Below are 66,806 nucleotides of genomic sequence, written 5' to 3' on the forward strand. Positions count from 1 at the left end.
TGGAAAGTAGACACCCCAAGCTATTTGCTTTGAGGCATGGTGAGTATTTTGCAGCTCTCATTTGTTTTTGAAAATAAAGAAAGACGAGAAAAAAAATTTTTTTTTTTCTTTTTTCAATTTTCAAAACTTTGTGACAAAAAGTGAGGTCTGCAAAATACTCACTATACCTCTCATCAAATAGCTTGGGGTGTCTACTTTCCAAAATGGGGTCATTTGGGGGGGTTTTTTGCCACCTGGGCATTCCATGGCCTCCGAGACTGTGATAGGCAGTGAAGAGTGAAATCAAAAATTTACGGCCTTAGAAAGCCTGAAGGCGGTGCTTGGTTTTTGGGGTCCCGTACGCGGCTAGGCTCCCAAAAAGTCTAATACATGTGGTATCCCCGTACTCAGGAGAAGCAACAGAATGTATTTTGGGGTGTGATTTCACAAATCCCCATGGCGTGTTTGAGCAATATATCATTTAGTGACAACTTTGCGCAAAAAAAAAAAAAAAAAAAATTGTCTCTTTCCCGCAACTTGTGTCACAATATAAAATATTCCATGGACTCGACATGCCTCTCAGCAAATAGCTTGGGGTGTCTACTTTCCAAAATGGGGTCATTTGGGGGGGGTTGAACTGTCCTGGCATTTTATGCACAACATCTAGAAGCTTATGTCACACATCACCCACTCTTCTAACCACTTGAAGACAAAGCCCTTTCTGACACTTTTTGATTACATAAAAAAATAAATTTTTTTTGCAAGAAAATTACTTTGAACCCCCAAACATTATATATTTTTTTAAAGCAAATGCCCTACAGATTAAAATGGTGGGTGTTTCATTTTTTTTTTCACACAGTATTTGCGCAGCGATTTTTCAAACGCATTTTTTGGGGAAAAAACACACTTTTTTAAATTTTAATGCACTAAAACACACTATATTGCCCAAATGTTTGATGAAATAAAAAAGATGATCTTAGGCCGAGTACATGGATACCAAACATGACATGCTTTAAAATTGCGCACAAACGTGCAGTGGCGACAAACTAAATACATTTTTAAAAGCCTTTAAAAGCCTTTACAGGTTACCATTTTAGATTTACAGAGGAGGTCTACTGCTAAAATTACTGCCCTCGATCTGACGTTCGCGGTGATACCTCACATGCATGGTGCAATTGCTGTTTACATTTGACGCCAGACCGACGCTTGCGTTCGCCTTAGCGCGAGAGCAGGGGGGACAGGGGTGCTTTTTTTTTTTTTTTTTTTTTTTTCTTTATTATTATTATTTTTTTATCTTATTTTTAAACTGTTCCTTTCATTTTTTTTTTTTTTAAATCATTTTTATTGTTATCTCAGGGAATGTAAATATCCCCTATCATAGCAATAGGTAGTGACAGGTACTCTTTTTTGCAAAAATTGGGGTCTATTAGACCCTAGATTTCTCCTCTGCCCTCAAAGCATCTGACCACACCAAGATCGGTGTGATAAAATGCTTTCCCAATTTCCCAATGGCGCTGTTTACATCCGGCGAAATCTAAGTCATAAAATGCTCGTAGCTTCCGGTTTCTTAGGCCATAGAGATGTTTGGAGCCACTCTGGTCTCTGATCAGCTCTATGGTCAGCTGGCTGAATCACCGGCTGCATTCTCAGGTTCCCTGTTGAGACAGGAGAGCCAGAGAAAAACACGGAAGACGTTGGGGGGGGGGGGGCATTCCCTCCCACTGCTTGTAAAAGCAGTCTAGAGGCTAATTAGCTGCTAGGATTGCTTTTACATGAAAGCCAATCGCTGGCTGAAAAGAATGATACCAAGATGATACCTAAACCTGCAGGCATCATTCTGGTATAACCACTCAAAGTCGTGAATGGTTAACAATAAAGCACAGTAAACGGTAAGGTATAAAAAATTGCATATCTGAAAAGCAAGCATGATAAAACATAACAACAATAAAACATTGCAGAATAGAATACAGTAAAAAAGAGCAGAACAATAGAGAGAGAATAGAGAGAGAGAGAACAATAAAACGACAACTATTTTTTTTTTATTTTATATTTTTGTTTGTGTTTTTTTTTTTTTTTTACACTTTTTTTTTGTAACTAACTTTTATAACTGTAACCGGTTCCAGGTTCGGGTCTCTCAAAATGCGATGGCATCTTGGGAGACCCTGTGAAAGTGTGTCCTAGTCTGTGCAATGCTGTACCCTACGCTAATACTCAACTAGTGAATGGTAGCGTTCAAAACATTCACCAATGCAAAGACCAGGATTGTCAGGACAGGAGGGACAATAATAGCGGGTGTCATGCCTATATCCACGCTTGCTGCAGACACAACATCTTTTTTGGGGGGGTTCGTTGGGTAGGGGTACTCGGGAGGACATAAAGAAAATGCCTCTCATGCAGCCGACTGCATTTGGTTGGGGATGTGAATGGGGGAAGTACGGGCACTGCAGAAGCGGTGGGTTCCCAATTAGGATTGGCGAATGCAGCAGGAAGGGCATTATGGACACGACGGGCCTGTGTTTGTCTTCTTGGTGGCAGCGGGACACTATTTGTGCTTGCCACCTCACCAGCTTGAACTGCACTTATGGGACTCGCCACGTCACCAAGTGTTACTGCAGTGCTGGTTTGACTACGACCGGGGTGTACTAGGCTGCTGGTGCTTGCCAGTTCACCAAAACGCTACCAAAAAAACTGTTAGCGATCGCAGGGATCAGGCCTGACTCTGCGAACGCTGCAGTTATGCATTTAGTGTTTTGTAAGTGTCAGTGATCGATCGATACTGCACTTGGGTGGGCTGGGCTGGGCCGGGCGGAGGGGCAAAACGCAGGTGCTAGCAGGTATCTGGGCTGATCCCGCTAACACTGCGTTTGTGGGAACCCTAAACTGCTGGGGACACTAGTATAGATCTGATCAGATATTGATCCGATCAGATACTATACCACTAAGGGAGGTGTACGGTGCGTGCGTGGGTGTTAGCGGTACTGGCGCTAACCTGACACTGCCTGGGGCTGGTGCTTGCCAGTTCACCAAAACGCTACCAAAAAAACTGTTAGCGATCGCAGGGATCAGGCCTGACTCTGTGAACGCTGCAGTTATGCGTTTAGTGTTTTGTAAGTGACAGTGATCGATCGATACTGCACTTGGGCTGGGCTGGGCGGAGGGGAAGAACGCAGGTGCTAGCGGGTATCTGGGCTGATCCCGCTAACACTGCGTTTTTGGGAACCCTAAACTGCTGGGGACACTAGTATAGATCTGATCGGATCAGATATTGATCCGTACAGATACTATACCACTAAGGGAGGCGTATGCTGCGTGCGTGGGTGTTAGCGGTACTGGCGCTAATCTGACGCTGCCTGGGGCGACGCATATCACCGCCGGGCGATCAGGGGGCTAAACCTTTATTCGGTAATAAACGGCGGGTCCCCTGACACTATAAAAAATAAACGAACTAACCAGCGTCACCCGTAACAGTTATACGGTGATCAGTGGTGAAAGGGTTAACTAGGGGGCAATCAAGGGGTTAAAACATTTATTAGATAGTATATGGGGGTCCCTGTCACTATAAAACGCTGACGGCAAACCTAAATATTTACGTTCCTAACTAGCGTCACCAGTGACACTAATACAGCGATCAGAAAAATGATCGCTTAGTGACACTGGTGACAGGGGGTGATCAAGGGGTTAAAACTTTATTAGGGGGGGTTAGGGGGGTATCCTAGACCTAAAGGGGGGTAATACTCACTGCCCTAACACTGTAACTGTCACAAACTGACACCAATACAGTAATCAGAAAAAAAAAAAAAAAATACTGCTTGCTGTCAGTTTGTGACAGGGGGGGGGGGTGATTGGGGGGGGATCGGGGGTGTAAAGTATGCCTGGCATGTTCTACTGTGTGTGTGTTGTGCACTTACATGTCTTCTCTCCTCGGCGCTGGGACGGAAACTGCCAAGCCGAGGAGAGATGACATCACATCCTCTGCCTGTGTGAAACTACACACAGGCAGGGGAGGATTCCGATTGGCTGGGAGCGATCGCGAGGGGGGGGCCACGATCGGATGGTCTCCCCCTCGCCTCCCGACGCTCCCAGTCAAATGCCGACCGCCGCTGGCACCGGGGGGGGTCCGATCGGACCCCCCGCCCGCGGGAGGCAGATCACGTACAGGTACGTGATTCTGCCTGCCCGTGCCATTCTGCCGACGTATATATACGTTAGGCGGTCAGCAAGTGGTTAAAGGAAATCTGCCCACCCGTGTCCCCCTCCATGACTTTTCCATCAAAATCAATAATGCAATCATCAATCCCTTCCCTCATGCCAGGGTACTAGGTGTAATCCTAGACTCTGACCTGTCCTTTCAGCCCCAAGTCCAATCGTTGTCAAAAGCTTGTAGAATTCACCTCCATAACATCTCTAAAATACGCCCCTTTTTAACAAATAAAACCACCAAGCTCCTCATTCACTCCCTTGTTGTCTCTCGCCTTGACTATTGCAACCCCCTTCTCATTGTCCTACCTCTCCATAGGCTATCCCCTCTTCATTCTATCATGAATGGTCCTGCCAGACTTATCCACCTTCCCAACCGCTCAGTGTCTGCCAACCCTCTCCTCCAATCCCTATTGCCCAGCGAATTAAGTTCAAAATATTAACCACAACATACAAAGCCATTCACAACTCTGCCCCGAGCTACATCACCAATCTGGTCTCCAGATATCACCCAAACCGTCCTCTCCGCTCTTCTCAAGACCTCATACTCTCAAGCTCCCTTGTCTCCTCCTCCCATGCTCATCTCCAGGACTTCTCCAGAGCCTCTCCCATCCTTTGGAACTCTCTACCTCAATTTGTCTGGCTATCTCCTACCTTGGCTGCCTTCAGATGATCCCTGAAAACTCATCTCTTCAGGGAAGCCTATCACACCTCCAACTTATCTTTTACCACTTCCATCAGCTCATTCCCCAGAGTCACAACCTTTTGTACCACCTGCCCCACCCGATTGTAAGCTCTTCTGAGCAGGGCCCTCTTAACCCTCTTGTATTTTATTGTATTGTAACTGTATTCTCACTTTTATTTTGTAAAGCACTGCGCAAACTGTTGGTGCTATATAATAATAAAAATAATAATAAGATGCACATTCCAGACTGGTTTTTATATTTGCCCGGAGGTCTTTAATTGTATTACAAATGTAAAATTTACAGAATACACATTAAGGAAAGGCAGCAGCAATATGGGAGGAAAAATGGAGGATGAGCGATCTATGATGATGTCATCGACCTATACTCAGCAGAGCCCACAATCAAGATGATCCAGTAGGTAATAAGGCATCAGCATTTATGGAGAGGTGGAATCTTCACTTACAGAAATATAAAGGAAAACTATCACAAAAAAAAAAAAAACATTAAAATAATGGTTTAGGCCTAATCATTTTAGTACAACTAATTAATGCAGTTAAAAAACCATATATGGCAAAATGTTATTTATAAAAAGCTCTACTTAAAAAAACAAAACAAAACAAAACAAAAAAACAAAAAAAAAAAAACAAAAAACAAAACAAAACAAAAAAAAATATATATATATATATATATTAGGTGTTTTATAAATGTCTTTTTTTAATAGTTTGATTGTTTGTTAATAGAGGATGAACATGAAAGACATTATCAATATACACTCATATAGTGCCAGCCCAACAATGTTCTGTGTAAGCGCTGCCTTAGAACCTGAAAAAAAGGGAAAAAGAATATTCATACATTTAGAAGGAACTTAAACCAAAAATGCTGCTTAATTAATTTTTATTAATCAATGCAAACTCCCCCATCCATCCATCCATCCATCCATGTCTCCAGGCTTTATTTTGCTGAGAAATCACGGCGCGCATGCGCACTGGAACCTGTTCGGCCGGTCCGGATGACGTCACGTCAGCGGCGCCGATTTGCTGAGTACAGACGGGACGTGCATTTAAATAAGACCACGTCCTGCATGGTGTACAGCTGATATCACTGACGGTTGGGTCGGAACGCTCTGCCCTCATGGTCCAGGTACTATTTGGTCCATTTGCAAGGATTACATCCTCATTTTGATTTTCCCTACTTATGTAGACTATCTTTTCTCCTGATTATGTAACGTATTAGTCCTTGGTCCTCTCCTTACCGGTGTATACACTTTTATACTTCAGGTAGACTATATCCCACTGCAAACACATTCGGGTTGAATGGTGTCGGATGATCCATATATATGGCTTAGGCTCCCTTTGGATCCCTTTTCACCCACGGACATCTGCTAACCAGCAATGTCCATAGGATTAGCCTCTACCCTCATACTTTCCAGTATACAGAGTATCCCAAAACAAAGTCGTCATGCCGGTGAGTGTTCTATCATGGATGAGCTACTTAGATCACCTTTACTATCGACTATTAATTACTCTCTCTATATATATTTTTTTAGGTAATGTGAATATACACAACTACTTTGGACCATAGATTACGTATGCTACTTAGTCCTGTTCCACCGTCGTTTCTATTAATGCAGGTGCATTCTTACTTTTAACCACTATAGTAAGTACCTTAAGTGTTTCCCCCCCGCCTCCTCCCTCCCCCTTCCCCCCCCCCCCCCTTCCCCACCTTTCTCCCCCTCCCCTTCTTCAGATACATGTATGTCTTCCAATTGGATCTTCACCTGTGATGTCCTCTTTCTCTTACTCCCCCATTCATACGATAATAATATATTTTGCATGCCCCCATGGTGTCTTTTCATCGCCCCTTTTTGGGCGTTTCACCCCTCGCCTTTGCTGTCGGGCTGTTTGAGGTTCTTGAACCATTCATACCACTTGTATATTTTTTTACCTTCATGTATTACTATTAATTACTGTATATTAATTACATCAATTTTGTCCAATTTGTTAGCCACAACTGATTCTGCTCCTGAAGAAGCGTCTAGACACGCGGAACATGTAGAGCATTTTTTGATATGAAGCTATCTGTTGTTGAATTGCTGTCCAGCCACGCCCTTGGATATCTACTTATTTTTGGATAAGTTATCCTTGTATATCCGAGGTTCCATATATGTAGAGGTGGTTTTGTATAGCAACGATCATATGAAATATTTGTTCTACCTCAATGTTTTTGGTCTTTTTAACAATTAATGTATAATTATGTGTTTTTTCAATAAACTATTTTTATAAGAGAATTGGTGTTACTGTGCCTACAAAGTCCAAAAAAGTCCCTTTATTTTTTCTGGGAAACAGATTTAGATATCACAATCACACGACCAGTGGCAGAAAGCATTCCAAACAATCCAAAAATCATCCCATTGCGTAAGCCATTGGGAAATGACGCTTAAGGTGACAAACAGATGGCAATACACCCCCTGCAGATTGACAAAATTCTTCCCAAACACTTCACCTCTATGTTGGCGGAATTGTGGCCTCCGGGGCCACCTCCTACATATGTTCTGGGAATGCCCATGCTTAACTAACTTCTGGAACCAAGTATTCCAGTTGATATCCTCAATCACTGGCATAATTACAACCCCTAATCCCGCACTAGCAATACTCCACATAGGAATAGAAAAATTTCCATATGAGATGAGGTCAGTTGTATCACATATCCTCTAATGCCCCAGTACACGCAGTCGGATTTTCCGACGGAAAATGTTCGATGAGAGCTTTTTGTCAGAAATTCCGACCCTGTGTAGGCTCCATCGGACATTTTCCATCGGAATTTCCGTCACACAAAATTTGAGAGTTGGTTCTCAAATTTTCCGACAACAAAATCCGTTGTCTGAAATTCCGATCGTGTGTACAAAATTCCGACGCACAAAGTGCCACGCATGCTCGCAATCAAGCAGAAGAGCCGCACTGGCTATTGTACTTCATTTTTCTCGGCTTGTCGTACGTGTTGTACGTCACCGCGTTCTTGACGTTCGGAATTTCCGTCCAACTTTGTGTGACCATGTGGACAGACATTCTTCTGGGACCTGTGACGTGTCCCAGAAGATTGCCGAAAGGGAGGGGCTGCCTAAGAGGGAGAGGAGGAGTCGCCTAGGCTGCCTGAAGTCGGAAGCAGGAAGTAGGACAGGAAGTCCCACTCAAAACTAGGCACCCCACCAAAAAATGACATGACAAATGTGGCATGTAAAGGGGGCGAGGAGTGCTTAAAACGGAAGTTCCACTTTTGGTTGGAACTTCGCTTTAACAATAATTTTAGCAATGAAGTGAGTGTATATAAATAAATATAGTATATTCATAGCTCCCAACTGTCACTGGTTTGGAGCAATGTCCCTCTGTCCCTCTTTCCTCCTCATTTGTCCCTCATTTTGGTCTGATCTATATAGTTGTATATAAAATGCACTTTGTTTTCTTTCTAAAAGTGTTTCCCGGAGCTAAACCTTTCATCTGATTTCTAAATTGCTGCATTTGTACATTTTAAAAGCCAATATAAAGGAATAGGAACCGGACCTTTGCGGGCAACTATACTGCTAATGCGGCACTCGATGAAATTGAGTTTGACCCCCTTGCTTTATACTATCTACCAATTTTTGATAAATACTTACTTTTTAGATATATTGCTTCGCTTTTCTTTGTCACACTGCTCGTTTTAGGTATCACAGCACAGGAATATTTCCCAGAACCTTTTCCGGCTGGAATTTTACATTGATTAGTTGGGCTGAATTTCTGAATGTTCTCTCCATCTTTGTAGAACCCATACCACAGTTCTGTTTTCAGCTTGTATGTCGAGGCAGTCGCCTGACATGTTAGATTCACTTTATTTGGGGTCACACTAATTACAGGGACTGTAAATAGTTCTGTAAAACACAAATGTCACAGGGTAAATGGTCGTTCTTTTATGAAGGAAAAAACAGAGCCATGAGCAGGTATGGCTGCCCACCATGTACATGTTTAATTACCTACTATATATAGAAACAGGGTTTTGAAACACAGACTGATACAGTTACTTACATTAAAGTGGTTGTAAAACCTTCCACATACCCAGTAAAGTGACTGACCTCAGGTGATACACAGAGATGAAACAAATCCTCCTACAAGTTGTACCTGTTTAGCTGCAGGCCTTAAAAAGCTTATCTGAGCTGTCAGGAAAAAGGTTGTGGAGAGGTGAAGTTATGCTCTGCAGAGCTCAGTGGGGAGAGCTGATTGAAGGGAAGGGACACACCCCCTTCACACGGCACACCGGAACAGTGCTGAGGCTGTCAATCATATTATGTGTGCTGGAGATCCCGCCCTGTCACCTTTTTTCTCTTGGTGTCATGAAAACTTGTCAGAAGTGACTCATGCTTATAGCAGAGGAATGAGGCAGCATATAGAAATGGCACTTAGTGCTCTGAGACAAGTATACACTATACTGTAGAGGGATATGCTTTGTTCATATTTCATGCCTGAGGTTTACAACCACTTTTAGTATATCCATTATACATGTACAATATATATATATATACACAGTGCCTTGAAGAAGTATTCATACCCCTTGTAATTTCCCACATTTTTCATGTTACAACCACAAACGTCCATGTATTTTCTTTGGATTTTATGTGAGAGGCCAGCACAAAGTGCCACATAATTGTGAAGTGGAAGAAAAATGATAAATTGTTTACAAATAAATATGTGAAAAGTGTGACATTCATTTGTATTCAGCCCCCTTTTCTCTGATACCCCTAACTACAATTCAGTGAAACCAATTGCCTTCAGAAGTCACCTAAAAAGTAAATAGAGTCCCACCTGTGTGTAATTTAATCTCAGTATAAATACTGCTGTTCTGTGAAGCCCTCAGGTTTGTTAGAGAACCTTAGTGAACAAACAGCACCATGAAGGCCAAGGAACACACCAGACAGGTCAGGGATAAAGTTGTGGAGAAGTTTAAAGCAGGGTTAGGTTATTAAAAAAATATTCCAAGCTTTGAACATCTCACGGAGCTCTGTTCAATCCATCATCCGAAAATGGAAAGAGCATGGCACAACTGCAAACCTACCAAGACATGGCCGTCCACCTAAACTGACAGGTCGGGCAAGGAGAGCATTCATCAGAGAAGCCTCCAAGAGGCCCATGGTAACTCTGGAGGAACTGCAGAGATCCACAGCTCAGGTGGGAGAATCTGTCCACAGGACAACTATTAGTCGTGTACTCCACATATCTGGCCTTTATGGAAGAGAGGCAAGAGCTGACAGCGTGAGAAGAGAAAAAAAAGAGCCAGCAACCGGCTTGTGTTGAAGGAACATCAGCACTGATAATCAGGGCACTGATTATCAGTGCAGTCTCAACAGTGCCCACCAGTACTACCAATCAGTGCTGCCAATCAGTGCCTTCTCATCAGTGTCACCTATCAGTACAACCTATCAGTGCCCTTTCAGTGCTGCCTATCAGAGCCCATCAGTGCCGCCTCATCAGTGTCACCTCATCAGTGCCATTCAGTGCTGCCTCATCAGTGCCTCCTCATCAGCATCACCTATCAGTGCTGCCTATCAGTGCCACCTATCATTGCCCTTCAGTGCTGCCTATCAGAGCCCATCAGTGCCGCCTCATCAGTGCCATTCAGTGCTGCCAATCAGTGCCTCCTCATTAGCGTCACCTATCAGTGCCCTTCAGTGCTGCCTATGAGAGCCCATCAGTGCCGCCTCATCAGTGCCATTCAGTGCTGCCAATCAGTGCCTCCTCATTAGCGTCACCTATTAGTGCCCTTCAGTACTGCCTATCAGAGCCCATCAGTGCAGCCTCCTCATTGCCCATCAGTAAAGGAGAAAATGTACCTGTTTGGAAAATTTTGTAACAAACTATGGAAAATGTTTGTTTTTTTTCAAAATGTTTTGACTTTTTTTTCATTTGTTTAGCAAAAACCAAAAAAGTGGTGATTAAATTCCACCAAAAGAAAGCTCTATTTGTGTAAAAAAAATGTAAAAAATTTAATTTAGGTACAGTGTGGGTGCATTGTCATTCAAAGTGTGACGGCGCTGAAAGCTGAAAATTGGTCTGGGCAGGAAAGGGTGAAAGTGCCCTGTAGGCAAGTGGTTAAAGAAGAAGTAGGGTCAAAGCCCTTTTGGCCCTTCTTCTCCTGTGGGTCACAGGAGTGCACTTCGTTCTGCATTTCTGGGACCCATATTCAGCCGACAGCAGGCATTCTTTGATCACTCAGTTCTCAGGCTTAGAGGTGGCAAGGGACAGATGCAGCATCAGACCTCCTAGGTGAGTATGTATATTTGTTTTTTTGATATCCAAAACTTCTCCTTAAAAAACCAAAAACCAAAACTATACATTCTTTTTAAAAGAACAAATAATGTGGCTGAGCTATTGCTATGCGACTTGACATTTCTTGCCAGGTTTAGACTGTTGGCACAATGCAGCAATGAGCAAGAGTTCCTCAGAGGTGGGGCTAGTGCAGGCAAGCAGTCCTAAGGAAGGAGGTAGGTAGGCTCAAAGCTATAGCATTGGAAAGAAGGGATGTTGTCATAGGGGCATGGGGAAAGTAACCAGCTGCCGCTACTAGAATTGGGATTTACTTGTCAAGGTACTGGTGGAATGCTAGTTGCTGTACTGTCCTAGGTGCCTGTCTAAGGACTTTTCTATCAAGATAGTTTCTCAGAACTGTTCTGTTTTGCTTGCATTCAACAGCTATACAGACCCACACCACCTTTGAACTTAACCAAGATCTTTGCCCAGTGTTGTATTTCAGTTTTGTGCTGCCCTAGGTAAGACTAAGACCAGGCACCGCCCCCTATCTAAATTTGTCCTACCCTTTCCTGTTTAAGAACCACCCCTTCATATGTAAACTCCCCAGCTCTTCACAAATTCCCCTATTCGCAAATCCCCCCTCCCCCCATTCTTCACAGCTCTTCACAACCCCCCCTGCTCTTCACAAATTCTCCACCCCCCCCCTTCACAGCCAGCTACCAGAAGAGGTGGCTGGCATATGGTGCACACTTTCCAAAGTGAAAGATCCAGAGAACAGTGCTTTGGGGAGCAGAGATTTTAGCAGCCTCTCAGTGAAAGCAATTGGATCTGTGCCCTCTCCCAAGCTCAGAATGCGAAGATTGTTGTGCCGGTTCCTGTTTTCTGTGTCTTCAGCTCTGACTTCCATGGAATGGACCTTTGTTTGTAATGTATGGAGAGCTAACATTTGCTCATGTAACTTATCTTCCATGTCGATCATCCTCTGTTCCACGGCAGTTATGTGGGAGCGAAAGGAGTCCAGATCCTGACATATCAGGCCTATATCCGTCTGTACCATGCTCTATTTTGGTGGTAAGAGTATTCTGGCAGGAGGTAATTGCTGCCATCACTATCTCCAAGCTGACAGGGTCTGGGGAGATTGTGGCAGAGGGGGCAGAATAAGGCACCATATCTTCAGGCAAGGGGCTACTTGGGTGCCCTCCCCAAATGCTTTCGCTGATTCCCTGGTGGCTTTTTAGGTGTCGGGGAGTGGCAGGAGTCTGGTGGTGAGGTGTAGGAATAGCAAGGGATAGGGGCGCCTGTGCAGCTACAAGAGCGAAAGGAAAGAGCGGAGTTCTGTGTGTGAGCTGCCGGCTCACTGTGATCAGGACACGTGTGCACTCTTCCCTCTGCCTGTGCCGGCTCTGCTTATCGGCGCCTGAATCAGAGGGGAGGTTGTGGGAGCCTATGTGAGGAGGACCAGAGGGTGTATTGTGCTTCAGAAGCCTTCTATCCCCAAAATCTCCCCGTCCGCCCCTGATCCTGGCCCACTCTGCACTCTGCAGTTTAACAGTTATACACTCTGCCCAGTCCGCACTCTGCAGCTCAACAGTTATACTGTCTCAGTGGCTGCTGCCTGTAGGACTCCCCCATATTTGCCTTATATAACCTGCATGGCCTTTTCATGTTTTCGCATCCGCCCAACCGCGTTGTTAATTGGTATTATTTCATTACCTTATGTGATTAGCTCCTGAAGAAGCGCGTTCCTGCACGAAACTAGTCAAGCAAACATTGAGCAATCTTTGAGCTGATCTGACATACCTTGAGTTGGTGTTGCCGGTCCCCAAGATCATTCTCACCAGGATAGTATTGGATGGTCAGCTGCCGTGGTATTGTTGTTGGGGAACGCACCAACCTTAGGGATGCTATGGACTCATTTAGTTTTTGTTTTTAACTGAGTAGAGGACTAAATTACCTTTAGTCAGTCAGTAATATATCTTTTACTCAAAATCCCTTGGTGTATGTATTTTATACTTGTTTGTGCTATATAAATATACTTTTTTGTTATAATAACGTTTGTATACAAAAATGTTTTAATTATGCCTACAAAGTTCATTCCTTCTTTATTCCTGATTTCCAGCAACAATTATTAGGACAGGGCATGGTATATTTTCTTGTTGTACCACCCTGTGTTGACATCATTTTTCTACTCACTAAATTTACAGAAAAGTAAAATGCTGCACGTAAGCATTTCAATGACTTGATTTTTCTGTTCTTGTGTCTGCAATTTTTTAAGTTGGTGACAGGTTCTATTTCATGGCAGTGCTATAGTGCCCCATCATTGGTGTCAGTAGAAGGAATAGTGCCCCATCATCGGTATCGGTGGGAAAACAGCTTAATTGTTGGTGTCAATGGGGGGAACAGTGCTCTGTTATTGGTGTAAGTGGGAAGAATAGTGCCACTGCTTTAAACCAACTGTCAATGAAAGGGATAGTATCCCATGGTTGGTGTCAGTGGGAGGAATAGTGCCCTATTGTTTGTGTTAATAGAAGGAATTCTGCACAGCTGTTGGAGTTGTTGGAAGAAATAGTGCCCCATCACTGGTGTCGGTGAAAGGAATAATACCTGGGAGAAAACTCAAAAAGTAAACTTTTTTTGGCGCATGACACCATCCCATTCACATGCTATATACCCATCGACCTCAGATCACTGCCGAATGTGCTTTGGCGATTGGGGCACATTATTTCATATCCATTGGCAATGCCCATTTCTACAGCCATATTGGCACTCGGTCTGGGATCTCCTCCATCAGCTGTTCGAGGAGGATGTTCCTTTCCATCCAAAACGATATCTACTATATCTAAGATCTCTCTATATAACTTTGACTGTTTGTACGCCTGTTTGATAATGGGAGCTTGCATGCTATCCAGTGAAAGTTATCTTTTTCTATCTTTGTATTGAAAAACATAAAATTTCAATAAAAATTGTCAATTCTAAAAAAAAAAAAAAGAGAGGAATAATACCCTATCATTGAAATCAGTGGGAGGCATAGTGCCACATTATTGGTGTCAGTGGGAGGAATGGTGCCCCATCATTGGTATAATTGGAAGGAATAGTTCCCCATCATTGGTATAATTGGAAGGAATAGTGCCCCATCATTGGCATTAGTGGAAGGAATAGTGCCCCATCATTGGCATAAGTGGAAGGAATAGTGTCCCATCGTTGGCATAAGTGGAGGGAATAGTGCCCCATCATTGGTGTAAGTGGGAGGAATAGTGCCCCATCATTGGTGTAAGTGGAGGGAATAATGCCCCATTGCGGGTGTAAGTGGGAGGAATAGTGCTTCATCATTGGTGTCAGCGGGAGGAATAGTGCCCCATCATTGGCATCAATGGTAGGAATAGTGCCCCATCATTGGTATCAGTGGGAGAAATAGTGCCCCATCATTGGTATCAATGATACGAATAGTGCCCCATCACTGGTGTCAGGTGAAGGAATAGTGCCCCATCATTGGTATCAGTGGGAGGAATAGTGCCCTATTATTGGGGTCAATGAGAGAAATAGTGCCCCGTCATTAGTATCAGTAGTGGGAATAGTGTCCCATTATTGGTATCAGTGGGATGAATAGAGCTACATCATTCGTATCAGTGGGAGAAATAATGCCCTGTCATTGGCATCAGTGGGAGGGATAGTGTTCCGCTGTTTGTGTCAATGGGGGAAATGGTGCCCCATCATTGGCATAAAAGGAGGGAATAGTGCCCATAGTGCCCATCATTGGTGTAAGTGGGAGAAATAATTCCCCATTGCTGGTGTCAGTGGGAGGAATAATACTCCATCATTGGTGTCAATGATAGGAATAGTGCCCCATCAGTAGGAGGAATAGTGCCCCATCATTGGCATCAGTGGAAGGAATAGTGCCCCATCATTGGTATCAGTGAATTAAATAGCGCACCATCATTAGTATCAGTGGGAGGAATAGTGCCCCATTATTGGTATCAGTTGGAGAAATAGTGCCTCATCATTGGTGTCAATGGGATGAATAGTGCCCCACCAATGGTGTCAGTGGGAGGGATAGCGTTCCATTATTGGTGTTAGTGGGAGGAATAGTGCCTCATCATTGGTATAAGTATGAAAATGGAGCCCCGTTGTTGGTGTCAATGGGAGGAATGGTGTTCTGTTATTGGTGTAAGTGGGAAGAATAGTGCCACTGCTTTCATCAAACTGCTAACAGGCTATAGTATGCATCAGTAAACTTCAGCATTACTTGAAGCCTGTTAAAAGCCTAATGAAGTCTGCTATCAGTTTGTTTAAAGGACAGTCAGCTCTACCATTAAGATCAAGTGTTCAACTTCCCAATACTGGAGCTGAAGTTGGCTTTAAAAACTTCAACGAAGCAACAGGAAGCTTGATGACCGCTTTGCAAATATTCCGTGACATGTTTCTTTTTCACATAGTGAAGCTTGTATGTACAAACCCTCCCAGTGTTTTCCATCTACTGTATGTTAGTTCTATCCTGTTCCCAAGTATGACCATGACCACTATTCACTGTGTGCCAGTTGGTAACACCCTAATACAGAAACATAAGAAAGACTTTTGGCATTAGCCATGGAGCGGCTCAAGGAAAAATGGTTTGCTCGGAAATAAACAAGGAGCTCTCAAGTTTCAGGAACTATCATGTGAGTCATTCATCCTTAATGGCCAATTTCCTACTCATATCAGGGAACGGGACTGGAATCCCAAAAGGGCTGCAAATTTCAAGTGTTATGGAAGCAACAGATGGCTCGTCAAGGTTTGAAAGAACAAGCAATATGTTACCCTGCTATGTCCAAAGACAAGAATAGAGAGAGAATTGAACATGACAATTGATTATAAGGTAGAGGTAGATGGAACATTTTTTGCAGACTGTGCAGCTTCACAAGGGCCTTTTGGGATCTATATCTATCTATATTGAGTTGGCCCACCCTTTGCAGCTATAACAGCTTCAACTCCTCTGGGAAGGCTGCCTTTACACGCACACTTTAATGGTATCCCAGTCATAGTCCGTAGGGTTAAACATTGAGTTGGTCCTCCTTTTGCTTTACCTCTTCTGGGAAGGCTGTCCACAAGGTTTAGGAGTGTGTCTATGGGAATGTTTGACCATTCTTCCAGAAGCGCATTTATGAGGTCAGGCACTGATGTTGGACACGAAGGCCTGGCTCACAGTTTCCGCTCTAATTCATCTTAAAGGTGTTCTGTTGGGTTGAAGTTAGGACTCTGTGTAGGCCAGTCAAGTTCCTCCACCCGAAACTCGCTCATCCATGTCTTTATGGACCTTGCTTTGTGCACTGGTGCCCAGTTATATTGGAACAGGAAGGACCAACCCCAAACACAGTTGGGAGCATGAAAGTTGGGAGCATGGAATTGTCCGAAATGTCTACCTCTCCACCTTTAATCCTTATCATTGTACCTCTCTACTGCCCGTGCCTTGCTTCCACACCTCCATGTTAATAATTCTTTCCAGTGTCGGTTTGCAATATAGTCGTATGGAGCGCATGACATCCTGCGGCTCATCTCGCACATATCCCATACAATGCTACATTTGTCTGTATTTAAAAAAAAGGCAAGATCCCGGAGGAAGGCTTTTTTTTTTTAACCGCTTGCCGAACAGCCGCCGTCATTATACTACGGCAGGTCGGCATGATGCCGTAAAATGTCGTAGCTATACGTTGCACTGCAGTGGTGCTGATGCTCGTGGCTGACGGTCGCGATGACCACCGGTCATGAGCGATCGCGGGCACGAGAGGCAGAACAGGGACGTTTGCGTATGTAAACACACAAATCCCTTTTCTGTTCTGTGAAGAGTGACAGATCGTGAGTTCCTAATAGCTAGGAACCACGATCCGTCACTTCCTCTAGGTCAGTCCCCACCCCCTACAGTTAGAAACACACACAGGGAACACAGCTAACCCCTTGATCGCCCCCTAGTGTTAACCCCTTCCCGGCCAGTGACATTTTTACAGTAATCAGTGCATTTTTATAGCACTGATCGCTGTATAAATCTCAATGGTTCCAAAATAGTGTCAAAAGTGTCCGATGTGTCCACCATAATGTCACAGCCCCGATAAAAATCACAGATCCCGCCATTACTAGTAAAAAAAAATAATAATAATAAAAATGCTATAAATCTATCCCCTATTTTGTAGATGCTATAACTTTTGCGCAAACCAATCAATATACACTTATTGCGATTTTTTTTTACCAAAAATATGTAGAAGAATACGTATCGGCCTAAGCTGAGAAAAAAATTTCCTTTTTAAAAAAAAAAATGTGGATATTTATTATAGCAAAAAGTACAAAATATTGTGTTTTTTTTCAAAATTGTCGCTCTTTTTTTGTTTATAGCGCAAAAAATAAAAACCGCAGAGGCGATCAAATACCACCAAAAGAAAGCTCTATTTGTGGGAAAAAAAGGACGTCAATTTTGTTTGGTTGCAACGTCGCACGACCGCGCAATTGTCAGTTAAAGCGACGCAGTGCCGAATCGCAAAAAATGGCCCGGTCATTCAGTAGCCAACTCTTCCGGGGGCTGAAGTGGTTAAACAAATGAATGTAACATCATAAGGCACAGGCACAAGATGAGCAGTATGCGGTTATGCGCTCCATCTCACATATGCTCAGTACAACAATACTGCAAGGTTTTGCAGATTAGGTAGGAGATCTCCCTAAAGGCACTGGTGATGTTGCCTTCTCAGGGGGCATTAATGTGGTCAGAGCTACATCATCAGTGCCTTCAGGAAAACCAGACAGTTGACACAAGGCTTTACTATTACTTTAAATTTGATGGTTCTTCCTATAGTGATGGAGAGCATCACAGATGGTGGAGCACATGATTTTTAGGACCATAGGACACTATGGTGAGAGACTACCTTGGATGTTGATTATTACTGTTATTCAATCACTTGATTTATATGTTTATTTATATGGATTTTTTTTCTTTTTCGTAGCCCTATTTATCTTTTAACTTTTTGTATATCTCATAATGTAGATGTTGGAATTTCCATTATTCCCAATTTTATTTTTTCTTTCACGTCCCTGCCACTGTCACCCACCCCTTGATGGTTTCTCCAATCACTGAGGAGCTTCCGAGTGACAGTGCTATCCCACCATGAAGCTTAATACAGGCTAAATAGTTGGCGCTCTGGACATAAATAGGAGAACTGCAAGAGATAAAACCTCGCTCATCCCAAATTCAGTATTCAGACCTTACCTTTGACTTTTATGGTAGCATACGCTGTGGACAGAGAGCTCTTGGCATCCAAAGATACATTTTTTATACAGCTGTACACACCAGATGCGTTCATGGTAATACCTAGCTCCATAAACAGAGGATCTTCATTCCAACCTCTTAATTCAGCTTTATTTTTGTAAAATGTACTTTTTGCTCCAATAATTCCAGGATTGTGGTGACATTTCAGAATCAAGCGATCACCTTCATGAATATAGGGTGCTGTCTGCAGGATCAAGTGGCCTGAAATACAGAATCATATAAGATGTGTATTAGAGCAAGGGTAACGCAAGAGTGACCAGTGCCTTCACCCTGATAGACAGGTCCACTTGGCTCAGGCCCAGCGCTGGTTATCTTTTTCACCATACTGTTCCACTCCTCTCTCATTGCCCAATATAGGATGTTGTGTCCTAGGATCAATCTACAAAAAGTTGCTATTTTAACCGCTTCAATACCGGGCACTTTTACCCCCTTCCTGCCCAAGTCAATATTCTGCTTTCAGCGCTGTCGCACTTTGAATGACAATTGCGCGGTCAACCAACACTGTACCCATTTGAGCTTTTCTTCTTTGTTTCTGTTATAAAATGTTGCGAATAAATAATCATTATAAGTTTAAGCCAAACTGAATTCTGCTACATTTCTTTGGTGAAAATAACCCAAATCAGTTTATTATTTAGTCTGTCGGAAAGTTATAGAGTCCACAAACTATGGTATACATTTGGTATATATACTGTATCTGAAAATTGATCAATCCTGATGTACTGACGGCCTATCTCATTTCATAACAGTACAAATTCCCCCCAAATGACCTCTTTTTGGAAAGCAGATAATCCTAAGTATTTAGTAAGAGGCATAGCAACTTTTTTGAAGTTGTAATTTTTGGTCGCATTTTTTTGGAAATGAAGAAATTAAATTAAAAAAATTCACATTTAAAAAAAAAAATACTGTCACCAGTGCAGTACAGTATTATTATATAACTGGTCTGGCAGAGATCAGGGACACTGACTGGTGATAGTATGTAAAAAAATAATAAATAATAATAATTGCTTTGCTTTTTTTTTCTTTTTTATTACATTTTTTTTTTACCATAGTAACACTGTACTACTCTGGGGCAATAATTTTTTTTTTTACTCATTATGATTGCTTGTAACAGTGAATTTCACTGGTAGTAACCATTTTTACTGAATAAAACTGATTCATTCAGCGTGTATTGTTATGATTAGCTGTGACTGGCCACAGCTAATCACATGGTACAGATGGGCTGTGATTGCCCCTGTCTGTACCATGTGATCACTGTGACCAATCACACGATTATACACAATGAATGGAATGAAAGGAAGCCATCTATTGTTTACAATTGTCTTGTGATCTGCTCTGATTGGTCACAGCGATCACATGGTACAAGTAGCGGTCCGGTACACTGATCAGTCATCGGTCATGTGGTCATGTGACGCCCATCTGCATTGACGAATGTTCCGCCCAGCCGTCATTTGTCAATAGGCTGGCCGGGAAGTGGCTAATTAAAGTTGGAGCGTGGTGAACTAAATCAGCCCCTGGCTTCCTAAATGCTACAACATTGAGATTTCTCTGCTATAATTCTTGCCTCTGCTCTTGTCATGGGTGATCCTATCCACCTTTGTGTGTCCAAGCTCCTCCTGTTACATTCTCCACAACATACTGTAACATAAATTAAAAATGTAGCAGGGTTGGCGGGAACCCCACACGTTGCAGAGCAGGTGTGCAGACACAAGAACTCAGTCTGCGAAAGGTAAAAACAGACTGTCTGGGGGTTTATAACTTTTCAGCATCTACCAAGCACTTAAAGAAAGTTTAAAATTAGTAAATATGGGCAGTGGGGTCACTAGGGTTGGTGTCACCTGGTGCGGGTCACTGAGCAATCCAGGGCACTGAACAGGCTCAGCTCTCCCCCCTAGCCTGCCGCAGTGCTCTGTCCTGAGGCTGCAGAGTGACAGCAGGAGCAGGACAGAGCAGTAGACACTGGGCAGGCTAGTGCATTGGGCTCCTTCCTGTCTAGCCTGCCACAGTGCTCTGCAGGGCATTGGGCAGGCTGGGTTCGGGACAGCAGCGCGGATCACAATGCGCACCCCAAAGCTGCCCCTGTAAATGCTGTGGTTTATGCCAGTGCGCCAAACCATGCACTGTCACAGATGGGGGTGACACCATCACGGTTGGAGATCACTTCATACTTAATGGTGTCAACCAGGCCTGGACTGGGACAAAAAAATAGACCCAGGCATTTTAGACTGAGCAGCCCCTAACTTGGCCAGCTCCTCCCCCAGCCTCCGTCCTGGGCTGTGCTGCCTATCAGTGCGCATCAGTGCCCAGCAGTGCTGCCTATCAGTGCTCATCAGTGCCCAGCAGTGCCACCTATCAGTGCCACCCATAAGTACCCGTCAGTAAAGCCTTTCAGTGCCCATCAGTGACGCCTATGAGTGCCCATCAGTGCCACCTATGAGTGCCCATCAGTGCTGCCTATCAATGCCCATCAATGCTGCATATTAGTGCCACCCATCAGTGCCACCTATCAGTGCCAGTCTCCGCAGTTCACAGAGTGGAGGGAGAGAGAATAATCAAAGGCGCGGCAGAGGAGGCTGGGGGTGGAAAGAGAAGGACCGGCACTAGCAGTAGTGGGGTCGGCGGTGCAGACCCATTCCTGGTCTACCTGTCACCTACCCGCAGTCAACAGGTAGCCTGCGATCGATGGGTTGCCGACCCCAAGTCTAGACCCTTGATATTTCACCAAAGCTTCATAGTGGGGCTCCTAAAAAATTTGTAAAAAAGTAATAAAAATAATATTGTAATAAAAATAATAATAATAATATTGTAAAAAAATAACAAAAATAAAAAACTACTGACACCGTCCACTGCCCTGCTGACACCAATCTTTGCTCTATTGACACTGTCCACTGCTCTGCTGATATGCACACATGTGTTTGTGCTCTGGGGTGCACACACTAATGCAATAGGCTGCATACACCACTGAAGTAATATCATCCCCTTTGCCCTCACAACACCTGACTCAGCTGTTTATCGCACACAGAGTACATTACATTCCGCAGGAGCTTCACTCTTGGGGAAGGGCAACTTCAGTGTCCTAGATGTACCTCAGCCACTGGGTCACTTATCCACAAAGTTGCCTCAAACTTCATCGATACTGAGAAAATTATTTTTACAACTCTTAAATCCCTCTGTTCAACGTGTTGGCAGAGCATTGAATAATGCGCTGGAAGCTTCTTGAGTACAGGAAACAACTTTACTTTCATGGAGGATTGCAAAGCATGTCTTTACAGTATGGATAGAGGAACTGAACTGTGAGAAAAAAAACGCTTCCTCTCATATACAATAGAGTTAGAATATCATAGACATACATGTTTATTACACTATAATACTACAGCGCCACCTGCTGCATAGATAGGTATAATGCATACAGTATATAGTCACATTCTATAAAAGCAACTTTGCTGTTGTTCTTCCAACACAACTAGGTTGGTATTAGATCCCAAATTTGCACTCCTGGGAATCATCCCAGAGGATCTACTTCCGGACTAAATGCATATCATGTGGACAAGATCCCTATACTTGCTCACAGACTCATATTGCAGAAATGGATATCACCCACACCTCCAACACACAATCAATGGTGGTAAATACTACGATTCACATTATGGAGAGAAGAGTTAACAAGCATAGGGGGTGCCTTAGAAAGTTCTAAAAAATATGATCCTGGTGGTTGGACTCTAACAGTGGTGGTCCATCCATAAGGGGCGCACGGGCGCCGCCCCCCGGGACCCTGCCACTAATCTACATGCAGGGTGCTGGATGCATGGATTCCAATGAGGGGGGGTGTTTGTTTTCTTGCAGCACGTGATTAGAGCCAGAGGCTTTAAGAGGCTTCAAAATAGGATGGGCTCGGGGCACAGAGCACTGCGCCCGAAGCACACCCAATTGTGTGACAATAGTGAATGAATATTCGCTATTTTCACACTAATTCTCCTCATGGCCAATCAGAAAGCAGGGCCTGAGACCCATTTCCCAATTGGCCAAAAGGAGAAGCTACGTTAGCCGCTGGGAGCAGGAGGGAGGAGACGCAAGAGGAGAAGCAGGGGAAGCTAGACAGCCGCCCGTCCGTTGCCAGAGGAGAAGCTACGCTGGCCGCTGGGAGATGACACGAGGAGAGGAGACTCGGTGGAAGCTGGTCTCCCGGAGGGAAGCCAGAGGAGAAGCTACGCTGGCCGCTGGGAGGAGGAGGGAGGAGACGCAGGGGAAGCCGGTCGCCCGGAGGGAAACCAAAGGAGAAGCTACTCTGGCCGCTGGGAGGAGACATGAGAAGACTAAGGTGAAGCCGGTCTCCTGGAGGGAAGCCAGAGGAGAAGCTACGCTGGCTGCTGGGAGGAGGAGGGAGGAGACGCAGGGGAAGCCGGTCGCCCGGAGGGAAGCCAGAGGAGAAGCTACTCTGGCCGCTAGGAGGAGACACGAGGAGAGGAGACTCAGGGGAAGCCGGTCTCCCGGAGGGAAGCCAGAGGAGAGGCTACGTAGGCCGCTGGGAAGAAGGAGGAAGGAGACACGAGGAGAGGAAATGCAGGGGAAGCCAGTTGCCCTGAGGAATGCCAGAGGAAAAGCAACGCTGGCCACTGGGAGGTGGAGACACGAGGAAAGGAGACGCAGGTAAAGCCGGTCGCAAGGAGGGAAGCCTGGGGTATGTGTTGCGGCCGGGTGACCGACCGGTGAGGGGGGGGGAAAGCCTGGATAGCGATTGGTGAGTGACAGGCAGGGTGAATGGTTGGTAAAAGTCACAATGGTGACTTCATTTAATAAAAAAGGATTGTCTATGGTATTGTTAGTGGTGAAGCTATGTTGTTCATTGCATATTGAATTTCTTTAGCGTACTGCACGATCTCTGAGTCATCGCCTATGTACAAATGCTCTACACGCTTATTTTAGTATGTTCTTAATACATGTACTTGAAGTGCTTTATTTGAGTGTTTTTTGTTTTTCGTTATCAGGTATTTTTCCTTTTGTACTTTTTTTGTTATTTTTTGATTGTCTATTGTCTTTTAAATATCTGGGTAATAAAAGTTACCCGATTAAACAAAAAAAGTAATATCATACAGTAGCATATTCTATCATTCAACGACAGATTAAAGCTATCAGTGACAATATATACCACCAAGTAGCACTTCTGTAGTACTGGCAGGCAACATGGAATAGTAACTTTTCAGGTGGCTCCAGACTTTCATCATGAGTAGTGTAGCCAGCATGGCCTAAACTCAGGGCCGGGACAAGGGGTGGACAGGAGAGGCGGCTGTCCTGGGTGCAATGGTTTACTGTAGGGATGGAGGCACCTTCCTTCTGTTTCAAGGCTGACAAGAGTAGTGACAGCAGCATCACTACTCCGGTCAGCCCAGCGCTGGGAGCAGTGAGGAGAAAGCAGGGAAGTGGTGCAAACTGTGTTCTCTCTCTTCCTGCCACTGCCTGAACTCACAAGCTTTTATGACATTTGGCTAAGGTTGGCCTTGCACAGCTGTCCCTGAGACAAGAAATGGGGGTACATCTTGTTACTCTCTGTGCCACATACGGGGTCGCCCAACCAGAGCTCAGGGTTTCCCCTGCCCTGAAGATGTATCTCTGCGACATAGCGGTATGTTAGTGACAACTAAAATGGCAACAAGTACAGTAAGTCATTGGCTTGTTGGATTAGCTCACCTTGAGTCACATTCAGTGTGACCATCTCACTTTTGCTTCCATCTGGGGTCTGACACTGGTAATTTCCGCTCTGCGTGACTTTAGCATTTATAATTTCATATATATTCCCTTTATTCCCTTCAATCCTTGCATTGTTAAAGAACCAGGCATATTCCGTCTCCTTAGGCTGGGAATCACAGGTCATTTTAATTTTCTCTCCTTGGAAGATCGTACTATAGTTTGGACTGAATTTCAACACAGGCCTTGCTGCAGATCCTACAAAATAGCACATAAGATGGGTCATTTATCGAGACGACATTTCAGTACAATATTTTTAAGCAGATATAATCAGTAGAGATCTGGAAACATTTGACCAGGGAGGCCAGCGCAACCAAATGGCCCTTTCATGGCAGGGTCTGAATACGGAGCAGAAAGCAATATACCACTCAGGAGGCTGTCCCTGACTGCAGGTTCCAGAGTAATGTCTGAATGGGAGAGGATCACCAGCCCAACATGCAGTTTTTTACTGTTTTGGAAGCAGATACCCCCCCCCCCCCCAGCCTAGTCATTCCCTGGATATACAGTGCCTTGCAAAAGTATTCATAACCCTTGAAACTGTCCACATTTTGTCATGTTACAACCAAAAATGTAAATGTATTTTATTGGGATTTTTTGTGATAGACCAACACAAAGTGGCACATAATTGTGAAGTGGAAGGAAAATGATAAATGGTTTTTAATTTTTTTTTACAAATAAATATCTAAAAAGTGTGGCGTGTATTTGTATTCCGCCCCTTTACTCTGATACCCCTAACTAAAATCTAGTGGAACCAATCGCCTTCAGAAGTCACCTAATTAGTAAATAAAGTCCACTTGTGTGTAATTTAATCTCAGTATAAATACAGCTGTTCTGTGAAGCCCTCAGAGGTTTGTTAGAGAACCTAAGGGTCCTTTCACACAGGCTTTCCGATCAGGTCCGCCTGTCATTTTTCCAGACGGACGTGATCAGACCTTGCAGTCTGCTCTATGGAACGCCGGATGTCAGCGGACACATGTCCAATGACACCCGCTGCCATCCAATTCGACAATGCTAGCAAAATCCAGACGAATGGTGGTCCTATTTTCCATCCATCTGGCGGATTAGATCAGATGAAAACAGACAGGCGGCCCCTTTCCACCCGAGTTTCCAATAGAGGAGAGCGGGACTGTGTTCATGTCCACTCTGCACAACAGAGTGGACAGAACCTGTTATCCGCCTGCTTAGTAGGGATCAGCAGAATGATCCCTCGCTGAGCAAGCGGAATCCGCAAGACAGAGGCGCCAATGTCCAAGGGGCCTTAGTGAACAAACAGCATCATAAAGGCCAAGGAACACACCAGACGGGTCAGGGATAAAGTTGTGGAGAAGTTTAAAGCAGGGTTAGGTTATAAAAAAATATCCCAAGCTTTGAACACCATCCGAAAATGGAAAGAGTATGGCCACAGGACAACTATTAGTCGTGCTCTCCACAAATCTGCCCTTTATGGAAGAGTGGCAAGAAGAAAGCCATTGTTAAAAGAAAGCCATAAGAAGTCCCGTTTGCAGTTTGTGAGAAGCCATGTGGGGAACACAGCAAACATGTGGAAGATGGTGCTCTGGACAGATGAGACAAAAAATTTTACTTTTTTTCCCTAAAAGCAAAACGCTATGTGTGGCGGAAAGCTAACACTGCACATTACCCTGAACACACCATCCCCACCGTGAAACATGGTAATGATAGCATCATGTTGTGGGGATGCTTTTCTTCAGTAGGGACATGGAAGTTGATCAGAGTTGATGGGAAGATGGATGGAGCCAAATACAGGACAATCTTAGAAGAAAACCTGTTAGAGTCTGCAAAAGACTTGAGACTGGGGCAGAGGTTTACCATCCATCAGGACAACGACCCTAAACATACAGCCAGAGCTACAATGGAATGGTTTAGATCAAAGTATATTTATGTGTTATAATGGCCCAGTCAAAGTCCAGACCTAAATCCAATATAGAAACTGTGGCTAGACTTAAACATTGCTGTTCACAGACGCTCTCCATCCAATCTGACAGAGTTTGAGCTATTTTGCAAAGAAGAATTGGCAAACATGTCACTCTCTAGATGTGCAAAGCTGGTAGAGACATCCCCAAAAAGACTTGCAGCTGTGATTGCAGTGAAAAGTGGTTCAACAAAGTATTGACTCCGGGGGGCTGAATACAAATGCACGCCACAATTTTCAGATATTATATTTATTTGTAAAAAAATTCAAAAACCATTTATAATTTTCCTTCCACTTCACAATTATGTGCCACTTTGTGTTGGTCTATCACATAAAATCCCAATAAAATACATTTACGTTTTTTTGGTTGTAACATGCCAAAATGTGGAAAACTTTAACAGGTATAAATACTTTTTCAGGGCACTGTATTTGCTGTTGCCTTTCTGTAGTTTTTCTGTTGTTTTCGAGCTGCGCTCCTTAGTTCCATTAATAATCTCCTGACCAGCTGCTTTAGCCACATAGCCTTTTATTTATAGGACCAATGTAAGGGGCATTATTTTCCACTGACCAAAAATGTAAGGGGTATTCTTCCCACTGATTACCAATTTCAGGGGTATTCTTCCATCTGACCACCAATGTAAGGACAATTTTTCCCACTGACCACCAATTTAAGGGACATTCTTACCTCTGATCCTCAATGTAAGGAACATTCTTCCCACTGACCACCAATGTAAGGGGCATTCGTCCCACTTACCACCAATGTAAGGGGCATTCCTCCCACTTTCCACCAATCTAGGGACCATTTTTCCTACTGACCACCAATGTAAGGAGCATTCTTCCCTCTGACCCTCAACATAAAGAACATTCTTCCCACTAACCACCAATCTAAGGAGTATTCTTCCCACTGACCACCAATGTACGGGGCATTCTTCCCACTGATCACCAATGTAAGGAGCATTTTTCTCACTGATCACCGATGTAAGGGGCATTCATTCCAATGACCAACAATTGTGAGGGGCATTCTTCCTGACCGCTCCTGAACTTTGTGTTTCCTGTTCCCCCCCAGTATCCAAACTGTGGATAAGTAACTTGGAATTAGAGATGGATTAAAGTGTATCTAAACCCAAGAACACAAATGTAATATATTGCAGCTTACCAGTCCTTAGAAATGGTTGATTTTCACTTTCTTTTCACTAGGGGATCCTGCTAGAAACCCACCCACTGTCCTAGGCTGACAACTCTCCCTCCTTGTTCTGTATCTTTGGAGGGGTAGTGTTGTCACCCTAAGACAGTGAACTGGGGGAGGACTACAACTTATCTTCCCCTACCCTATTGCTGGTAACATAGTGGGGTGTTTTTTAGTTCACCAGAGGTAACCAGGGCAAAGCTGATAACACTGCAGAGTGCAAAGAAACCTGCAAGCCCACAAGGTTTTTAGGGATCATCAACATGGACGACTGGGAGGGAGGGTAGTAAGAAATAGGTGGCTGAGCCACAGTAATGCCGTAGTAGTAACTACTACCTTGGGTACATATGGAACACATACTAAAGAACTATGTGTGTCCATAATTTATTACATAAATAGCCTTTCAAACAGATGCCAGAGTCCATAAGGGGGCATTCATGAGCAACCTATCCAATGAAAATGTTCTGTATGCATGAGTGTGGTCAAAATACAGGTGTAGTTAGGACCAATAGTAAAAAAAAAAAAAAAATAGTTTGAGAGTTTGAAAGTGCCATTTGGAGAGCCTACTCTGTTATATAGACTGACGTGCATGGGCAACCCTGAAGAGTCTGCCCTATGGAATAGTAGAAATTGTCCTATTTATTGACCAGAGGCATCTTAATGCTGTCATGGCAGGTGATCTGTCATGTCACTTTCGTGAAAACAGGTAAAAATCTCGCACAACTCTGCAGGAAAGGAGGGCTTGGACCTCTTGGCCTGGGGGCAAATATCACCAATTAGCTGTTTCATGGTAGGTACAGATTTCTGTTGCCTAAAGAAGCCGCACCACCAAAGTTTGCTATGGTATTGCAGTGATTGGCGGGCATGGTGAAAGGTTGCTTTTTCTAATATACGGTATCTCACAAAAGTGAGTACACCCCTCACATTTTTGTAAATATTTTATTCTATCTTTTCATGTGACAACACTGAAGAAATGACACTTTGCTACAATGTAAAGTAGTGAGTGTACAGTTTGTATAACAGTGTCAATTTGCTGTCCCCTCAAAAAAACTCAACACACAGCCATTAATGTCTAAACCGCTGGCAACAAAAGTGAGGACACCCCTAAGTGAAAATGTCCAAATTGGGCCCAAAGTGTCAATATTTTGTGTGGCCACCATTATTTTCCAGCACTGCCTTAACCCTCTTGTGCATGGAGTTCACCAGAGCTTAACAGGTTGCCACTGGAGTCCTCTTCCACTTCTCCATGACAACATCACGGAGCTGGTGTATGTTAGAGACCTTGCGCTCCTCCACCTTCCATTTGAGGATGCCCCACAGATGCTCAATAGGGTTTAGGTTTGGAGACATGCTTGACCAGTCCATTACCTTTACCCTCAGCTTCTGTAGCAAGGCAGTGGTCGTCTTGGAGGTGTGTTTGGGGTCGTTGTGTTGGAATACTGCCCTACGGCCCAGTCTCCGAAGGGAGGAGATCATGCTCTGCTTCAGTATGTCACAGTACATGTTGGCATTCATGGTTCCCTCAATGAACTGTAGCTCCCCAGTGCCGGAAGCACTCATGCAGCCCCAGACCATGACACTCCCACCACCATGCTTGACTGTAGGCAAGACACACTTGTCTTTGTACTCCTCACCTGGTTGACGCCACACACACTTGGCAGCATCTGAACTAAATAAGTTTATCTTGGTCTCATCAGACCACAGGACATGGTTCCAGTAATCAATGTCCTTAGTCTGCTTGTCTTCAGCAAAATGTTTGCGGGCTTTCTTGTGCATCATCTTTAGAAGGGTCTTCTTTCTGGGATGACAACCATGAAGACCAAATTAATGCAGTGTGTAGCGTATGGTCTGAGCACTGACAGGATGACCCCCCACTCCTTCAACCTCTGCAGCAATGCTGGCAGCACTCATACGTCTATTTCCCAAGGACAACCTCTGGATATGACGCTGAGCATGTGCACTCAACTTCTTTGGTCCACCATGGAGAGGCCTGTTCTGAGTGGAACCTGTCCTGTTAAACTGCTGCATGGTCTTGGCCACCGTGCTACAGCTCAGTTTCAGGGTCTTGGCAAGCTTCTTATAGCCTAGGCCATCTTTATATAGAGCAACAATTCTTTTTTTCAGATCCTCAGAGAGTTCTTTGCCATGAGGTGCCATGTTTAACTTCCAGTGACCAGTATGAGAGAGTGAGAGCGATAACACCAAATTTAACACACCTGCTCCCCATTCACACCTGAGACCTTGTAACACTAACTAATCACATGACACCGGGGAGGGAAACTTACTAATGGGCCCAATTTGGACATTTTCACTTAGGGGTGTACTCACTTTTGTTGCCAGTGGTTTAGACATTAATGGCTGTGTGTTGAGTTATTTTGAGGGGACAGCAAATTTACATTGTTATACAAGCTGTACACTCACTACTTTACACTGTAGCAAAGTGTCATTTCTTCAGTGTTGTCACATGAAAAGATAGAATAAAATATTTTCAAAAATGTGAGGGGTGTACTCACTTTTGTGGGGTGTACTCACTTTTGTGAGATACTGTACATGGTTTATTGTGACACCTTTTGACAGCTTCTACCCTGAGCTTCCTTTGCGACTCTTGCCACTCGGTCACATGGCATATCAGAGCCACAAAGGAAGTCGTTGCTGGATCGCAGGTCTGAATGGCGAGTAGGTCGCTATTTGATGTTGATAACTGTAGATCCCAGCAGCTCAATGTGGCTTATTGGTACTAGCCCATGGAGTAAATGCCAACCTTCCTCCTCCCCAGCCAATTTTTCCAGTTTTTACAGGCCAGTGAAGATAATCCCAATATATCACCAACAGTTTTTAAATAGTATTAGACAGCCCCACCAGGCACTTGGCTTCCTTCTAGATTACAATACAGCTAATCTTTCAGTAAGATAGATAATCAGACAGATGTCCACATACACTATATTGTCAAAAGTATTGTGACGGCTGCCCTTACACGCACATGAACTTTAATGGCATCGCAGTCTTAGTCCGTAGGGTTAAACATTGAGTTGGCCCTCTATTTTCTTTAACTCTTCTGGGAAGGCTGTCCACGAGGTTTAGGAGTGTGTCTATGGGAATGTTTGCCAATTCTTCCAGAAGCGCATTCGTGAGGTCAGGCATTGATGTGGACGAGAAGGCCTGGCTCGCAGTCTCCGCACGAATTCATCCCAAAGGTGTTCTATCGGGTTGAGGTCAGGACTCTGTACAGGCCAGTCAAGTTCCTCCACACCAAACTCGCTCATCCATGTCTTTATGGACCTTGCTTGTTGAAACAGGATGGAGCATAAAATTGTCCAAAATGTCTTGGTATGCTGACGCCTTAAGAGTTCCCTTCACTGGAACTAAGGAGCCAAGCCAAAACCCTGAAAAACAGCCCTACACCATAATCCCCCCCACCAAATTATTTGGACCAGTGCACAAAGCAAGGTCCATTAAGACATGGTTGAGCGAGTTTGGGGTAGAGGAACTTGACTGGCCTGCACAGAGTCCTGACCTCAACCCCATAGAACAGCTTTGGGATGAATTAGAGTGGAGACTGCAGGCCAGGCGTTTCTTGTCCAACATCAGCGTCTGACCCCACAAATGCGCTTATAGAAACATTCCCATAGACACACTCCTAAACCTTGTGGACAACCTTCCCAGAAGAGTTGAGGCTCTTATAGCTGCAAAGGGTGGGCCAACTCAATATTGAACCCTACGGACTAAGACTGGGATGCCATTAAAGTTCATGTGCATGTAAAGGCAGGCGCCCCAATACTTCTGACAATATAGTGTAAGTCTGTGTGAATTTAATTAATTTAATTAATTAGAAAGAGACAGTCTGAAGGTAAACCACTTGTGCTCTCCCTTTAGAAGAATCATAATGCTCTGTGAGGCACATGTCGTTATTAAAAAAAAAAAAAAAGTAAATAAAATTAATATATATAACATCAGTGTAAAAATGTACAAATTTACAATGGACCCAAAACCATTACAGTTTATCTTTAACATAAATAAAGAGTTGCAGGTCATAAAGAATAAAAATACAATTTGATTTGTACTAGATTTACGTGAAAACCATGATTATAAAATAGAACTGACAATCCTGCATTCAATAATATATATATATATATATATATTTTTTTTAACAAAGGTAGAAGTTTGGCTTTAGGGTGATATGATTTATTGGCTAATTAAACATATTATAATGCCAGCTTTTGAGGCATGCTGCCCTCTTCTTCAGGCTAAAAAATAATGTTCACTTACCTCTTTTTCCTACAGCAGCCACTAGAAAACAGACAAACAGGGTATTACTACAAATGTAATGGAATATAATATAATAGCCTCACTTTCTTACAAGTACTAGATTGAATTCATTCCAACAGACAATTTGATGAACTTCAGCAATGTTTTTCAAAATAGGATATGTGTGATATATATATATACTTGCTAGTATGCTTGAATCTATTAATATGTATATATATACTTAAAGTGGAACTTTACCCATAACAACTTAATAAAAAATAATGTTCTTTAGCAAGGAACATACATTCCACATCAATAATTATGTTACCAAAAATATTGTGTGCCTCCAGCATTGTTCCTGCCATTTTGCCGAAGTCCAGAGTGTTCTGAACCCCCCTTCACATCACCCCCCTACATTCACAGCCGTATTCTCTGCCCCCCTTCACATCCCCCCCACAGCCATGTTCTCTATCCCCCTTCACTCACACCCCCCCACCACAGACATGTCCTCCACCCCCCTTTACATCCCCCTCAACACCCCCCACAGCCATTTCCTCTACCCCCACCACAGTTATGTCCTATATCCCCGTTTACATCCCCCAGCCATGTTCTCTACCACCCTTTACAACCCCCCCCCTCAGCTATGTCCTATATCCCCCTTTACATCCCCCCAGTCATGTTCTCTACCCCACTTTACACCCCCCCCAAAGCTATGTCCTCTATCCCCCTTTACAACCCCCCCAGTCATGTTCTCTACCCCATTTTACACCCCCCCAAAGCTATGTCCTCTATCCCCCTTTACATCCCCCCAGTCATGTTCTCTACCCCACTTTACACCCCCCCCCCAAAGCTATGTCCTATATCCCCCTTTACATCCCCCCAGTCATGTTCTCTACCCCACTTTACACCCCCCCAAAGCTATGTCCTCTATCCCCCTTTACATCCCCCCAGTCATGTTCTCTACCACCCTTTACACCCCCCCCCCCCCCACAGCTATGTCCTCTATCCCCCTTTACATTCCCCCAGTCATGTTCTCTATCACCCTTTACAACCCCCCCCACAGCTATGTCCTCTATCCCCCTTTACACCCCCCCCAGTCATGTTCTCTACCCCACTTTACACCATCCCGCCACAGCCATTCCTATACAACCCTTCACAACCCCCAACAGCTATTTCCTCTACTCCTCCTTTACAACCCCCCCCCCCACAGTCACCTCCTCTTCTCCCCATTCAAATCCCCCCACAGCCATGGCCTCTACCCCCCCTCTTTACATCACCTCTCCCTACTCACATCCTCTGCCTCTCTGCACCCTTTCAAATTACACTACCCCCCCTTCACAGCTATGTCCCCTGCCCCCTGTCTTCTCTGGTATTGCCACAATGCATACAACATCTCACCATGTATTAAAAGCAGAACACTAAGGGGTTTATTTACTAAAGGCAAATCCACTGTGCACTACAAGTGCACTGCAAGTGCACTTGGAAGTTCAGTCGCTGTAGATCTGAAGGGGACATGCTTGCACATGATTGGATGATAGAAATCATCAGAGCTTCCCCATCATTTCAGATCTTCCCCTAAGGTCTACAGCAACTGCACTTCCAAGTGTACTTGCAGTGCACTTATAGTGCACAGTGGATTTGCCTTTAGTAAACCCCTAAGTCTCCTTTCCAGGTACTCCACATTCTACTAAAAGCTAAAAACAAGCTGGACCCCAAGCTGGTCTACTTCCAAACTGCCCCCCCCCCCCCGGGACACAGAGAGCAAAGGGTTAAGAAGATACAGAGACTTCCACACAACTCTGGATGGCAGGTGGGAGGCAGCACAGCACTGGGGGGAGGGGGGGGGGGCAGGAGCTGGCAGAGATAACTTTTCAAGTTAGCCAGAAGGTGATTGGTTGCTAGAAGGCAGGGCAACCAATCACCAACTTGTTAATAGGAAAAGCTAACTCCGGCAGCTCCAGCGGTTCGGACTGGACAGTGACTCAGTCCGGATCCTGACCGTGGTCCGCCATTTAATGATAACTGCTCTAAGCAGTAGCATTTTCCAAAACAAGTTCATTGGCGTCAGGTATTCTTGAGTCAAATGCTCCAAACCTTTCAGGTTGGAGTTTCTGTTACTTGCTGTCCTAAATATCTTCACAACAAAATTTTGTTGAGGTCCAATATGGGCCTACTGAGAAGCACAACACTTTATTTGTGTTCTGTACATACATATACTATGTATCTGTCATTATTCATGGGTATAAAATACAGATTTCTTTTTATGAATCTCTTGCCACTGGGAAAGCAGTTGGATTAGTTAACATATTTAACCACTTCAGCCCCGGAAGAATTTACCCCCTTCCTGACCAGAGCACTTTTTGCGATTCGGCACTGCGTCGCTTTAACTGACAATTGCACGGCCATGCGACGTTGCACCCAAACAAAATTGGCGTCCTTTTTTTCCCACAAATAGAGCTTTCTTTTGGTGGTATTTGATCACCTCTGGGGTTTTTATTTTTTGCGCTATAAACAAAAAAATAGCGACAATTTTTAAAAAAACGCATTATTTTTTACTTTTTGCTATAATAAATATCCCCCAAAAATATTTAAAAATGTTTTTTTTCCTCAGTTTAGGCCGATACGTATTCGTCTACAATTTTTTGGTAAAAAAAAACAAAAACGCAAAAAGCGTTTATTGATTGGTTTGTGCAAAAGTTATAGCATCTAAAAAATAGGAGATAGTTTTATGGCATGTTTATTGATATTTTTTTTTTTTTTACTAGTAATGGCGGCGATCAGCGATTTTTACCGTGACTGCGACATTATGGCGGACACATCGGACAATTTTGACACATTTTTGGGACCATTGGCATTAATACAGCGATCAATGCTAAAACATTGCATTGATTACTGTAAAAATGTCACTGGCAGTGAAGGGGTTAACCACTAGGTGGCGCTGTAGGGGTCAAGTGTGTCCTAGGGAGTGTTTCTAACTGTTGGGGGAGGGGCTGTGTGTGACACGTCACTGATCGCCTTTCCTGATCACAGGGAGCAGAGATTAGTGACAGTGTCACTAGGCAGAACGAGGAGATGCTTGTTTACATTAGCATCTCCCCGTTCTTCCTCACAGGGAGACTGCGGGACCCACGGTCACGGAGCTCCCGGCGGGCATGAGCGCCCGCGAGCCGCCTCATAAAGGGCAACGTACAGGTACGTTAATCTGCCTGTGCGTGCCCTTCTGTCGCAGTATATCTGCGTAAGGCGGTCAGGAAGCGGTTAAATGGCCTACTTGGAAAGGCTACTTTGGCTTGAGTTGGAGAGTGGCAGATATTGTGGAAGAACCTTAAATAACGCTTTCAATAAACAGGAAAACTTCTCTAGAAACGCCAGTTAGGTGTGCTAGAAAGGAAGTTATTGCTATCAGGCGAATAATCGTTGATAAGGTGCCAGGAATTGTAATTTCCTGTATAGCCAATGTATCTCTGCTACAGAGGAAGTCCTTTCTTTCTTGGTATTAAGATATGACAGGGATAGGGAGGGGTTGGTATCTACTAGAAAAGTCTGCTAAAGGTTTCCCTTCTGTAAATATATTTTGCTAATTAATACTTGAGTATGTTGTATTGACATTAGCCATGATCTCCGATACTTTGTATCATCCAATAGTTTCATCCAACCTTTTGTTAAGGTATTAAGGTAGTAATAGTTAGGATTCTAAGTTCTTTCTGTGTGTATTTGATGTATTTTTATATAATTTGTGGTTCCACTGGGTGCTATGGTCTCACGGTGACTCTCACATAAATTGTATGCTCCGAAACTTGTTGCCACGCCCCGCAATGTCACCTCTGCTTCCGGTGTGTTCCACAGTGGTTCCAGAAGTGAAGATGCCATTGATTCCCATATGAGTTGCCATCCGGATTACACAGCGTGGACCTGGCAGTAGGGAGTTGTCTACAGCACACAGTGGTCATATGCATGAGCCTGAATACTTTTATCTTATGTGAATGGCCTATTTGAGGGCTTTAATAAAGCTAGTCTTTGCTGCACTTAGAGGTGCTTTCCTTTTTCTGGTGTGCCTTTAAACTTGGCAAGTGCCTCTCCTAAAGTGCTCTACTTTGGATAAAAGCTGCATAAATGCTGCTGGGCTCCACCATCTTGAAGCCATGTGCGTTAGAGAACATGGACCTCAGACAGTTCTCCACACCAATACATGTTTATGGCGCTCCACATACCTCTGCAAACTGTCTTTTCTACTCCTTTGTTCTTTCACAACATCTGTCCTGCTTATTTATGAGTCTCTTCTTTTCTTTTTAACTCATAACCTCAAAGCCTTTTTGTCTGCTTCTCTTGACGGTGCACTCATTAGCTGTCCTACATTTCATATTCTAACCCAGCCATTCTCAACCAAGATTCTGTAGAACCCTAATGCTGCGTACACACGAGCGGACTTTACGGCAGACTTTGCCTGGCGGACTTTTCAATGGACTTTACGACGGACTTTCTGAATGAATGGACTTGCCTACACACAATCAACCAAAGTCCGTCGAATTCGTACGTGATGACGTACGACCGGACTAAAATAAGGAAGTCCATAGCCAGTAGCCAATAGCTGCCCTAGCGTGGCTTTTTGTCCGTCGAACTAGCATACAGACGAGTGGACTTTTCGACCGGACTCGAGTCCGTCGGATAGATTTGAAACATGTTTCAAATCTAAGTCCGTCCAACTTTTGAGAAAACAAAGTCTGCTGGAGCCCACACACGATCGAATTGTCCGACGAAATCCCGTCCGCCGGGCAGAGTCTGCCGTAAAGTCCGCTCGTGTGTACGCGGCATAAGGTTTCTCGAAAGGTTGCTAGGGGTTCCTTGATCTAGATCATGGCTGGAGGAGAGCTGGCAGGATTCTTTATTAACCCTTACAGCTCTCCGCACCAGTACTCCTTTCAGGAACACTCAGCCCTGATGCAAGCAGTGAGCTGGCTCTTGGAAGAAAGTATTGCCTTGATGGTTGGATGTCATTTTGGAGGAGTGGGTGTTCCTAGGCAGGTTACATCTGCATGCGGACCACCCTAGGTTATGCCCACACTTATAGTTGAGCCTCCATGATTGAAAGAACTGAAACTCAGTGAATGAAAGGGACGGGCCAGGGGCAGTAAGACTGGAGAGGAAAGGACCAGAGGATGCTGGATGTTCTCCAGCTAGGAAATGAGGCAGCCTCTGTCTGTCTTGTTGCAGCTTCCAAATCACATTGTGAAAAGGTGACAGTGTGCAGTGAAATCAGAGTAAGCCATTTTAGTACAGGAGAGGAGCCTGTACAGCTGTGCAAGACTGAAGGGAAGGCTGGAGTTTAGCTTTAATGTGAATAGAAATGATGTTGAGCTCACCACTCTAGTTTGGACAGGCAACATCCAATTTTGAATCAAACTTGTTTAAGTTCACAAGACTAGAAAAAGGCCTACACCATGACTTCTAAAGTTTCAGACGCCCATCGGTACCCAATACAGTCCTCAAGAAGATGAAGAACCCTAAGGAGACAGCTAATGATATACGGGCATCTTATAACATCTGTTCACAGAAGTCTACTCTCCAAATGAGGCCTACACCATGACTTCTAAAGTTTCAGACGCCCATCGATACCCAATACAGTCCTCAAGAAGATGAAGAACCCTAAGGAGACAGCTAATGATATACGGGCATCTTATAACATCTAGTATATCTATAAACAAGGGTTGTGGCGCTTCCTATGGGGTACTGAATGGGAGGGGTGTTAATAATGTACACGGGTGGTTCCCTCAATGAGCCCCAATAAGGTACCTGGTAGCTACAGGAGCAAACTTTGTTACCGTAAGAGTATTTATGTCTATAACTAGACATACACACATACATCCATATACACCTGCATATATCAACAAAAATAATATTCCTGAAGATAGTTCATTCAGGCCTAATTAGAAGGGGTGTGGGCTGGTTCATTCAGACCTAATTAAAAGGGTTGTGGGCTGGAGCCCCTGTGACTGTGATACGTATACCACCACTAGGTAGTCATGTGTGTGTAACCTTATAAGTGCTCTTCTGCCAAAATATCCAAACACTCTGCTAACCGTGCAAAGTGAACAAACATAAGTGAGCATACATAGAAAATGTTACCCAAATATAGTAATCAAATAAACATAATGTGATCAAATGAAGTGCATGTTACCCAGATAAATATCAAATAAACATAATGTGATCAAATTAAGTGCAAAGGAAACCAATAGTTTTTTCAGTGATAATAGTCCATAAGATACAGAACTTGTTCAAATCCAGTATTCCAAACAATTTCGTGACTTAGGTGCTCTCGGGTAATTCCTGTGACTTTAGTGCTCCCCCTTCAGATCCCCACTCACCAAATACAACAACCCCGTAGAGGGGCAACCAGCATAAGATGTCTCTTTCACAGTCTCTTCTCCACGTTGATCTGGCGGGCTTTACAGGATGGTTTACGTTGGTTATCCCAATAGATTCCCGGATCCGGGTATATAGGTAGCTTTCTAATAGGTAGAATGTTCACAATGGCTCCCTCATGGAAAGGAAAAGATAGGAAGCTTCCATGGTGTAGTATGTAAAAAGCTTTATTCAAAAACCTCCATCAACAATCAGCGGAGTATATTAGGCAAAATAAAATCCATAAAAAATATATAAAAAATATATATATTTTTAAGCTATCTCAGACCGAAGCCTGAGGGCAGACCCGTAGCGAGGTTTAAAGCGTGTACCGCCGGTAATAGCTGTATACGCTCTGCTTGTGTTGAGTTCGTGTCCGGAAGCGGTATGCGCTCCACCTGCGTTTCAGCTAGGGTCCGTAACCGGAAGTGACGTAGCGTGCGTGGCGTCGTTGTACGCGTTTCGTCATAGACGTCTTCAGCAACGATGCCAGCACGCCGCGCACTACGTCCATTTAAGGAGCCGTCAGTTTCGATCCGCCCCTTAATTTCTACCCCATCCAATCCTATCATACCAAGGCGAGGTGACACTCCACCTAGGCTGGAGTGTCAGCAGGGATGGTCGTACGCCATTTCGTATTGCAAAACCCGGCTAATGGGTTAGAATCTGCCCTCCTGTGTGATTAAATAATACCAAATGGTTAGGAAGTGGGCATAAGGATAAATATACCGTAAACTAAAACTAGGATTTAAAAGTAAAATTGAAAATTAGGATTTAAAATTAAAATTAAAATTAATATTAAATTAAGATTAGGTATGTAGATATATACCCAGACCGTTGTGGGACAGTAAATATAGAAAAATCATGAGGCTTATTATGAGCCAAGTTTGTGAAGGAAGGAACCTATCCATAAATTTGCTCTCAGACACTAGAGAGCTGGGAAGGGAAAAAAAGGGATGTTGTTACAAGTCCAGACCCCCAGTATTAGTTATAGTAAAAGTATACATAGGTTCCTGTATTCCACATATTTGGGGGTATTGGCTTTTAAGGTCAGAGGATTTTCTAGAAGGAGATTTGGGGTCACCCCCCTATTCTATGTGTAAGTGGCTAAGAAGCTATACCTTATATCCATAAGGGGAAGGGACGGTAGATGTTCACAGATATAAGTGATGTACCCCTATCTTTCACGGATTAGCCAGGAAACAGTTTAAATCGATATCCAGGTTGAGGCCCCTCGGAGCAAGGGACCTCAGCCTGTATATCCATGCGGTTTCGTTTTGTGATATAAGTGTGGTTTTGTTGCCCCCTCGCCAGTGATCCCTCACACAGTCAATCCCATAGAAGATCATCCCTGTGGGGTCCCGGTTATGTACTGTGTCGAAGTGGCGGGAAAGATGGTGTTTTGGGAACCCTTTTTTGATGTTTTTTATGTGTTCCCGTATTCTCACATATAGGGGTCGGGTGGTTCTGCCCACATATTGCATTTGGCACGGGCACTCGATGATATAGGTCACGTGTGTGCTCTGACAGGTGATGAGTTCCCTAATCTGGTATTGTTTGTGATCTGATCTTGATTTAAAAATTTCCCTTTTCCGAGGTTGTTTCCTGGTAACCCTACATGGTAGGCATTTTTGGCACCTGTAAAACCCTTTCATGTCTGGAAAAATCCGAGTCGTTTTGGGGGGGTTAATAACATTATGTACTAAAAGGTGTCGTAGATTAGGCGCCTTTCGGTATACTACCTTTGGTTTGTTAGGTAATATACCAGCTAATGTTCTATCCTCCTTTAAGATAGGCCAGTACTTCTTCAGGATCTGCTCAAAATCTTTATATTGAGAGTTGAAACCTGTAATGAACGTCAATTCTGCATTGTTTTTCTTCCTTTTGGGTTTCATCAGTAGATTCTTGCGGTCTAGTTTTGCTAGCTGGTATATTACCTAACAAACCAAAGGTAGTATACCGAAAGGCGCCTAATCTACGACACCTTTTAGTACATAATGTTATTAACCCCCCCAAAACGACTCGGATTTTTCCAGACATGAAAGGGTTTTACAGGTGCCAAAAATGCCTACCATGTAGGGTTACCAGGAAACAACCTCGGAAAAGGGAAATTTTTAAATCAAGATCAGATCACAAACAATACCAGATTAGGGAACTCATCACCTGTCAGAGCACACACGTGACCTATATCATCGAGTGCCCGTGCCAAATGCAATATGTGGGCAGAACCACCCGACCCCTATATGTGAGAATACGGGAACACATAAAAAACATCAAAAAAGGGTTCCCAAAACACCATCTTTCCCGCCACTTCGACACAGTACATAACCGGGACCCCACAGGGATGATCTTCTATGGGATTGACTGTGTGAGGGATCACTGGCGAGGGGGCAACAAAACCACACTTATATCACAAAACGAAACCGCATGGATATACAGGCTGAGGTCCCTTGCTCCGAGGGGCCTCAACCTGGATATCGATTTAAACTGTTTCCTGGCTAATCCGTGAAAGATAGGGGTACATCACTTATATCTGTGAACATCTACCGTCCCTTCCCCTTATGGATATAAGGTATAGCTTCTTAGCCACTTACACATAGAATAGGGGGGTGACCCCAAATCTCCTTCTAGAAAATCCTCTGACCTTAAAAGCCAATACCCCCAAATATGTGGAATACAGGAACCTATGTATACTTTTACTATAACTAATACTGGGGGTCTGGACTTGTAACAACATCCCTTTTTTTTCCCTTCCCAGCTCTCTAGTGTCTGAGAGCAAATTTATGGATAGGTTCCTTCCTTCACAAACTTGGCTCATAATAAGCCTCATGATTTTTCTATATTTACTGTCCCACAACGGTCTGGGTATATATCTACATACCTAATCTTAATTTAATTTTAATTTTAATTTTAAATCCTAATTTTCAATTTTACTTTTAAATCCTAGTTTTAGTTTACGGTATATTTATCCTTATGCCCACTTCCTAACCATTTGGTATTATTTAATCACACAGGAGGGCAGATTCTAACCCATTAGCCGGGTTTTGCAATACGAAATGGCGTACGACCATCCCTGCTGACCCTCCAGCCTAGGTGGAGTGTCACCTCGCCTTGGTATGATAGGATTGGATGGGGTAGAAATTAAGGGGCGGATCGAAACTGACGGCTCCTTAAATGGACGTAGTGCGCGGCGTGCTGGCATCGTTGCTGAAGACGTCTATGACGAAACGCGTACAACGACGCCACGCACGCTACGTCACTTCCGGTTACGGACCCTAGCTGAAACGCAGGTGGAGCGCATACCGCTTCCGGACACGAACTCAACACAAGCAGAGCGTATACAGCTATTACCGGCGGTACACGCTTTAAACCTCGCTACGGGTCTGCCCTCAGGCTTCGGTCTGAGATAGCTTAAAAATATATATATATTTTTTATATATTTTTTATGGATTTTATTTTGCCTAATATACTCCGCTGATTGTTGATGGAGGTTTTTGAATAAAGCTTTTTACATACTACACCATGGAAGCTTCCTATCTTTTCCTTTCCATGAGGGAGCCATTGTGAACATTCTACCTATTAGAAAGCTACCTATATACCCGGATCCGGGAATCTATTGGGATAACCAACGTAAACCATCCTGTAAAGCCCGCCAGATCAACGTGGAGAAGAGACTGTGAAAGAGACATCTTATGCTGGTTGCCCCTCTACGGGGTTGTTGTATTTGGTGAGTGGGGATCTGAAGGGGGAGCACTAAAGTCACAGGAATTACCCGAGAGCACCTAAGTCACGAAATTGTTTGGAATACTGGATTTGAACAAGTTCTGTATCTTATGGACTATTATCACTGAAAAAACTATTGGTTTCCTTTGCACTTAATTTGATCACATTATGTTTATTTGATATTTATCTGGGTAACATGCACTTCATTTGATCACATTATGTTTATTTGATTACTATATTTGGGTAACATTTTCTATGTATGCTCACTTATGTTTGTTCACTTTGCACGGTTAGCAGAGTGTTTGGATATTTTGGCAGAAGAGCACTTATAAGGTTACACACACATGACTACCTAGTGGTGGTATACGTATCACAGTCACAGGGGCTCCAGCCCACAACCCTTTTAATTAGGTCTGAATGAACCAGCCCACACCCCTTCTAATTAGGCCTGAATGAACTATCTTCAGGAATATTATTTTTGTTGATATATGCAGGTGTATATGGATGTATGTGTGTATGTCTAGTTATAGACATAAATACTCTTACGGTAACAAAGTTTGCTCCTGTAGCTACCAGGTACCTTATTGGGGCTCATTGAGGGAACCACCCGTGTACATTATTAACACCCCTCCCATTCAGTACCCCATAGGAAGCGCCACAACCCTTGTTTATAGATATACTAGTTCACAGAGAATCCTTTCAGGAAGCTCTTCTAAGGGAGGCAGCACACCTAACTTAGTGGCCTAAGCGCAGCTTTTTGCTTTCAACATCTTATAACATCTGTTCACAGAAGTCTACTCTCCAAATGATGTCTATTTAGATTCTTTGCAGACCATTTAGATGCTCCACAGCTTTATTTAACCACTTGCTGACCACCTCATGTATGAGTACGGTGGCTGAGTGGCTCTCCTGTGGCAGATCACATACCTAATAGTATGTGACCCAACACTTCCAGGTAGAGGGTGTGTGCGCAGATGTACTGTGATTAGACACAGCACAACCCGATCGGCAGGTGCCAGCCAATAGATGTCCACAGGCCCTGCTAATCGGCGAGGAGACATACAGAACAGAGCTCTGCCTATGAAAACAAGGCAGAGCTCTGTTCTGTTAGCAGGGATGTGGTAGATTTTGTTTCCCAAAGCAGGGAATAAAATCCACCACATCCCTTAGTAAAAACAGCACACAGTATACACCAAAACATTGGCTAGGCACACATTTAACCCTTGGATCGCCCTAGATGTTTAACCACTTCCCAGCTTATTAGTACAGTGACAGTGCAGATTTTTAGCACTGATCACTGTATTAGTGTCACTGGTTCCCCACAAAGTGTCAGATAGTGTCAGATTTTCTGCCGCACTATCGCAGTCCTGCTATAATTCGCTGATTGCCGCCATTACTAGTACAAAAAAATTAAAATAAATAAAAATTCCAGTATATATCCCATAGTTTGTAGACGTTATAACATTTGCCCAAACCAATCAATATACGCTTATTGGGATTTTTTACCAAAAATATGTAGCAGAATACATATTGGCCTCAATTTATGAAGACATTTGAATTTTTTAATTCTTTTATTGGATGTTTTATAGCAGAAAGTAAAAAATATTGGGGTTTTTATTTTTTCAAATTTTTTTTCAAAAAAGATTTTTTGTTTATAGCGCGAAAAAAAAAAAAAAAACGCAGAGGTGATCAAATACCGCCACAACAAAACTCTATAAATGGACATACATTTTGTTTGGGTACAGTGTCTCATGACTGCTCAATTGTCAAAGTAACAGTGCTGTATCGCAAAAAAAAAAAAAGGGCCTGGTCAGGAAGGGAGGGTAAATCTTCCACAGGTCAATTGGTTAAAGAAAACACTGCTTACCAACACCAAAGCCTCATCCCAACTGTAAAGCTTTGTGGAGGGAGCCTAATAGTGTGGAGTTGCTTTGTGCCCTTGGCATCTGCATGGTGACAAAGACTGGCATCCCATGAAATCTCTGGTTGGAAAGAAGTTCTACAGTAGAACATCAGGGCTTCTGCTCATTAAATAATACTTGGAAGATGTTGAGCACTTGTTGTCATGCACATTGATAATAATCGAAAGCATGGGATTTATTTAACAACAGGCTGGCTCAAAGAAAAAACAAATCCCTATTCAATACTGACCAAGCCATAGTCTCGACATACTGTAAGTTCCATTGAAATGCCGTGGCAGATCAAGCCTGACACCTCTACCTTCCAAAACAATATTTAACTGCAGAAAGCATTGCATTGAATGTTTGCAGTTGGTCCTCACTTTGCCTCTTTTCTTCACACATATTCCTTATCACAGGGCTCAAAATTTCAAGTCCTGAGCTACTAGCTTTTCAGGCCTCAAGGGTTACTTGTCACCAGTTGCCCCGCCCAACCCCTACCCTGCTCTGCCCCTAAACCCGCCCTCATAAATTATCTCACGAAATGACACTTTAATGCTTTATGCAATTATGTTATAAAAATAATAACAACTTTATCCATGCCCATCAATGCAGCTTGCCTGTGCCCGCCAATGCAGCCTGTGCCCAACATGCAGCCTGTGTCCAATGCAGCCTGTGCCCACCATGCAGCCTGTGTCCCATGTGCAGCCTGTGTCCCATGTGCAGCCTGTGTCCCATGTGCAGCCTGTGTCCCATGTGCAGCCTGTGTCCCATGTGCAGCCTGTGCCCACCATGCAGCCTGTGTCCCATGTGCAGCCTGTTTCCCATGTGCAGCCTGTGTTCCATGTGCAGCCTGTGTTCCATGTGCAGCCTGTTTCCCATGTGCAGCCTGTGTTCCATGTGCAGCCTGTGTCCCATGTGCAGCCTGTGTTCCATGTGCAGCCTGTGTCCACCATGTGCAGCCTGTTTCCCATGTGCAGCCTGTTTCCCATGTGCAGCCTGTTTCCCATGTGCAGCCTGTTTCCCATGTGCAGCCTGTTTCCCATGTGCAGCCTGTTTCCCATGTGCAGCCTGTTTCCCATGTGCAGCCTATTTCCCATGTGCAGCCTGTTTCCCATGTGCAGCCTGTTTCCCATGTGCAGCCTGTTTCCCATGTGCAGCCTGTGTCCCATGTGCAGCCTGTGTCCCATGTGCAGCCTGTTTCCCATGTGCAGCCTGTGTTCCATGTGCAGCCTGTGTCCACCATGTGCAGCCTGTGTCCACCATGTGCAGCCTGTGTCCACCATGTGCAGCCTGTGTCCACCATGTGCAGCCTGTGTCCACCATGTGCAGCCTGTGTCCACCATGTGCAGCCTGTGTCCACCATGTGCAGCCTGTGTCCACCATGTGCAGCCTGTGTCCACCATGTGCAGCCTGTGTCCACCATGTGCAGCCTGTGTCCACCATGTGCAGTCTGTGCCCACCATGCAGCCTGTGCGCCATATGCAGCCTGTGTCCACCATGTGCAGCCTGTCTCCCATGTGCAGCCTGTGTCCACCATGTGCAGTCTGTGCCCATCATGCAGCCTGTGTGCCATATGCAGCCTGTGTTCCATGTGCAGCCTGTGTTCCATGTGCAGATTGTGTCCACCATGTGCAGATTGTGTCCACCATGTGCAGCCTGTGCCCACCATGCAGCCTCTGCCCACCATGCAGCCTCTGCCCACCATGCAGCCTGTGCCCCCCATGCAGCCTGTGTCCCATGTGCAGCCTGTGTCCACCATGTGCAGCCTGTGTGCCATATGCAGCCTGTGTGCCATATGCAGCCTGTGTGCCATGTGCAGCCTGTGTGCCATGTGCAGCCTGTGTGCCATGTGCAGCCTGTGTGCCATGTGCAGCCTGTGTCCCATGTGCAGCCTGTGTGCCATGTGCAGCCTGTGTGCCATGTGCAGCCTGTGTGCCATGTGCAGCCTGTGTCCCATGTGCAGCCTGTGTTCCATGTGCAGCCTGTGTTCCATGTGCAGCCTGTGTTCCATGTGCAGCCTGTGTTCCATGTGCAGCCTGTGTTCCATGTGCAGCCTGTGTTCCATGTGCAGCCTGTGTTCCATGTGCAGCCTGTGTCCCATGTGCAGCCTGTGCCCACCATGCAGCCTGTGTCCCATGTGCAGCCTGTTTCCCATGTGCAGCCTGTGTTCCATGTGCAGCCTGTGTTCCATGTGCAGCCTGTTTCCCATGTGCAGCCTGTGTTCCATGTGCAGCCTGTGTCCCATGTGCAGCCTGTGTTCCATGTGCAGCCTGTGTCCACCATGTGCAGCCTGTTTCCCATGTGCAGCCTGTTTCCCATGTGCAGCCTGTTTCCCATGTGCAGCCTGTTTCCCATGTGCAGCCTGTTTCCCATGTGCAGCCTGTTTCCCATGTGCAGCCTGTTTCCCATGTGCAGCCTGTTTCCCATGTGCAGCCTGTGTCCCATGTGCAGCCTGTGTCCCATGTGCAGCCTGTGTCCCATGTGCAGCCTGTGTCCACCATGTGCAGCCTGTGTCCACCATGTGCAGCCTGTGTCCACCATGTGCAGCCTGTGTCCACCATGTGCAGCCTGTGTCCACCATGTGCAGCCTGTGTCCACCATGTGCAGCCTGTGTCCACCATGTGCAGCCTGTGTCCACCATGTGCAGCCTGTGTCCACCATGTGCAGCCTGTGTCCACCATGTGCAGCCTGTGTCCACCATGTGCAGCCTGTGTCCACCATGTGCAGCCTGTGTCCACCATGTGCAGTCTGTGCCCACCATGCAGCCTGTGCGCCATATGCAGCCTGTGTGCCATATGCAGCCTGTGTCCACCATGTGCAGCCTGTCTCCCATGTGCAGCCTGTGTCCACCATGTGCAGTCTGTGCCCATCATGCAGCCTGTGTGCCATGTGCAGCCTGTGTTCCATGTGCAGATTGTGTCCACCATGTGCAGCCTGTGCCCACCATGCAGCCTCTGCCCACCATGCAGCCTCTGCCCACCATGCAGCCTGTGCCCCCCATGCAGCCTGTGTCCCATGTGCAGCCTGTGTCCACCATGTGCAGCCTGTGTGCCATATGCAGCCTGTGTGCCATATGCAGCCTGTGTGCCATATGCAGCCTGTGTGCCATATGCAGCCTGTGTGCCATGTGCAGCCTGTGTGCCATGTGCAGCCTGTGTGCCATGTGCAGCCTGTGTCCCATGTGCAGCCTGTGTCCCATGTGCAGCCTGTGTGCCATGTGCAGCCTGTGTGCCATGTGCAGCCTGTGTCCCATGTGCAGCCTGTGTTCCATGTGCAGCCTGTGTTCCATGTGCAGCCTGTGTTCCATGTGCAGCCTGTGTTCCATGTGCAGCCTGTGTTCCATGTGCAGCCTGTTTCCCATGTGCAGCCTGTTTCCCATGTGCAGCCTGTTTCCCATGTGCAGCCTGTGTCCACCATGTGCAGCCTGTGTCCACCATGTGCAGCCTGTGTCCACCATGTGCAGCCTGTGTCCACCATGTGCAGCCTGTGTCCACCATGTGCAGCCTGTGTCCACCATGTGCAGCCTGTGTCCACCATGTGCAGCCTGTGTCCCCCATGTGCAGCCTGTGTCCCCCATGTGCAGCCTGTGTCCCCCATGTGCAGCCTGTGTCCACCATGTGCAGTCTGTGCCCACCATGCAGCCTGTGCGCCATATGCAGCCTGTGTGCCATATGCAGCCTGTGTCCACCATGTGCAGCCTGTCTCCCATGTGCAGCCTGTGTCCACCATGTGCAGTCTGTGCCCATCATGCAGCCTGTGTGCCATATGCAGCCTGTGTTCCATGTGCAGCCTGTGTTCCATGTGCAGATTGTGTCCACCATGTGCAGATTGTGTCCACCATGTGCAGCCTGTGCCCACCATGCAGCCTCTGCCCACCATGCAGCCTCTGCCCCCCATGCAGCCTGTGTCCCATGTGCAGCCTGTGTCCACCATGTGCAGCCTGTGTGCCATATGCAGCCTGTGTGCCATATGCAGCCTGTGTGCCATATGCAGCCTGTGTGCCATATGCAGCCTGTGTGCCATGTGCAGCCTGTGTGCCATGTGCAGCCTGTGTCCCATGTGCAGCCTGTGTCCCATGTGCAGCCTGTGTGCCATGTGCAGCCTGTGTGCCATGTGCAGCCTGTGTCCCATGTGCAGCCTGTGTTCCATGTGCAGCCTGTGTTCCATGTGCAGCCTGTGTTCCATGTGCAGCCTGTGTTCCATGTGCAGCCTGTGTTCACCATGTGCAGCCTGTGTCCACCATGTGCAGCCTGTGCCCGCCATGCAGCCTGTGCCCCCCATGCAGCCTGTGTCCCATGTTCAGCCTGTGCCCACCATGTGCAGCCTGTGCCCACCATGTGCAGCCTGTGCCCACCATGTGCAGCCTGTGCCCACCATGCAGCCTGTGCCCACCATGTGCAGCCTGTGCCCACCATGCAGCCTGTGCCCACCATGCAGCCTGTGTCCCATATGCAGCCTACCTGTGGAGGGGAAGAGAGGAGAGCCGCCACTAGATGATCAGAGCAGGCAACATCACAGCTTTCGTTTCAATAGCTGTGTGTTCCCCCGCCGTGCGCCATCACATAAGCCCCTCCCCTTGTCCGGGGAACTTTGATACAGGTGATCTGTCTATCAAAGTCCTGGAAAAAGAGGAGGGGCTTATGTGACGGTGCACGGCGGGGGAACACCCAGCTATTTAAACGAAAGTTGTGATATTCCCTGCTCTGATCATCCAGTGGCGGGTCTCTTCTCTTCCCCTCTGTGATCGGCGGTGCTCGCCCCCCCCACCTCCCAGGCAGCCCTTCTCGCCAGCCCTCAAAATCCATTCGCAAAATGTGAGGGTGCGAGTGGAATTTTTGAGGGCTGCCTTATCATACAGCTCTCTTTAAAGCTGAAGTTTAGGTATGGACAATTTTTGCATTGTTGCATTGGTTCAGCTTGGACCAAAGTAAGTATGCATCTCCCATACCTGGCCGATCCCTGTGGAAGATGGAAATCAATGTAGGAGGCACCGCTACTACAGTGATTGCCCTGGTCTCCAGGTCCCATGCTGGTTGGCTGCCCTGCTGCATATTGAACACACAAGGTCACTAGCTCAGCAAGGGAGCCATTCAAAGAGCATTTTCTCAATGAATGCAAAATGTTCTCTGATCGGATGAGGTGGAGATTGTGACAACACCACCCCAACCCACCTCACCAACAGCACCCCACCTCTCCACCTCATTCAATTACAGAATGCTTTGCATTCATTGAGAAAATGCAAAGTGTTCTCTGGATGGTGCCCATGTTGAGTGAGCAAATGGCCTCATGTGTTTACTAAGAAGAGAGGTAGACACGGTACCCAAAAAACAGTAGTAATCATTATATTAGCAGTGCTTACTACAGTGATATTGAGCTTCCATAGAGATCTGCTAGGAATGGGAGATGCATACTTACATTGGTCCAAGCTGGGCCATTATAACTGTATAAAATGTAGAATAGTCCCTACCTAAACCTCAACTTCAGCAAATGACAACTAACAACTCAGAACCTCAAAGCCAATGTTGGAGAATTTCCCTCCTTCAGAAGCTGGGATCTCAGGTCTGAACAGGAAGCAGATAGCTATATAAAACCCAACAGGTGTCTCTGACTGCAGGTCCCACTCTGAATGGACGAATATTTCCATTCTACCAACCCAACATGTATTATTTTTTCTTGTCGTGGGGGCAACTACCCCTGCCTAGTGCATGAATGGGGCAACTACCCCTGTCTAGTGCATGGATGGGGCAACTACCCCTGCCTAGTGCATGGAAGGGGCAACTACCCCAGCCTAGTGCATGGATGGGGCAACTACCCCTGCCTAATGCATCAATGGGGCAACTACCCCTGCCCAATGCATGAATGGGGCAACTACCCCTGCCTAGTCCATGGAAGGGGCAACTGCCCCTGCCTAGTGCATGGATGGGGCAACTACCCCTGCCTAATGCATGAACGGGGCAACTACCCCTGCCTAGTGCATGGAAGGGGCAACTACCCCTGCCTAGTGCATGGATGGGGCAACTACCCCTGCCTAGTGCATGAATGGGGCAACTACCCCTGCCTAGTGCATGGAAGGGGCAACTACCCCTGCCTAGTGCATGAATGGGGCAACTACCCCTGCCTAGTGCATGGAAGGGGCAACTACCCCTGCCTAGTGCATGGATGGGGCAACTACCCCTGCCTAGTGCATGAATGGGGCAACTACCCCTGCCTAGTGCATGAATGGGGCAACTACCCCTGCCTAGTGCATGGATGGGGCAACTACCCCTGCCTAGTGCATGGAAGGGGCAACTACCACCAGCTTAGTGCATGGATGGGGCAACTACCCCTGCCTAATGCATCAATGGGGAAACTACCCCTGCCTAGTGCATGAATGGGGCAACTACCCCTGCTTAGTGCATGAATGGGGCAACTACCCCTGCCTAGTGCATGGAAGGGGCAGCTACCCCTACCTAGTGCATGAATGGGGCAACTACCCCTGCCTAGTGCATGAATGGGGCAACTACCCCTGCCTAGTGCATGGATGGGGCAACTACTTCTGCTTAGTGCATGAATGGGGCAACTACCCCTGCCTAGTGCATGGATGGGGCAACTACTTCTGCTTAGTGCATGAATGGGGCAACTACCCCTGCCTAGTGCATGGATGGGGCAACTACTTCTGCTTAGTGCATGAATGGGGCAACTACCCCTGCCTAGTGCATGAATCAGCCCAAAAAAGTTTAACAGGTACACAGTTGTTCAGCTATTTGCACCGTTCCCTTTAATTGGCTTTTCTTAAGGGAAAATACATGTTGTTCAGTTAATCTTTCATAATAACTAAGGTTCTCCATGTCTGTCTGGTTGTGTTTTTTTTTCTTTGTAATTTTTGTAGTTGTTTTTTTTGCAATAAAAAGAATTAAAAAAAAAAAAAAAAAAAAAAAAGCTTTCCATGTCCCATATCAAAACACAAATCAATCTATACTTCTGTCTCAGAGCATTCATTGTCCTGTCTTGAGGGTGAAAAAAGCAGCTCTGACACATAACCACTGCTGTGCTGGCCGTGACATACTTTAAGTGGTTAGCACTTCTGCCTGGCAGCACTAGGGTCATTGCTTTGAATCACCACTACTCTTTATCAGTACGTTTTTCCTTTCTTATAGAATTTGTCGATTTTAGCAAACTATTCATCAATTTTAGGTGCTTTTAATATACAGTAAATGTTAAATCACCTTTTTTTTTTAGGTTTAATCGAGTCTCAAGTTCCAATTCACAAACACCGCAGTAAGTACAAGGTGGGTGCCTCTACTGATGTTGATATACAGTACAAATTTATTTAAATTTGTTAACCACTTGACCTCCGATTTTACCCCCTTCAGAACCAGGCCATTTTTTACTATTCAGCGCTGCGCTACTTTTACTGGCAATTTCACAGTTATGCAACACTGTACGTAGGAAATTTATATAATTTTTTCACACAAATAGAGCTTTCTTTTGGTCACCACTTTCTTTTGGTCACCACTGGGTTTTTTAGTTTTTGCTATATAAACCAAAAAAGGCTGAAAAATAAATAAAATAAAAATCTACATTCTGTTATAAAACAAATCCAATAAAATCAAATTTCTTCAAAAATTTAGGCCAAAATGTATTATTTCTTTGATGAAAAAAAATTACAATAAGTGAACTGTATATTAATTGGTTTGTGTGAAAGTTATTGAGTGTACAAACTATGGAATATATATTTCAAAACTGATCAATCCTAATATACTGACAGACTATCTCATTTCTTGAGGCCCCTAAAATGCCAGGACAGTACAAATACCCCCTAAATTACCTCTTTTTGGAAAGTAGACAGTCCAAGGTGTTTAGTAAGAGGCATGGTGAGTTTTCTGAAGTTGCAATCTTTTGTCACAATTTGTTTGAAAACGAAAAAATTAAATACATTTTTTTTCACAATTTGTTTTTTATATACTGTCACCAGTGCAGGGCAGCATCATCATATGACTGGTGTGTTGGTGATTAGGGATACTGACTGGTGACAGTGTGTTAAAAAAAACAATAATAATAATGTTTTATTTAATTTTTTTAAGCATTTTCTTTTATTTTTTTTTTTTACATTTTTAAAGACATTTTTTTTTACTATTTAATTTTTACATACTTTCATCAGAGTAGTTCAGTGTCACCATAGTGACACTGTACTACTCTGGGGGAATGTGATCAGGGATTTTTTATTAACTTATTATTTTTTTACACTTTGCTGTTACAGTGATGATCATGTGAACTGTCATGAATGGGTTACATTTAAAACAGCTGTGATTTACTATTGGGTGCTGTGATTGGCCCACCGCTATCACATGGCACAGGGTGCTGTGATTGGCTCAGGTACCATGTGATAGCTGTGGGCCAATCACATCATTACTACAGGAAACACAGCTGTTATGAATGAAATGTATTCATCACAGCTTTGTTGACATTGTGATCATGTGAGCTGCAATCTGCTTTGTCCAGTGGATTTTGAATAGAGCGGAGAAGGTCTAGAACCCCTGTTGTTTTTTTTCTGTTATCCAGGGCTTCATTAGAGAGATTTTCCTCTACTGCCTCAATGACCACTGTTACACCAGACAGAAAAAAAAATCTGTTTTTTTTTTTTAGGACTGAAAGGGAAAGCTATAACCCTGTCAGTTTTATATAGCTAGAACATGTCTGTAGGAGGCTTTGGACATCTGTTTTCAATGTCTTGTGATCATAAAATTTGATTCAATGTATGGAGCTCAGTAGTTCTGGAGATGCTACTCGGGATAAAGGTCTACAATGAAAAACAGGACACCCCTATTTGGAAAATACAGGGTAAAGGTCTACAATGGAAAACAGGAAATCCATATCTGGAAGACCCAGGCTGAAGGTCTACATTGGAAAACAGGACACCCTTAACTGGAAAATACAGAGTAAAGGTCTACAATGGAAAACAGGACACCCTTATCTGGAAAATACAGAGTAAAGGTCTACAATGGAAAACAGGACACCCTTATCTGGAAAACCCAGGATAAAGGCCTATAATAGCAAACATATTTGGAGGAGCCAGGGTAAAAGTCTACAATAGAAAACAGGAACCCTTATATGGAGGATATTGGGTAAAGGTCTACAATGGAAAACAGGACTATATTTAGGACTATCCTATATGGAGGATACAGGGTAAAAGCCTACAATGGAAAGTTTTTTTTTAATTTATGTAGAAATTACATTATACAGTCACTGCATTTTAAGGTTCCAACACTCTACCTTCATCAGGGCTAAAACAGGAATAAAAAGACATAGGCATTTATTTAATAAATTCAATTAGGCTGTTCACTTTGCAAGGGAATGTTTTTTTTTGTAAGAGAAATTTCCCTTAGCTTCTTGAATGAGCTAAAGCTCTGATGACGTCCATCAGCCAATCATGTGCAAGCAAAAATGTTTGTTTTTATTTTCCTTGCACACAATTGGGTATTATTTGCAACGTGAATTTTCACCATATTTACTAAGCTAAGGGAAAATTCCCTTGCAAACTGAACACCCTATTTGTCTTTAGTAAATCAACCCTTATTGTTCATATAACAAGACTAATAATGCCTAAATTGTTCATATTTTGTAATATTTACAAATTATTGGGGAAACAAAAAGTAAAACTTATATGAAAATAGTGGTAATATCACAATCAGTATATATAAAGAAAGCATACTGTATATAAAAACAAACATTACATCACATAAAGCACAAAACAAATGATTAAGCCTAAAGTTCTCTTAAAATAGATGTTCTAAAACAGGTGTATCTAAACTTTTCAGTACCAAAAACGAATCAGCTTTAATAAATGAATAAATCAACACACTCCAAGGAATAACTTACCATCAGAAGCCCCCTTCACATCAGAAGCCACCCAACATATAAGATATCGTCCCTTCTCATCAGAAGTCCCACAAAACATCAGACATTCACCCTTCACATCAGAAGCCCCCAACACATCAGACATTCCCCCTTCACATCAGAAGTCCTACCTTCACATCGGAAGCCCCCCATTGCATCAGAAGCCCCCCAATATATAAGATATTCTCCCTTCACATCAGAAGCCCCACATAACATCAGACAATCTCCCTTCACATTACATAGTTACATAGTAGGTGAGGTTGAAAAAAGACACAAGTCCATCAAGTCCAACCCATGTGTGTGATTATATGTCAGTATTACATTGTATATCCCTGTATGTTGTGGTCGTTCAGGTGCTTATCTAATAGTTTCTTGAAACTATCGATGCACCCCGCTGAGACCACCGCCTGTGGAAGGGAATTCCACATCCTTGCCGCTCTTACAGTAATGAACCCTCTACGTAGTTTAAGGTTAAACCTCTTTTCTTCTAATTTTAATGAGTGGCCACGAGTCTTGACATTGGAAGTCCTACCTTTACATCAGAAGCCCCCCATAACATCAGAAGCTGCCCATCACATCAGAAGTCCTCCCATCACATCAGAAGCCCCATATCACATCAGAAGGCCCCTTTCACATTAGAAGTCCTCCCTTCACATCAGAAGCCCCATATCACATCAGAAGGCCCCCTTCACATTAGAAGTCCTCCCTTCACATCAGAAGCCAGACAAAAACTCAGGGTCTCTTAACATGTTAAGTTGTAATCCTTTACCTTTCCTTCCAAAACTAAAAATAAAAAGATTTGCTTAGACATATGCTTTAAGATTGAATATTAAGGCGCTAATATTGCACAAGAAAGTCATTTATGATGTCAGTTTTGCAGGTATACTGTACTTTCTATAAAAAAAAAATGATACTAAAATAAATATGAAGGCTACCATTGGTGATCTACTTCTAAAAATGTCTGACCTCAATATTTCCTAAGCCACTGGCTAACAAGCATGCAGTTAATAAAATCTGGAAAAAGTATTTGGATCTGCACACCTGTAATGGTTCAGTGAGATTGTTGACATCCCTTAATAATCATATAAGTCAATATGTACAATATGTATTGTATGTAATACTACAAAATGGAAATCTCATAAAGCAGAAATACTGTACGGTAAATGAAAATTCCATACTTACAGAGCAAGAGCACAAATAAATGGGGACTCATGTTGCCTGAAAAAGGTACACACGAATGAAGCTAACCATAACAGATTCTTGTATTTTCCTTTGCTTTGTATTCAAGGAAGCAGGAGGTTGTCTCTGGCAAGCTTGTATCACAATGCCCTCTGAATGTGTGAAGAAAGGAAAAAGAACTCTGGTATGGGAGATTTTATTCCATCTTTCTGGCCAGAAAAGAATGGACACTCCTGACCCGACTCGTGTCTACACGTCAAGAGTGTCAGATACAGTGAATACTGATAAGTGCAGTTTTCAACTTAACTGCTTCTAGTTTATATTGCTTTGCCAAATTTAGCTCTATTAAAGAAGTAAGACACAGAATCAGAAAGTTTCTGTATATCAGCTCCGAGCCTTAAAGGTCCCGTACTATAAACTGAACCTGTCGGCTCTTTATTGGGGCTTTTTATAGACTGGTTACAGGATCGCATATTTCAGCAAATTTCCATATAAGGTAACAAGCAGTATAATTTCAACATACATGACGCTGGACACATCTGGAAAAACTTAAGCTACGTCTTACAACTGACACGCACACATTATACAGAAAAATGAAAAACAACTTAAGTAGAACTCCAACCTATTATTTCCAACCTTATCAATACAGTGTACATATATATTTTCAGCATATTGCGTCACAAGCGAACAGGCGGTACACTTCTGTTTTTAACAGACATTCTAACCTTTTAAAAATAAGCCTATGCATCCTAACCTAGTTCCGCAAAACCATATATATTTTTAGCTTTATACAAAACTCGTTTCTCTGCAGTATGCTCTTGCAGGTTCCTTCATCTGTCTTAAATGATGTCAGCAAGCAAGCTTTTTGCACAGAAAGAGGAATGTATCAGATTCCTGTAATGGGGAAGACACAAATAGCTTCAACATGGAATACAAGAAATATGATTCTTAGCTGGAAATTCTAATTCAGTCTTACTACACACATAACTATGGCCATATAAACTGACCCCCGTTCCTACTTCACTAGTACTGGATTTCCTGTTCCACCTAATCCCAAAGTATTCCTGACATGTATGTCAAATTCCAACCTTGTCATCATCATGCTGGGGCAGGGGTCCAGGTTTGTCAGAATAAGAAACATATTTCCAGCCTTCAAAGATCCAACTTGGTCCTTCTCCACCTGCTTCTTTAGCCCATCCTTTTTAAGGTTCATGGTGTGTGTGTTCAGAGATGACCTTCTGCTCAGCAGATGATTAATGGAGCAGGTATGAACTTCTTCTAAGCTTGCTCGAGCCTGTTGTTTTTTTTCTAATTTCTTCAAAGCTGTTTTCCAGCTAGATTCCTTCAGCTATTTACAAGCTAAGAAAAAAAAGCTACCTAAAAGCCCTTTAAATTTGCCTAAATCAGTGGTCTCCAAACTGCAGCCCATGGGCCAGGTGTGGACCCCTGCTTGCCATTATCTGACCCTTGGGGCACTATTTCCCCACTGATACAAGACATTAATCTCACTGGACACCAGCAGTGGGGCATAATTTCTGCTATTAACACCAACAATGGGACACTATTCCTCCCACTGACTTCAACAATGGGGCACCATTCCCCCCAACTGAAACCAACAATGGGGCACTCTCCCACCCAATGATACCAACGATGGGGCACTATACCTCCAACTAATACCAATGATGGGGTTCTATTCCTTTAACTAATACCTATGATGGGACACAATTGCTTCAACTAAGACCAATAGTGAGACACTATTTACTCCTTCTATTGGCCACAGGTGCTGTGTAATTGTTCTATTCCCACTGATCACCAAGCTTAAGGCATTGCTAACTTCCGCTGAAGTTTTGACATTTTTTACTTCCACTGGCCACAGTCAAGCCCCCTAACGTCTGAAGGCTAGCAAACTGGCCCTCGGTTTATAAAGTTTGCAGACCCCTGGCCTAAATCCATGGTCATGTGATGCACCAGACCTTACGTCTTCTCTTCTTTCTACAGCAGAGTGAGAAGGTTCTTCTTTGGGTGTCCACATTGCTACCTAGTTGACATGGACACTTCCCATTGGCTGTTGAGGGGCAGGTTCCCTCAGGCTTATTAGCACTACATCATGTGATGATATCACTACAAGGGGACCAGTTGGCATGGACACAGACTGGCAGTGCTGGGTTACCGGTCTCCACTCCCAGAAGCCTAATAGGTGAGGAACATTGGAGTTAGGTGAGTAAATACAGCTTGAGAAGGTTTTTATTTTTTCTTAAAAGCTCACGATTTGGCAGGAATGATTGGAGGGAGTTCAAATATGCAAGGGGTTAAAGAACTTCACTGGTGAGGAACAGGTGAGTTAGATACATAAATACAGCTTCATTAATTTTTTTTGTCAAAAGCTCATGAATGGGTAAGAGGGAGGGGCAGGAGGGGATTCCACTTTGCCAGGAAGTGGGCTTTAAAGCTCAAACCTAGGCAAAGCAAGAACATCCTCCATTCCCTACCTTCCACCCCTCTCCAGTGGATCACTAAAATACAAAACAAAATCCAATTGCTTGATTCACTTACCTGAAGACATGGTCATGTAAAATTCAGGTCCTGAACAGCTGCCTCTCTTCTTTTGTTTTCATCTGACGGGTCCTTTCAGGTGTCTACATCACTGCCTGTGTAATTTGGACACTACCTATTGGTGGAAGTGTAAATTCAGGCAGTCATTTCACTGAGGCTTTTGAAGGAAGCAGAACTTTAGGGTTTAGAGAGCAGAGAGGTCCAAAAAAAAGATAATGTATAGCTGAAACTACTATATGGTCCCCAGGCAGGAAACAAGATTCCCAGAGCAAGGGAGAGTTGAGTATTGAAGACTCCATCTCCTTATGTGCCAAGACGAGGTGTTTGTGGAAACCAACCCAGGAGAAAGCTAAGTCTTTTATTTTATACAGTACAGTCAAAAATTGATTGTTGCTCAGAGCTGGGCTATAAAGTACTATATATGTAAACCTAAAACATGATTTGGTGTTTTTGGATTCCTTAGAATCAACTAAACCCAATATGTTATTTTTCAAAAATGTATTTTCCTGGATATACATGAAATAAAAACTGCAAATCCTGCCAGTATCTTGACCTTTTCCAGAGCTTCCCGTGTCCAGCTGACAATGTAGACCAAAGGCTGATAATTCAGTGGTAGCCTCTTTATTGTATTTCTTCTTCTTCTTCTTTTTTTTTTTTTTTTAACTGGAAGTTTTGTGCTCGCTCCTGAGTCCATCTTCATAAATAAATGTAATATCAAGGGTACTTCCCCCAAAAAGAGTTACTGGTAGCTGGTTTTTCTTTTCCATACTATTCCCCATAAACTTTAGATACTGTAGTCCATGCAAATCCCAGGAGGTCACCAGCTTGTGAAACCACCAGGCCTGTTACAAAGAGTCATTGCACAGTCAAGGTCACTTAAATCACACATCTCCTCTATTCAAATGTTTGGCTTAACAACTGAAATTCCCGTCTATGCATTCTTTATATATTAGGTTTCGGCCACATGATTTGTATTAATGACCACATGTACTTAATAAAGTAAGGTCATATAAATAAACCTTTTTGTAGACAAGTCATGTGTTGTTCTCAATGATCTTTAAATATTGTAAATAGTTCCTGTTTGAATGCTCCTAATTTTTTTAAAGCTGCATATTAAATAGTATATACAGTATCTCACAAAAGTGAGTACACCCCTCACATTTTTGTAAATATTTTATTTTATCTTTTCATGTGACGACTCTGAAAAACTTTTACACTCTCTGGCATTTGTGTCAAAGTCGGATCAAAGTAGTGCAGGAACCTTTTCTGAAGTCGCAGCGACTTCAGTAGTGTCAATTGAAACGGCTCTCATAGACATGCATATCACATGTCCTGCGACTTTCGGTCTCACAAGTCAGATTTTAAGTTGCACAAGTGTGCAGCCTAAAATAGGAGGTGGCTGGGTTTCTGGCAGGAACAGTTTTTTTTGCACTTATTCAACGGATAATACAAAACATTTTTAGTGGTATAATTGTGGCAACACTGAAGAAATGACACTTTGCTACAATGTAAAGTAGTGTACAACTTGTATAACAGTGTAAATTTGCTGCCCCTCAAAATAACTCAACATACAGCCATTAATGTATAAACCGCTGGCAACAAAAGTGAGTACACCCCTAAGTGAAAAAGGCCAAATTGGGTCCAAAGTGTCAATATTTTGTGTGGCCACCATTATTTTCCAGCACTGCCTTAACCCTCTTGGGCATGTAGAACCCCAGAGCTTCACAGGTTGCCACTGGAGTCCTCTTCCACTCCTCCATGACGACATCACGGAGCAGGTGGATGTTAGAGACCTTGTGCTCCTCCACCTTCTGTTTGAGGATGCCCCACAGATGCTTAATAGAGTTTAGGTCTAGAGACATGCTTGGCCAGTCCATCACCTTTACCCTCAGCTTCTTTAGCAAGGCAGTGGTCATCTTGGAGGTGTGTTTGGGGTCGTTATGTTGGAATACTGCCCTAAGGACCAGTCTCCGAAGCAGTGTTGCCAACTGTCAGTATTTTTACTGGCTGCCAGTAAAAAACAGGCAATTTCCTCCTGCCAGTAAATGCCAGTAAAAGGAAAAAGTTGCCAGTAAAAAATATGGCTGTGATATTCGGCTCGGTCCAGAGCCAGCAGAGACCATCTGAGTCCCTGCTACAGTGTGAACGGGCGGCTCTGGTGGAGGCGGTGCCCAAGCATGTCCTGTGATGTCATGGTGCAAGGGAGCCAAGCAGAGCGGCCAGAGTCTCGTGTGTAGATCTGCAGGACAGGAGCAGGGCAGGTCGAGAGCGGGACTGTCAGTGCTGTTTAGACTGTAGTGGACTGAAGGGACCAAGAGTCAACTTCATGTGTGTGTGCCTTGCTATTCTAATTTCTTGCCCTCCTGAGTCCTGTCCCTGAGCTACTTACTATATCTAAAGTAAAATAAGAAATATGTTTATTGCCATAATATCTACCTTAAATCACATTGCTAATTGAATATTGTACATGACACTCCCACCACCATGCTTGACTGCAGGCAAGACACACTTGTCTTTGTACTCCTCACCTGGTTGCCACCACACACACTTGACAACATCTGAACCAAAAAAGGTTATCTTGGTCTCATCAGACCACAGGACATGGTTCCAGTAATCCATGTCCTTAGTCTGCTTGTCTTTAGCAAACTGTTTGCAGGTTTTCTTGTGCATCATTTAGAAGAGGCTTCCTTCTGGGACGATAGCCATGCAGACCAATTTGATGCAGCGTGCGGCATATGGTCTGAGCACTGACAGGCTGACCCCCCCACCCCTTCAACCTCTGCAGCAATGCTGGTAGCACTCATATGTCTATTTACCAAAGACAACCTCTGGATATGACGCTGAGCACGTGCACTCAACCTCTTTGGTCGACCATGGTGAGGCCTGTTCTGAGGGGAACCTGTCCTGTTAAACTGCTGTAGGGTCTTGGCCACCATGCTGCAGCTCAGTTTCAGGGTCTTGGCAATCTTCTTATAGCCTAGGCCATCTTTATGTAGAGCAGCAATTCTTTTTTTCAGATCCTCAGATAGTTCTTTACCATGAGGTGCCATGTTGAACTTCCATTGACCAGTATGAGAGAGTGAGAGCAATAACACCAAATTTAACACACCTGCTGCCCATTCACACCTGAGACCTTGTAACACTAACGAGTCACATGACACCGGGGAGGGAAAATGGCTAATTGGGTCCAATTTGGACATTTTCACTTAGGGGTGTACTCACTTTTGTTGCCAGCGGTTTAGACATTAATGGCTGTGTGTTGAGTTATTTTGAGGGGACAGCAAATTTACACTGTTATACAAGCTGTACACTCACTACTTTACATTGTAGCAAAGTGTAATTTCTTCAGTGTTGCCACAATTATACCACTAAAAATGTTTTGTATTATTCGTTGAATAAGTGCAAAAAAAACTGTTCCTGCCAGAAACCCAGCCACCTCCTATTTTAGGCTGCACACTTGTGCAACTTAAAATCTGACTTGTGAGACCGAAAGTCGCAGGACATGTGATATGCATGTCTATGAGAGCCGTTTCAATTGACACTACTGAAGTCGCTGCGACTTCAGAAAAGGTTCCTGCACTACTTTGATCCGACTTTGACACAAATGCCAGAGAGTGTAAAAGTCTTATTAAAGTCACTTTCAAAGTTGGACTTCAAAGTTGCTCTGTAAAATTGTGCAAATTTGGAGTCGGCTAGTGTGAAAGGAGCCGTAGTGTAGTGAGCTGACAACAGGGTACCTCTGCTAGCACAGAAGTCACAAACAAACTTTTCAGCCCTGCCCAATTAAGCTCTATGAAGTGCAGAACACCTCAACCCCTTGTTATAAAGAGGATAACAATGCTGCGCCCTATAAATACATTGAGTCAGCATTGTCACCCTATGACAGGAAGTGCGTTACTGGCAGGATCACCAAGTGAGGCTGAAAATACAAAAACACAAATGCAGCCATTACATCTAAGGACTGGTAAGGTGCAATATATTACATTCTTGGGTTTTGAGACACTCTAAGTAAAGACAAATACTACCAGCAAACCTCTACTTCCCTGGTATGGACGCAATTATTCACAATATAGCGCGCTCCAATGCCCCGTACACACGATAGGATTTTCCGACGGAAAATGTTTGATAGGAGCTTGTTGTCGGAAATTCCGACTGTGTGTAGGCTCCATCGGACATTTTCTATCGGAATTTCTGTCACACAAAATTTTAGAGCTGGTTCTCAAATTTTCCGACAACAAAATCCGTTGTCGTAAATTCCGATCGTTCCGACGCACAAAGTGCCTCGCATGCTCGGAATCAAGCAGAAGAGCCGCACTGGCTATTGAATTTCCTTTTTCTCGGCTCGTCGTACGTGTTTTATGTCACCGCGTTCCTGATGTTCAGAATTTCTGACCAACTTTGTGTGACCGTGTGTATGCAAGATAAGTTTGAGCCAACATCCTTCGGGAAAAAAAATATGGATTTTGTTGTCGGAAAATCCTATCGTGTGTACAGGGCATTAGAGTATATTCTCACGACCATTGAGCCATTTGATAAAGTTATTGCATTTGTGGCATATTAGTGTTTCCCGCCCACATGCTGTTAAAATCTGTTATCTGCCTTGGGGTCATCTCTAAGAGGGCAATGTGGTGGCAGTGCACAGATAGACATTAAGATATGCCCTGCGCATACCGTGTTCACGGATGTCAGGTTACGTGTTCAATTCTGCATGTGGCAAGACCTTTAGTTTTGGTTCTTGGAACTGTAGCGGTGTGTTGCCACTAGTTACTGACATCCACCATGTCACCCTGCTGCCAGACCTTCATATATCACCTCTGAGACAATGAACAGTCGTTTGCTTTATTTTGTTTTTGTTTATTGGGGGGATATAACTTGGTTGGGGAAAGGGGTATATGGGGTGCCCATAGATCAAATTACTTTGCCATCATATTTGTAAATTAGAACTTCATTTGAGCCTGAAAAAATGATGCGCATGTATAACATCTACAGTTTTTTTTCCTGCATTACCATGCAGATTATTGCTCCTCCTATGCGTAACTCCTGCAGGCTATTGATGAACTCCTCATCAATGGCCATGTAAAGATGAGGACTTCTCCCATGACAGTGTAAGGGTGAAGCTCCCAAGAATCCTTCCCTACTGCACAAATTTATGCTGTAGCACATTCATTTCTTGTCACATCTTCTTCTATATGCAAAAGATCCCACTCTGAATAGTCTCTAAAGCTGACTCTGGTTGCTGCTACTAGGCCAGAGGTCTGCAGTACCTTTCCATGAAGGCCTAGTAGTTTAATTGCATGTGCTGAACGGTGGACTACTGTTCCCAGCAAGCCCAGCTTACAAATACCGCACCCTCGGGCCGCATCGATTTGACACTATTCCCCACAGTCTCTCTTCTGATCCAGGACTCCTCATCAATGACCGTGTAATGATGAGGACTTCACCAATGATCATGTAAAGGTGAAGTTCCCTCCCAGACTTCCTGGCATGTCTCCACATCCAGCCCTCCACTGTGGTACACTCAACGACCTTCTTCTGCCCCGAGTCCATGGTGAAGAACTTAACTAGACCGTATGTCCCGACAGATTCTCCTGCCCCTCTGCTCCAGGAATTCCTCATCAATGACCGTGTAATGATGAAGACTTCACCAATGACCGTGTATAGATGAAGTTCCCTCACAGCTCTCCCGGGCCTCCTCCCGCGATAGGCGCACCCCCCCAGATGGGGGTGACCTCTTGCTTCTGTCTAATACTCCATTCTCCACTTCTCCAGGCCGACAACTCCTCCCAGTGCAAAAAATATTTTACAGCGCACACATTCAAGAATGACATTTCCTGCAAGGCTAGTTAAAAACACCTGAACATATTCAAAAAAATACGGGGGTTTGGTCACACTATATGGTCATATAGTGCTAAGCCCACTTACTGCGACAAAGTACCCCGAATTAGTGGGTCCTACTCTAGTAATAGAATGGAAGATCCTTTGTCTCAACCATGGGAGCTAAACTCCTCTATGTGGGAGAACTGAAGGGGATACATCCTATGCACTGGTGGCCACTAAATATGAGGTAATGAGGAGGGGGAGGGGTGCTCCAGCCCAAAAAACCTGGTCAAGGTCTATTACAATGTACAAATGTAGCACTGGTAGATTTTCATCTACCGCTTATAGGTAAATTTAGTGGGTTATCTGTTTCAGACATAGTCAGATTTAGCCTCTGTTCCAGTTTGGCTGTGTTGCATGTAGTTTCACACTGTGCCTGTGGGTTTCGTTGTCGCCATGGGTCGGTGTTGGAAAGGCAACGCGCTGAAGCGTATGGATGCTCTTCTGTCCCGGAGATAACTCGGTGGAGGTGGTCCCCCGAGTTGCATTCTGGGAGAGGGTATTTATGGGACAGACGCCATGTTCTAGGGTTCGTTTTGTTCCACCTACTGTCCCTCCTGGCCGACAGGTATGTGTTAGGAGCCTGTCTGGGGCCTACCACAGCGACGAGGGAATGGTCCTGTGCTGTCTGTCCTACGGGAAGAAGCTGGACAACTGAGAAGATCCCAGGGGAGGACCCGTCATGGAAGGATCATGCAGAGTGCTGGTCTGGAGAGGGGCCTGATGACTCAGTAGGAGGACGCATTCTAAAGTTAACCTACCACATAGTACTGCCGGGTCGGCTTAAAGGTTCTAGTGCTGTGTGCTATCCATTGTAAACCATTACATCCTGTGGCAGAGGACCGTACGGGTTTCTATTCCATTCAAGTCTGTGGCAGAGACTTTTGTTCGTGGTGCGTACCGGTTGCTAGGTTAGTGAGAGAAACCTATCCGGGCGGGCAAAGATTCAACTCTAAAAAGAGATTACATTCACCTACAAGATTACAATTCATAATACTACATCAAGAAAAGGTATTTGAACTTCCCTGCAACTCTTCTTCTACCTCTTTCCTGCTACTTCCTTCAGTTACTCGTTATTAAAGCATTGGAAAAGATACTCAAGTGTCTGGTGCCTACACTGTCTGGCATTAAACTCAACGGGACCCTAGACCCGGTTCTGGTGAAATTGAGGTAAAGAAGGTGACGGTAACAACCTGCTTAAAACCAGCAGCTCCACCGTGAGTTATTGCTACACAAAAACATATTTGGGGGGCACACCCTACAATGCATTTAAATTCAAGATGGTGCTGCTATAAGCCCTAAAAACAGTACAAAATATTTTACAGTGCACATTAAAGAATGACATTTCCTGCGCCCCCCCATATTTTTTTGAATATGTTCAGATGTTTTTAACTAGCCTTGCAGGAAATGTCATTTTTGAATGTGTGTGCTGTAAAATATTTTTGGAACTGTTTCTAGGTCTTATAGCAGCACCATCTTGAATTTAAACGCATTGTAGGGTGTGCCCCCCAAACATGTTTTTGTATATTGTAAACGCTCCCAGTGGCCTGTTACCTCAGCTTATATAGAAGGCCCGCCCTCTGCCAATTCCAGTTAGGTATTGGTCAGGGCTCCCACATAAGCTGCCTGACACTCCAGTCCTAGGCCCTGCCCCTCTTCCAGAACATTCTCCCTATTAGCAGGAGAGGCGCCTCAGCACTGAAGCACAGGTGGTCACACCCACTGCTACACTAACCACTCCCTGCCCCCCAGATCAAAACAGACAGGCCTAGCTCAAAGCATAGGCCTGCCTAAATTTACCTGTGCTGACAGTTTCCCTAGCAAAAATCCTATGCTAGCACCCACCTATGGTAGAGGGTGCTACAGAACCATCACTAGAGACAAAGTATAAGGTTGTTGGACAGGAAATGCCCACATTTATGGCATGTGGCCAACATTTTATGTAGGCCTGGGTTACAGTTAGGGCAGCTTAACAAGATGTAGTTGGAGTGGCGATCTTGGAAGGGGAGAGGGGGATTTACTCTTAGAAGACAGAGACAGAAAGGTAACAGAGCCTTTTGCAGGAGAACTGAGACCTCCAGGTCACTTAGTCAGAGCATCCAGAGGGATAGTAGGAGTTTCAAAATGGAAGCCCCAAGATCTTAATCCAGCATAATAGCTTAGAGTAGTTTAGAGGTTAGCTCAGGGTAAAAGGAGGAAAACCCTTGAGGTCCAAAAGGAGAAGAATGCTGGCAAACTTCTAGGGGAACTTTGCACTTATTGGTGACTCAGGAGATATTGATGGAGACATCCAGATCCAAACTAAGAAGGATGGGAAGGATGGACACAAGGCCCTGAATTTTGCTCAGGGACGGAATATTGCATTGTTACCGTTTAAACAAGAGAACATGCTATTGTACCATTCTTGGGTTCAAATGCTGTTTCGGCTTGTGGGAAATAATATGGTTTAAGAACATTACCACTATGTTAGAAACCAACCTAGTTTCTCATAACTGGCAAGTTTCTGTACCAGCACTTCAGTACTATCAAAAAAAAAATCTGCTGCTGGTGTTGAAAACCTTTGAAAGCATATTATACACCATGTCCTGAGTGCATGCTCCTATGTCTAGGAACGGGGTGCTCCGAGTTAACCAGGAGAATGGTGCTATTTATACCAATGACAGTTTAGAGGTTTATTGGGCAAGATTCCTGTGTTGTCAGTCAGGATTACACAACATTACCAGTAGAAAGTGTCATAATCAACTACCCGTACTATTTTGTGGCTTAGTAATGTAAATGTGAATGGCAGCAGGTTGGGAAATCCCCATATTTCACTGCTCTGTCACTATTAAAATGATGTTGGTTTGGTATTTATTTACTTAGTCCTGCAAAAATGGCTACATTTCTCTATTTTGAAGTAAGCAGAAAAGGTTTATTTTATTTATTTTTTTTTTTTTATTTCAGAAATTTACAACATGCAGAAATAACTGTCCACACTCACCGGCCACTTTATTAGTTACACCTGTTCAATTGCTTGGTAACACAAATTGCTTATCAGCCAATCACATGTCAGCAACTCAATGCATTTAGGCATCTAGACGTGGTGAAGACGACTTGATGAAGTTCAAACCGAGCATCATAATGGGGAAGAAAGGGGATTTAAATGACTTTGAACGTGGCATGGTTGTTGGTGCCAGACGGGCTTGTCTGAGTATTTAAAAAACTGCTGATCTACTGGGATTATCACGCACAACCATCTCTAGAGTTTACAGAGAATGATGCAAAAAGAGAAAATATCCAGTGAGCGGCAGTTGTGTGGACGAAAATGCCTTGTTGAGGTCAGAGGAGAAAGGGCAGACTGGTTTGAGATAATAGAAAGGCAACAGTAATTCAAATAACCACTCGTTACAACCAAGGTATGCAGAATACCATCTCTGAATTAACAACACATTGAACCTTGAAGCAGATGGGCTAGAGCAGCAGAAGACCACACCGGGTGCCACTCCTGTCAGCTAAGAACAGGAAACTGAGGCTACAATTATCATAAGCTCACCAAAATTGGACAATAGATGATTGGAAAACCGTTGGAAAGCCTGGTCTGATGAGTCTCGATTTCAGCTGCAACATTCAGATGGTGGGGTCAGAATTTGACATTAACAACATGAAAGCATGGATCCATCCTACTTTGTATCAATGGTTCAGGCTGGTGGTGTAATGGTGTGGGGGATATTTTCTTGGCACACTTTGGGCCCCTTAGTACCAACCGAGCATCTTTTAAACACCACGGTCTACCTGAG

At 44.2% G+C, this 66,806-nt stretch overlaps 1 protein-coding gene across 1 annotated transcript; it reads right to left on the minus strand.

Annotated features, from left to right (window-relative positions):
- Positions 1-5,114: 5,114 nt before the first annotated feature.
- On the minus strand, positions 5,115-54,902 carry LOC141117055 (Fc receptor-like protein 5). The gene is made up of 6 exons (XM_073609654.1): positions 54,604-54,902; positions 31,544-31,564; positions 24,105-24,359; positions 18,363-18,623; positions 8,515-8,766; positions 5,115-5,684 (listed from the first exon to the last, which is right to left on the minus strand). The coding sequence occupies exons 1-6, from the start codon at positions 54,632-54,634 to the stop codon at positions 5,596-5,598; spliced, it is 909 nt and encodes a 302-aa protein (XP_073465755.1). The 5' UTR covers positions 54,635-54,902; the 3' UTR covers positions 5,115-5,595.
- Between the last annotated feature and the right edge of the window lie 11,904 nt (positions 54,903-66,806).

The sequence above is a fragment of the Aquarana catesbeiana genome, linkage group LG13, assembly GCF_042186555.1.
Source record: "Aquarana catesbeiana isolate 2022-GZ linkage group LG13, ASM4218655v1, whole genome shotgun sequence".
Lineage (NCBI taxonomy): Eukaryota > Metazoa > Chordata > Amphibia > Anura > Ranidae > Aquarana > Aquarana catesbeiana.

Coding starts and splice junctions, on each gene's coding strand:
- LOC141117055 (XM_073609654.1), bottom strand. CDS start 54,634: ATGAGTCCCCATTTATTTGTGCTCTTGCTCT. Junction 31,565..54,603: donor TTTATTTGTGCTCTTGCTCT/GTAAGTATGGAA, acceptor TCTGTTTTCTAG/TGGCTGCTGTAGGAAAAAGA. Junction 24,360..31,543: donor GGCTGCTGTAGGAAAAAGAG/GTAAGTGAACAT, acceptor GCTATTTTGTAG/GATCTGCAGCAAGGCCTGTG.